Below are 69,094 nucleotides of genomic sequence, written 5' to 3' on the forward strand. Positions count from 1 at the left end.
TATCTGGAAATCTTTGTTTAACTTTCATGCAACAATCCTTTACCAATACCAGAGGCGTAGCGACCGAATCCGGCGCCCGGGGCGGACTATCAATTTTGCGCCCCCCCCCTCTTTCTGTATATATAGTTGTTCCTTTCTATGGAAAAATCACCCCCCCCCCCCCGTTTGGAAAGGTTTGTGGCGCTTCTTACCAGTTACTATCCTGTAACAATTTCTGTTTCGGTGTCACAAAGTTGTTAAATCAGTGTGTGAAGCCTTGTAGTCGTTTATTTTTCGTATCTTTGACAGTGTATAATTCAATACTTCAGCTTAAAATGAGCTTTCAAATTAATTTCTCTACCCCTTTTGGCGCCCCTTAAGGTTGGCGCCCGGGGCTGCCGCCCCACCCACCCTCCCCTAGCTACGCCTCTGACCAATACCAAACTAGGCCTACAGGCCTAGTATAGAATCTGCTGAGTAGATTGGTCACAGGTCAAGGTCATGTAAATTTCCACTAAGCTACGCGTTTTTTATCACTGTCGGTACAGATAGGACTACAACAAGACCATAATAAATGAAGACATGGTTTCGAAAGATCCAGAACGCAAGAGAACTACAGTTGACCTACATATTTACTTTCATACCTGTGAGATAAGAAAGATGGTCAGTTTGTAGCCTAAAGTGAATAAAAATAGAGCTATTTCTAATTTAGTTAGCATCTAGAAATTACAGAGATGTTAAAATTTTCCATGTTCATCTAAAAATGTATTGAAGCATTAATTGAAGTCGCCAATGCGTCCCTCTAAATTATAAATTATAGACAAGATATTTTTCTTGTTAAAAAAAAAAATTTTGAAACGTGTAAGCTGCATTTCCCTGTCTAAAGAAGATGACACTAAAGATAACTGGCGACAACGCAGTAGTAGATCTAGATCAAACGTAGTTTAAAAAAAAAATCGAAAATGTTAAGCGAGCATATTTTTTTTTGCCAATTTTGTACCCCTGCTCCTATCGTCATAAAGCGCTGAAAGAGTGCGTATTCAGGGAAAATCAAACATGTCGCTTATACATTGTACTCCAAAATAAAGATAAGCTAAAAGCGATAACGTTCAACCCGTTCAGTTGATATTTAAATTTCTTAGTGTATGTCAATAATGTCATTGTCTAAACAATTCTAAACATAGCCCACGCGGCATGTGACAAGCCATGTGACTACAGAAGTAAACAACAAACGTTCGTCTTCTAAAAGGACGCCATTGTGGCGGGACAAAGCTAAATATAGCACGCTACACGTGATAAGTCTTGTGATTGATGATGGAAACAAACCCGTGTAGTACTGATGAGATGAAGGTCATCACCCTCAACTTTACAGCAAGCCAGTGAGACAAACCATATGACATTCCACACAATATTCATAACCTAATTTTTTTCTACTTACGTCACAATAATTACCAGCAACCTTTATGTCACCCCGCAACACAGTAATCAACATTCAAAAAGCACCCCCCCCCCGCCCCACAGTAAACATTTCACCAAAAAGCACCCCCGCCGCACAGCAAACAACATTCACAAAAAGCACCCCCTGCCCCACAGTAAACAACATTCACCGAAAAGCACCCTCCCCCTCCTCACAGTAAACAACATTTATTAAAGAGCAATCCCCGCCACACACACAGGACCAAACAGAACTCCCCCCCACCCCCACATCCCCAGCGACCAAGCAGCACCCCTTACACACCAGCCGAACAACTTCCCTCCACACCCCAGCCACAAAATAGCAACCCCTACACCTCATTAACCAGACATCCCCTTTCCACCTCAGCCAAACAACACCCCCTTCCACCTCAGCCAAACAGCACCCTACACACCCCCATTAAAACACACCCATATATCATACCTGGCATCTGAGCAGCCACGCCCTTGACATAGTTCGCCCACTTGGGCGCGCCCGGCTTGAGTTCGTCCACAGAGAACTCCGTGTACCTGGGTTCGTCGGTCGAGCCAGACAAGGTCTCCACACGGCAGGTTCCAGAGGCCGTTGGGTTCCCTACCATCACCGTCACCATAGGCAACGCCTGGAGAGTTAAAAATAGGTGAATTATTAGGCCAGAAGTGTCATCAAGATACAGTTCTTGTAGACTGTCAATACTAAGGAACGGCGTGGTCGAATGGTAGAGCTTACAACTGCTCATCCGAAAGTCACGAAATAGGATCCCGGGCTTGAGTCCACCCTGCTCTGATGGGTACCGGACTCACGTTAGGAAAACAAAGGGTGCTGGGCTGACCAGACTACTCTTCCCTTGTATGCCAAGGTCATTGTAACAGATGAACCCATCTGACCCATGTGTCTTAGGCACGAACGGGAAAAGACGACGATTGTCAATATTATAGCACCAGCTGAATATAAAAGCCTCATGCCATTTAATTGTTATTTTGGATGCTTCAGCTACTAACACATTTCGTTAAACGCTAGTGTGTATTCCAGTTTTACAAGTATGGAATAATGACAACAGGTAAGAACATGCACATGAGGTTATCAGTGTCGAATTAGTCTTAAAATATTTCAGATTAGTTCAAAGCAGATGTGCGCATTCGCCCTTCAAACCAACAAGGAGTTCAGTGGCGTAGCCAGGATCGTCTCAAGGGGGGGGGAGGGTTTCCAATTTTTACCCGGGGACAAACTTTCGATTTGCACCCCCCCCCTCAAACTTTCGATTTGACCCCTCTAACCCCCCCTGCCTACGCCACTGAAGGAGTGCATTCGCCCTTCAAACCCAAGAAGGGGTGCATTCGCCCTCCAAACCCAAGAAGGGGTGCATTCGCCCTTTGAACCCCCCATTAAGCTGTGCATTCGCCCTTTGAACCCCCCATTAAGCTGTGCATTCGCCCTTTGAACCCCCCATTAAGGTGTGCATTCGCCCTTTGAACCCCCCATTAAGGTGTGCATTCGCCCTTTGAACCCCCCATTAAGGTGTGCATTCGCCCTTTGAACCCCCCATTAAGCTGTGCATTCGCCCTTTGAACCCCCCCCCATTAAGGTGTGCATTCGCCCTTTGAACCCCCCATTAAGCTGTGCATTCGCCCTTTGAACCCCCATTAAGGTGTGCATTCGCCCTTTGAACCCCCCATTAAGCTGTGCATTCACCCTTTGAACCCCCCATTAAGGTGTGCATTCGCCCTTCGAACCCAATACGTTTTGCCTTCATCCCGCGAACGATGGGGGTGTGGGTAAATCCAAACCCTTTTAATATAAACATGACCCACATCCTGGAGGTGTGTCGGGTCCGAAATGACCCGGATATGAGTCATGATCAGTTTTCATACAGAGTTATCCTGTTTCATGTATTGATTTTTTTTTCTCTTTCAACAGGATGTAAACGTATATAGCCCTAGCGCTAAAATAACATTTCTATACCAGTGGTGACAGTGGTTTAACATTACAATATATACCAGAGCACAGTACCATCCTTAAAATGACAAGCAGTGTATTTAAGTTTGAAAATATGTTTTTTTTAAAGAAATATCAAATCGTATAACGTGAGTTATGTAGAATCTAGATCTAGCAATTCTGTCTTGTTTAGTCTATAAAACTTTTACGTTTCTTCCTATTTTATTTGGTTTGGGGAAATGGTTTTTAATTCAGCACTTTATAAAAAAGTAGAACAAAACAAAAAAACGGCATCTTAAGACTATCATGATATCTTTAAAAGAATACAATGTAATCTGACAACAGAACGAAGTCTAGATAACAAGAACTTTTTACTAGGACAAGAAACGCGCAAGTACATCTAGAAGAGAAAAAAACAAAGGCTCGCCAGACTTGAAGAAAAATGTCCTATTTTAATATCAGTGCACTTGTACGTGACCTAGTTCTGTGGTCTAGAGGTCCCAGACTAGATAAACAGTGCCGCCAGACTTACCGTACAACTCCCAAAAAGTTAAATTCTGTGTCGGAGATGTTTACAGACCGACGTTCGTTGGATTATCTTTCTAGGGACATAATTTATTAACAGATGGGTGACGTTACGAGATTAAAACAGGAGTCTGTAACCTGCTAAATGACGGTTGTTAATTCTAGACCAGATGACACTTTGGTGAAAACACTTTCTACAGTTTCTAAAAAAATGTAGATTCTTCTTCGTTCTTAATTTTTAGTGTTGGAAGGTATCGAGCCTTATCTGCCAGAGGGTTTGAATTTATCAACCATGAGCTTTTGCCGACTCGACCACGCCTCCATCACAATTAAGGATACGTGTCAACTGGTTATGTGCCATTGAGGTCATTGACTCCGATTTCAGCCTGCTTTTCTTTTTGGATTTGCTTCCATAGCCTTTGTCCAACCAAGAACAAACTACAAGGCAGCAGTAGTTTTATTTCGGAGTTGTCCCTCCCTAGAAGAGCGGCTGTCCCCAGCTAACGAGCCTCATCTGCCCGAGGGTTCGAACTCGAGACTTTTCGGTTTAGCAACCATGAGCTTTACCGACTCGACCACGCCGACCCCTAAAAATGTATATGAAAACCACCCATATGAAAACCACTGTTAGTTTTTTAAATTTTAACAATCAGAACATAAATATAACAGTGCGGATTTTCGTAAGCAGTTTTGCTGAAATATTAATATACAAAATAATCTGGTAATCAACAAGTTGATAAGAAGCTTCCTTGATTTGTCACGCTTTGCCTTATGATTAGTGTTACGATTGAAGTTAATGATATAATAAAGCGGGTATGGTTAAAAATAGCCTACAAAAAAAAAAACCCGCTGTCAGCCACGGAAGTTGACAATTATATTTCAGTAAGCAGACGACAGCGGATCTCAACACACTGGTCCCACTGCAACTGTGATTTGGGTACATTAACGCTTGAATCACAACGTCGTAGGACTATGACACAAACTTCATATAGAACAGAATCAGAACATTGTTAACACCTTTAAAGGGAAATAACTCACCTATAACACCAATCTACACTTGATACTGATTTAGTAATGATGGCTCAAGTGTTTATTGATATACACCATAAGTTCAAATACATGGACATAATTTACACAATACATGTGTACATACAGTGTAACCTATTTCAACGTAAATTTAAAACAATTCTGTAAGTTTGTCTTAAAACACTATAAGAAAGTTATATTTGTGTGAATGTTAAAAATTGTTGGAATTAAAATTTTCAATATTATCTTTAACTTGAGCTATCGCTGTTTCTGAAGCAAATTAGTTAAACTTTTAAGTATGTTATTAGGATATAGATATTTCAATAATTAAAGACGTCAAACAGTCCTATGTTACTAGCCAACAGTAAAAAGATTTTAATGAGGGGTGAAAGAATTGGCACCCGGCATTGCCCACATGCGGACAATAGGCACCCGGCATTGCCCACATGCGGACAATAGGCACCCGGCATTGCCCACATGCGGACAATAGGCACCCGGCATTGCCCACATGCGGACAATAGGCACCCGGCATTGCCCACATGCGGACAATAGGCACCCGGCATTGCCCACATGCGGACAATAGGCACCCGGCATTGCCCACATGCGGACAATAGGCACCCGGCATTGCCCACATGCGGACAATAGGCACCCGGCATTGCCCACATGCGGACAATAGGCACCCGGCATTGCCTACTTTTGGACAATAGGCACCCGGCATTGCCTACTTTTGGACAATAGGCACCCGGCATTGCCTACTTTTGGACAATAGGCACCCGGCATTGCCTACTTTTGGACAATAGGCACCCGGCATTGCCTACTTTTGGACAATAGGCACCCGGCATTGCCTACTTTTGGACAATAGGCACCCGGCATTGCCTACTTTTGGACAATAGGCACCCGGCATTGCCTACTTTTGGACAATAGGCACCCGGCATTGCCTACTTTTGGACAATAGGCACCCGGCATTGTCTACTTTTGGAAATAGGCACCCGGCATTGCCTACTTGTGGACAATAGCACCCGGCATTGCCTACACGTAGACAGTAGGCACATTGACCCTACATCGCCTACACGTTCAACTTAACGACCCCTGGAAAAGAACAAAGCTATTTATATAGCGAAACGCGAAACCTAGGGGGAAAGGGTTAGACAGAGGTCAGCTATACTGACCACGTATAGCCGGCGTCGTACGGCCTTCACACCACCTACTGTTTCACAGATTAACTGGATAGCATCAGCAGCTGTCCTAGATAGAATGACCCCTGTGTGTGTGTGTGTGTGTGAAGGGGGGTATTTTAATTTGTACAATTATTAAGGGACCAACATATAGGCTACGTTCCAACCTTACGGACACCTACATAGTACATTCTAAAACATTTTCCCTTATTAATTTGGGGGATGGAAAAAAAAATTAAAACTAACAATACTGTATTATAGAATTAGATTCTTAACCCCCCCCCCTCCCCCCCAACTATTTCGTCGTTAATTACATTAGTCAAGCATAATGATTCTAAAAGCTAACCCTAAACTATAGAACTTTAATTTCAGACAGTTTACGTCTATATATTGCGGCCAGGAGTTCGGATCCTTACTTCCTCTTCTTAAGGTACAGACCTATACTTAACACTGAAAACAGTCCCGTGTAAGCACGATCACAAACAAAACATTTTTGCTCAATCCATTGTAATGTTGAATGTATTGCGTGCAGCACACATTTGTCGATAACCTAATTCCCTGTCAGGTTATTGTTTCCATGTTCTGGTACGGATAATCCGTTTCCTAGTTCCACCTGGTTCTCTTTCAAACTATCTGTTTCTTCTCAGTGGCGACCCGGCAAAGATAATCTAAAACTGGCGGTGTTTGAATTAGAATCACCAGTTGCTGAAGTTTGCTTAGTATTGGCTTGTTAAACCCCACACATCCACATAGCTGCAAAACTGTTTTGTACCCCTCCCATCCCATGAACTTATCCTAAAAGGTATGTCTTATACTACCATCCATCAACGTATCCGAAACTGTGTCTTGTGCCCCACCCATCTTATCCTAAAAGATTGTTCTTTTACACCAATCATCTCAATGCTACACAATGTCTTAGCTCCCCCCCCCTCCCCATCTTATGAACCTATCCTAAACAATTTCTGGTATCATTGGATAGTACAAAAATTAGGTCCCATTATAGATATGATTAAAATCATTCAATTTTATAATTGAGTATTTGTATGGAACTATTTGTCACCCATTCTCAATTTGTTAATGTATTTCTACACGAAGTGAATTTTGACGTCTACACGCGCAATCTACATACAGTAACCGAGTAACCCTAACAATCTCATTCCCTCATTTGCCCTAGAATCCCAGAAATATGTTGATACACTACACGGCACTAACAATGTTTATATTCACGGTACAGTTCTGAAGACAACCATTATTTAAACCATCGCTGGACATGAAAAGAAAACCAGGACACGAACCCATGACCTCAAGGTAGCACCGATACGCATCGTCGCTCGGACACAAACAGGAGCGAAAATTAAAAATACTTTGATGGCTTTTTCGTCTTTGAAACAGTTGCTTTCATGGCTTTCTCAAATCTATCGTACAGTGGCCTCTGGAAACCCGACCATGATTTTGATGATTTAAATGATTAAACAGTGCATATTTTCACAACTGGACGCGGTTGTAGTCTACTAAAGTCTACTACCGTTAAATTTGAGGAAGTTGTGATTTTTGTCGTGTGGTGTGTGTAATGGGGGGGGGGGGGGGGCATTTTGAAAGGTTTATGAATTTGACTAACACATCTACAAAGCGTGTATTCAATCTTTAAGAAAACCCCAAGAGGTGCAGCAATAAAGTAAATCCATAAAATAGCCTATGGTTATTTTCTTAGCTGTAGCATGCCCCAAACAATGACAAGTAAATAAAGAATTGCTAATTTAAGTGAATATTTAAACTATAAGCAAATATGTGACTTCTATGGATCGTATAAAGAATTGGTCAAAAATGGAAGAGAAAGCCTCGCTTAAAAGCAGGGGGTGTTGGAAGCAGTGGCGTAGCCAGGATCGTCTAAAGGGGGGGGGGGTCCAATTTTTACCCGGGGACAAACTTTCGATTTGCACACCCCCCCCCCTCAAACTTTCGATTTGCACCCCCCCTCAAACTTTCGATTTGCACCCCCCCCCCTCATACTTTTTCTATATACCGAGGGGTCTATGGGGGGGGGTATGACCCCCCTAACCCCCCCTGCCTACGCCACTGGTTGGAAGGGGGTGGGTAGAGGCAGCATTATATAGAATTATGTCTCCAAAGCCCTATAGTCTGCTGGTATATGCTCATAGAAGTTTAACATCTAGTGTTGTCAAATGGAAAGTTGACGTCTGCTGGTGTAGTCAAAGATTCCCAGATTTTGGGATTTGCGCGGCAGTAGGTGTGTGACATTTTTATTGTGAGACCGGAACTGAGTCCATCAACAAAAACAAAGTTATCCTAACAAACCGAAAGTACAGAAGAAGTCTCCACCATTTGAAGAGTAAATTAGCCCACCATCAGGAAAGGCGTGACGCATCAGCCGAGTAGTGGTATAGCTCGTAGGTCATTGGCCTGACATACTAAAAAAAAACGTTCCACCAAATCTAGGTCACGAAACAAAAACGCTGGTTGCAGTGTAACAAAACCGTAGGTATCACTCGCTTCCATTCATTCAACGAGGGCACTGTGACGTCAGTAATGACGTATGTTTACGACCTATTTTCAGATAAAATTTATCTGTACAGATACGGGCAGATAGTTGAAGTAGAAGACTATTCCATTAGCAGCGCAAGTATGATAAACGTTAGGGTTATGACGACGTCATGTGTTGAGGATAAAGTTAGACATCTGTTGTATAGGCATAAACTAAATGCTGCTAAAGGGAAAGTATCGGGGAAGGGAGACAACCTCAATTAGTAAATTATCTTTCTTGTATATTGTATATAGTACTCAAAAAGGTGTGCATTGTGCATCAGAGGCGTAGCGACCCTTCCCGGCGCCCGGGGACAAACTTTTCGATTTGCACCCCCCCCCCCCTCAAGATTTCGATTTGCACCCCCCTCAACCTTTCAATTTATTTTTCCAACCCATTTTGGCGCCCCCTAAGGTCGGCGCCCGGGGACATATGTACCCCCCCCCCGCTACTGTTGTGCATTATAGGTATAATTGCTCGTCGTTAAGAAAGTTCCTTCTGGATTTAACCTGTGGCTTTTAGTTAACCATAAACGTCGTAAGCCCTAACTTTATAAAATTCTAATCGATAACACTGAAGCCAGCCAGACGAAGCCATTGGATGCCAGACGAAGCCATGGAAAAGGTCACTCGATATTCTCAGCCAAGTAAACAACGTGTTTAGTCCAACAGTCCATACCCACCTTACAGTACCAGGATACTGCGTCAGTAGTATATTAGGTCACTTTTGGACCGATTTTTTGGCGGAGGTGGGGATGGTGAGGAACAATGACATATAGGAAAATACTCGGGAGCAGGATGTGGGCCTGGTACAATGACATATAGTAAAATACTCCCAGCCTGGCGCCGCGGGATGGTGAGGGTGGGTGAGCAGGATGCGCTGCCTGGTACAACGACATATAGTAAAATACTGCGCCAACTGGGGTTGGCGGAGGTGGTGGGGAAGTAGGTCACCTTTTGGTGACCTTGTGACGTAATCATTGACCTTGTGACGTAATTAGTGACCTTGTGACATCATCATTGACCTAGTTACGTAATTTTAATGCGTTTTTTAATGAGTTTTAATGAGTTTTTTAAATTTTTAATCAATTTTTATTGACTAGTTACGTAATTTGATTATTTGTTTACTTTTTAATTAATTTTTATTGACCTAGTTACGTAATTGGATTTTAATTTTTTTAATTTTTAAATTTTAAATTTTATTTTATAATTATTTCAATTATTATTAACGAGTTACGTAATTTGATTATTTGTTTGATTTTAAATTGTTTACTTTGTTTGTTTACTTGTTGTTTATTTGTTTATATTGTGTAATTTTTATTCAATAGTTACGTAATGTGATTTTAATTATTTTTATTTTATAATTAGTAATTATTTTAATTTGATTATTAGTTTGAAATTCATTTTATTTCTTTGATTTTAATTACTTTGTTTATTTGTTTATTTAATATATTTCTTTTCTTTGATGTCTGGTATTTGAAATAAAAGACACTGTTTATTTGAATGTATGTATGTTTTAAATAAAAGACTAACACTAACGTGTACAAATAACAGGTTAAATTCTCCGACACAATGAACGTTACAAAAATAGAACATCCATTTAACCACATCTGTTACTTATTGATCCGCGATCCTTTGTTGACACGCGCTGAGCGTTTTTAATGGGTATTGTATCGATCGCAGCCGCTGGGCCATCAAATGATGGCCTACCTAATTAAATTTGGTCACGCCTCGTGGGTTTATGCGTTGTTCGCCGACCCGATCACAGCAGGGGTTCCGCGTTTAATCGAAAGAGCTAAGTGGTTAACCACAAAGCCCGCGTTAAGTGTGGGAACACCTGTTACCATGACACGCGCCTCGTAGTGATTAATGGGTTTTATATTGATCCCACCCACGGGCCATCACAGCATGATGTCCCACCTAATTAAATTTTGTTATGCTTCACCGAGTTTCCCCGATCGATTTGACGGGTCATGATAATTAACGCAAAACCAGCGTTAAGTGTGGCGACAGATGTTACCAAGCGGGTGGTGGTGGTGGTGGTGGTGGTGGTGGTGGTGGTGGTAAATTTGCTTAAGATTATAAACTTCAAGTTTTAAAAATCAACAACGTTATAGTACGTCGTGTCAAATGACACACAGTTTAAAATGTCTACATTTAAATTTCACCAAAATAATGACGTAAAAACTAAATATGATATGACGTTAGCATACATATCATTCAATCTAATCATTCTAAAGTACAAATCAATAATTTTTTATTGATTAAGTGGTCGTGTTCATACTAGGGTCGGTGAAGTTTTCACCGATGAGTGTATCGGGTGGTACATAGGTTTTTTGTTTTCACCTAGGCAATGTTTTGTTGTTGGTTGGTGTAGAGTTTATACGAGGGTCGGTGAAGTTTTCACCGAGGTTGGTTTTGAACTCGAACCATGCATGTTTAGGAATTGCTAGGTGTAGAGTTTATACTAGGGTGGTATGGTTTTGGTTTCACCATGGATTGGTTCAAAGTTGTTACATGTATGCTTTGGAGTTGGTAGGTTTCAAACTAGCCTCGGTGAAGTTTTCACCGAGGCAGGTTACAAAGTTGATACAGGCATGTTTTGGAAGTGTTAGGGGCCGAATCCATACTAGAGTGGGAAGGATTTTGTTTTCACCGAGTGATGTTGGTACACGGATGTTTTGGAAGGGGTTGGTGTAGAGTCTATACTACGGTCGGTGAAGTTTTCACCGAGGCGTGTTTCAAAGTTGCTACATGTATGTTTAGGAATTGTTAGGGGCAGAGTTCATACTAGGGTCGGGGGAGTTTTGATAACACCGAGACATGTTGGTACATACATGTTCTTGGAATTGTTGGCAGCCGAGTTTATATTAGGGTCGGTGAGGTTTTCATCTAGGTAGGTTTCAAAGTTGTTACATGTATGTTTTGGAAGGGGTTGGTGGATGGTTTTTATACTAGAGTCGGTGAAGTTTTCAACGATGCAATATTATTTGTCTTTACAAGTTCGCTTTGTGCTTGTGTGTGTGTGTGTGTGTGTGTGTGTTTGAGTGTGAGTGTGTGTGAGTTCATACTCAGCTCGATGAAATTTTCAACAAGACAGGTTTCAAATTCGGTCCATCCATGACTTAGAGTCGGTTGGTGGCTGGTTTATACTAGGGTCGGTGAAGTTTTCACCGAGGCAGATTTCAAAGTTGGATGTGGATGTTTTTATTTGTATATGGAAAGATTTAAAAGTTTGGATGGGAACATTGTCACTTTTGAGGGTAAATGTCAATGTGTTTAGGAAGGGGATATTCATTGGGGAGTGATGTCTACAAGTTATGTATCACAGTCTGTTGGAGTGGTTTCTAGGGGGTTGTGACATTAATTGAATAAACACTTGTCTGTAAGATTGTCCTACATCCTTTGTCTGTCCAAGGAATAGTGTGGGTAGTGGTACGATCTGTTTATCTATCGGTTGGTATTGAGCTTAGGGATGGGAGAATGGGGAAGGGGTTGCTGACAAAGGGAAGGGGAAGGGCGAATTGTGATAATGGTTGGGGCACCGATCAGAGCGGTAAAGGGATATTTCCAACTCGGATCCAGTATTTTAAATGGTTCATTTTGATTCCAGTCATACATCTTATACAGGATACCGAGTTACCTAACTTTCAGGGACAAGTAACAAAACAATAATTTACATCAAAAATTAAAAAAAAAGACCGTTTATATCATAAGTTTTTATTGAATAAATACAACCCCATCAGCATACCGTCATGGTTCTGTCTTATTTACATATTTACAGTAAAGTCTCGTTAAAGTCACGGTTGGTAAACTAAAAGGCGTTATATGTCTAGGGGAGATGTTGTCACATTGTCTGCGTCTACTCGTCTTTTAATGTAAAAGTAAGAAAGTGAGTTTCTGTGTTGGGTGTAAGTATATATCCCCGTGTTGTATGCTCTGAACCCTGTGTTTGTCCCACCACTTGGTTCCTTTGTTGTGAGGACCTGCATGAAAGATTCTTTGCCTAGTGTGTTGTGATTTTTAGATAATCCCTTGGTTGATGTTTTATTATACTCGCCAAAACAGTGGTACGTCTTACTACATAAAGATACCATCCCATCCCCTTCATATTCTAATTTAAACAACCCCGGTGTTCTTTTTTCATAAATTTTCCTAGCCCTACACCCCAGACAATGACTATCTACCGTGCCTTTGCCGCTTATAAATTGTGGTCTATGTGAGTCGCATACTTCTGAGGGGAACCATTTGTCGTAAATCTCAAAAAACTCGTGTTCTAGTCCCGGTCTTACGGCTTTTAACAAGTCATCGGTACTTAAGGCTAAGTATAAACTGTCAGTGTCCATCTCACATAGCTGAAAGTCGGTTCTATCTATATATTTGTCTATAAAGTCATAATAAAATTCTAACATCCTAAGTTTCGCGTACTGATAAACAAAAAAGCCTATCTGAAGAGGGAGATCCCAAACTATCTTCTTTTTTAACGTTTCTACTTCGTAAACAGCGTCAGTAAGTTTTGTCATTTTTTTAAATCGTGGATTATTAATACAATTCCCTATATCCCTATCACTACAGTAGGTCATGTCCGCATGTCGTGTTTTATCCGTCAAAGTTTTACCGTATGCCGCGTTTCCTAACAATTTCATTGTTTCACTAGTTATCGCGTATTTGTCGTCTATGTCCCCCTTTCTTCGCGCGTCTGAAACTGTATCCCCAAATGTCTTAAAACATGCAACCGGATTATATTCAACGACTTGATAAATTTTACTGACTACCAACCCATGATTTAAATACCACTTTAAAAGGGGGGTCGCTAATAAAATTTTCTCCCCTGTAAAGCTACCGATTAAAGTCCGTCTACCGCTAGTTAATAAGTTGTTATCGATCGCGTATTGTCTCATAAACGGTCCGATGTCATCGCGCGTAACGTCCGTATTTTTAAAAATAGGTGTCATCTCACTAAAATGTTCTCTTAAACTATCCGGTACTTTAATGTCGCATTCTATCAGACCAAAACACGAGTCGTCTAAAACAGAATCGATGATCTGTTTTTCAGTCAGGGGCCATTTCTTACCATAGGTCGGTGTCGGTGTCTTTTGTGATTTGTCAATAGATTTTAAATAGTCTTTAATAGTTGGGTTCATTTTTTTCTGGTTCCCCCACTCACATTCCCACATTTCTACGACTTTAACGTCAACAGTATCTGTAAGGTACTTCGTAATTTCGTTTGTCTTTTTAAATAACTCAGTCAAGGGTCTGTTACTAATGGGGTTTACTGTTCTGTCTTTAGTTAAAGGGCAGTCAGGGTGTCCATGAAAGAGGCAGCCATGGAACTGATAAACGGTTCGAGTGTTCGCGTCCCACCCGTCTACTCTTATATGGCGAGATCCTAAGCTAACTTCGCCCCCATTAAACGCGGTTTTTAAAGTTACCCCCTTTGTTTTTGAAACCCACGATAACCACTGAAAGGCCTGTTCCCCATAATGATTCGTTTTACGCGGTCTAAACCCCTCCTCACTATTTCTAATAATCGGAAATCCCGTCGGCATTTTTTGCATTAAAGACCATAAATAAAGCGCGTTTGCGTCGTACCCCTTAATTGCCTGTACCACCTTATTACTATTCCCCCTAATGAACGTTTCACCCTTTTCGTGATGTCTATGAAAAATAATGGAGGGGCCCCCTACGATATTATTTCGGATTGTTTTATGTAACTCTGATTCGCGCTCGGAACACAAAGAAAAAGAAACGTTTTTGGGAAGTGTTTTGAATAAGTATTTTAAGGTTACCCCCGGGACAGAAATCGCATCTTTAAAAATATCAACCCCTAAATTTTTGTAAAAATTAGTTTGCTGCTCGAGCGCTTCGATAAACGGTTTTACATCGATATTGTTATACCAAATAAGATAATCTTTAAACGTTTGCATCCCCTTCTCTACCCAAATTTGCCTACACGTCGCGTACTCCTCGTCTGAAATGTTACAATTTTTTAATGATGAAAAAAAGGCCGAACGCGGAGGTAAAGACGTTTCATCTAAGACGGCTAAATTTTTGACATATTCGTACGGAAAAAATCCCTTGGTCTCTTTAACATTATATGCGGCGAGGTATTTACTATAGCTAAACCCCGGTGCTAGATAATTAACTATATCTAAGAATTTTAATTTATTTGTTGATATACACATAAAATTATTATTTCTTTTAACTACATATTTAAACGGTGTTTGTTTATCTTCTACGTCGTCTTCATCATCGTTACAACTAGATCTAGGTCCCTCCTCTAACCCCTCTTCTGTGTTTGAATAAGCTAAAAAGTACTGAATAAAATACGGCTTAACGAGATTTATATCATATTTTCCTGAATTAAACCCTATAACCGGCATTTGTCGCAAATACTCGTCTAATCTACCGCTAAGAAACCTATCAAACCCTATGTCGTTCGACTTATTATCACTACCCCTAGCTTTAGGTGGAAATAACTTCCTGATTTGCTTAAAAAGAGGCTCGAACTGTTTTTTCAAAATGCCATAAGCTGCCTCGGCGATTATGTGGAGTCTGTCAATAACTCTAGTCACTAATTCTTGAGGGTCACCAGTCGAAATAAAACAGATGGGTTCGAGGAACCCATCTACGTTTGAGGCTACAGAGCAAGACAAAGGCACGTGTTTGGCTACGCTTTTTGTAACTCTACCTAACGGGGGTAACTCGGTATGGTCGAAATAGCATTCGAAATCGTAAGTTGCTCGGAAGGGATAAACAAAGTTATTATCTACATCTAACCCATAGGACGCTAAAAACTCCCAGATTGTTTGGTGTGTGTGATAAAGCCCTCCCTTATACCTATCTACGGGTTTCCCCCCATTACACCCTTTCACGTGTCTGTTCATTTGTTGAACGGTGGGCCATAATTTGTTACACACAGAACACGCGAAAGAGTGACCCGCCCCACCTATATTATTAATGTACATAAACTGATTTTGAAAAAATAAAAGGTATACAGTCTCCCTAAACCTATCACTACTTCTAAGTTTCGGAGAAAGGATCTGGTTTTCGTCAAATTCAAAAAGCTCAATATTTACACTAAAACAGGACTCTAAGAGGGGAATTTCGACCAACCTAACCCCGCTAAAATTATCCAAGGTCCCGAGACCTTGGTGCGCTTGCTACTGTTTCGCGAGTTTTAATGTTGGCTTTCTAAGATCTTGTAAGGGTGCTCCTAAATGTGTGGCTAAACATCTAAAAAACGAGAAATTGTCTGTGTAGGGTTTTGCTTGTGAATCCTTTTGTAACATGTTAATGGCGTGATTATGTTTAATAAAGTCAGGAATGTCTGTAAGAAGGTACGTGGGTGAAGGTTTGTCTGTGGTCGTGTGTAAGTCTACCGCATCTCCCCGTAGGTCGTCTACAGGAAAAATAGGGGTGTGTGAATTAAGGTTACTGTCATTGTTAGTCTTTACGCGTTTGTTGTTTGCTATATCGTCATACGTCGTATGTCGTTTTAAAGGGCTAGTGTTGGTCGCGGTACGAACTGTTTGGGTCGCTGATGGGAGTTGGACAGTATGTGTGTCGATCACCAATGTGGGTTGGTGTGTTTGTCTATCGGTCACGTATAGTGGTTGCGGAGTTTGTCTAGCGGTTGCTGATGGGGTGTCGGTCGGTAATGTTTGGTTGCTGTGTGCTTTCTTAAAGTGTCTTGTTAAATTACTTAGTAGTGTAAATACTTTCCCGCATGTTGTGCAGGAATGTCTTTGTCGGCCGTGAACAGAGTCTTGATGTCGTGTCAAGTGTTGTTTAAGGGTGAATACCCGCTCGCATATGTCACATGTGAAGCGCCTCATGGTTGGTTGGGTGGTAGGTTGGGCTGCTTCCATTATTGATAAAGTATCTAGTAGTTGGTTGACTGGGTAGGTCGTTGGCTGTAGAATAAAAATTAAAATTAAAAATTAAAATAAAATACATGAAATAAAAAACATACTTAAAATAAAATTGAAAATGAAACGTACCTATGGGTTTGCACGTCTAAGCTGAACGTGAAGTTAACTGTATGTGGAGATCCGAAGTGGTGTAGTTGGATGTAGTTGGATCTTTGGTTCAGTGGATGCCTCAGGGCTGGGTAGGTAGCTCAATAGGTCAATCGATGGAACAGTTGTGTCGGTTGTACACTAAAAAGAAAATTCAATTGACTACTTATTTAGATACATATTTATTTAAAGGTTATTTTAATTGGTTAGTTTCCTTAAAACAATACGTACTATTAACCTTACCTCGGTGTACGATACAAAAAGTAAAGTAAATACATGTGACTACTTATTTAATAAAATTTGATTTTAATGGGGTTAGCCACCTTAAATCAATACGTACTATTAACCTTACCTCGGTGTATGATACAAAATTAAATTAATTAATTAAAAGGTATTTTAATAGGGTTAGCGCCCTTAAAACAAAAAAGTACTATTAACCTTACCTTTAATAGAATAAACACGCACAGAGTGCGCTCCGTGGTTGTTTAGGTGGATGTGATGGTTGGTAAAGCTGGCGTGGGTTTAGTCTCAGGAGTCAACAGAGTTCTCAGGTAGGATAAGTCGCGGTGAAGCTTGGTGTGAAGTCCGAAGTTGAAGTGATTAGAACACAATTTTCGCGGTCATTTATACGATTGCTCAGCGTAATTACACCACCCGCTGTCGCACAACAGCTGTTGCATAATGACCTAAGTGCTTCGCTGAAAGCCACTTAATGTACATCGTTAATTACCATAACCTGTCAAACCGAGCAGGGAAAAAAGCCATTAATCATCATGACCCGTCAAATCGATCGGGGAAACTCGGTGAAGCATAACAAAATTTAATTAGGTGGGACATCATGCTGTGATGGCCCGTGGGTGGGATCAATATAAAACCCATTAATCACTACGAGGCGCGTGTCATGGTAACAGGTGTTCCCACACTTAACGCGGGCTTTGTGGTTAACCACTTAGCTCTTTCGATTAAACGCGGAACCCCTGCTGTGATCGGGTCGGCGAACAACGCATAAACCCACGAGGCGTGACCAAATTTAATTAGGTAGGCCATCATTTGATGGCCCAGCGGCTGCGATCGATACAATACCCATTAAAAACGCTCAGCGCGTGTCAACAAAGGATCGCGGATCAATAAGTAACAGATGTGGTTAAATGGATGTTCTATTTTTGTAACGTTCATTGTGTCGGAGAATTTAACCTGTTATTTGTACACGTTAGTGTTAGTCTTTTATTTAAAACATACATACATTCAAATAAACAGTGTCTTTTATTTCAAATACCAGACATCAAAGAAAAGAAATATATTAAATAAACAAATAAACAAAGTAATTAAAATCAAAGAAATAAAATGAATTTCAAACTAATAATCAAATTAAAATAATTACTAATTATAAAATAAAAATAATTAAAATCACATTACGTAACTATTGAATAAAAATTACACAATATAAACAAATAAACAACAAGTAAACAAACAAAGTAAACAATTTAAAATCAAACAAATAATCAAATTACGTAACTCGTTAATAATAATTGAAATAATTATAAAATAAAATTTAAAAATTAAAAAAATTAAAATCCAATTACGTAACTAGGTCAATAAAAATTAATTAAAAAGTAAACAAATAATCAAATTACGTAACTAGTCAATAAAAATTGATTAAAAATTTAAAAAACTCATTAAAACTCATTAAAAAACGCATTAAAATTACGTAACTAGGTCAATGATGATGTCACAAGGTCACTAATTACGTCACAAGGTCAATGATTACGTCACAAGGTCACCAAAAGGTGACCTACTTCCCCACCACCTCCGCCAACCCCAGTTGGCGCAGTATTTTACTATATGTCGTTGTACCAGGCAGCGCATCCTGCTCACCCACCCTCACCATCCCGCGGCGCCAGGCTGGGAGTATTTTACTATATGTCATTGTACCAGGCCCACATCCTGCTCCCGAGTATTTTCCTATATGTCATTGTTCCTCACCATCCCCACCTCCGCCAAAAAATCGGTCCAAAAGTGACCTAATATACTACTTGCGTCAAACCTTACCTTAAACCACCAGGATACTGCACCAAACCTTATCTAAAACTGGCCTAAACATTTAATTGTCAAAAACGTGGAGTTTACAATTTTAGGCCTATATTTTTATTACTTGTCCTAAAGCCTAGTTTCATAACAGTTCTACTTAGTGCAAGTACTGTACTGTACTACCAGTGGCGTAGGCGGGGGGGGGGATAGGGGGGTCATAACCCCCCCCCCCCCATAGACCTCTCGGTATATAGAAAAAGTATGAGGGGGGGGGGTGCAAATCGAAAGTTTAAGGGGGGTGCAAATCGAAAGTTTGAGGGGGCTGCAAATCGAAAGTTTGAGGGGGGTGCAAATCGAAAGTTTGAGGGGGGGGGGGGCGCAAATCGAAAGTTTGAGGGGGGGGGGGGGGGGGGAGGGCGCAAATCGAAAGTTTGTCCCCGGGTAAAAATTGGAACCTCCCCTTGAGACGATCCTGGCTACGCCTCTGCGTACTACTGTGACCCATTTACAATTTTATGACTAAACAAGCCTCCAGTTAGAAGAGTCATTAGCAGGTGTTAGCTTTGTTTATGTTGAATTTTGAGACTGGCATAACTTATTAACTAAAAGTTATGCCCCTCCCCCTAGGCTTAAACTAAATGCAAGAAGAACTTAATTAATGGCAAAGATTAAGATTGTTCCTAAACCATGTTTAAAATTATGCCACTATATTTTCATAGTGGTCAACATAACATGATAAAATATTAGCATTTAGGTCTAGGCCTACTTCAAATTGGTTTTTAATTTACTAATTCAGCGTAGGTAGGCCTATACAAGCATAATGATGAATATTCCGGCATGTAGTCTACTATTTGCTTATTTAAATTATTAGGTTTAGGCTTATTAATATATTTAGGCCTTACACTCTGCTGAAAGGTGATAAAATAGTAGGCCTATAGGCCTAGCCTAAATATTAAATATGCTAGGCCTAATATAAATAAATTGTGTTGCCTAGGCCTATTTAAATAAATATTTATTAGGGCCTAATTTAAATAAAATAGCCTAGGTCTACCCCCTATGTCAATTTACTGTAAAAAAAGTTCCACTTGACATAAAATAATATTTAAAAAAGAAATCACAAACATGATGGTGTGGTCAGCACCATCCTCCGCCGCCTTTAATCACCACGAATGAGGTACCCATCCGAGCTGGGTGTACTCAGGGACGTCATACAAACCAAAATCCGAACTAAGGGCTCTGGTTAGCAGTCGAGTGCTCTACTTCCCAGCCCCGCTGTCCTAGTACTACGTTATTTAAGGGATTGTTTTTATTGAATTTGTGTAACAAAAAAAAATTGTAAAGAAATGCTTACCATAGGAAAAACGAATCCACCATTGTAATCTGTGTGCTCACCGATTAGATTCACACGACCAGGAGCTCGGGAAGCGACGTTAGGCTTTGAACCAAATCTCTTCTCAAAAGCTGCACAGGCCTCGGTTACCAACTCGTCAACATTTCTTATTTCTGAAGCCATTTTTTTTTCTAACCTTTGCTACGACAAATTAAATCTGTGACAACTTACTAATCTTTGTGAATTTAAAAATGGAGTAATAAATTTCTATTCTCCTTGAGTTTTAACTTTAGATCTAAATCTAATTATAACAAATTCAACACGTAGACAATTTAGTTTCGTCAACAAAGCTGCTTTTTTTTTGTTCTGTCGGGTATCGACTAGATCTAGACTAGCTCAGCCACGAAGTTAGTTTTGAAAATGGCTGGTGTGTTGCGAACGAGGCCTAACTACACGTATAATATGTCTGCTAAAGCAATAACTAAGTTCACGTTTCACAGCACTGTGTATCCCTCGTCCGTCACTTGAACGTCTGTTCACACGTCCTCGCTCAGGTTGGTAAACCCTACTAAACTGTACACACACGAAGGTTACGATGATGCAATGTTTACCATGGCCGGATGTAAACGCGATGCCGATTGGCTGAGCCCGTTTGAAAACTTCTTGACTGTGAGTCTGGGCTGACCGTGACAAACGCGAATATAGGCCAAGGGTGTGTTCTTTTCTAGGTCACATTCGCGCAGCCTACGTTTCCTGTACCGAAAGGATAATGGAGTGTTCTTATTGCGGCGTCCTAGCAGAGTGTATAAATGCAAAGCCATGGCCGAATATCGTACAAGTCCCAAATAGTAATCTCACTATGTTTTTATTGTTCTAAGCAATCACAATAACTGAAAAAAAAATCATGCATTGATAAACGTAAAAAAACATTTTTTACAATTTTAATTAGCCTAAATGAGATGATTTTAATATTGTAAAAAAAAACAATTTTTACAATTTTAATTAGCCAAAATGAGAGGATTTTAATGTTGTAAGATATTGTTATTGTTTAGATTTTAGTTATAGAATTCAAAATATTAGTTTTCTTTAATGATATTTTTTTTACAATAGCTGTAGTCGTAGAACGTCCCCGAGGCCACATAAACAGGTGAACTCTACTTCACCTGCCCCATGGACATTCAGGTTCGAAAAGGGAACTTAATTATAATTAGCGAATGGAAAGAGACAAGTCACAGCGATGGTTTTGCTAAACGCCCGTACTGGGTACGAGTGTGAGTGACGAGCGGCTATGTTCTAAAAATAGATCATGTTTTCACTGCAACAAGCAGACGACGAGAGGACGACGAAAATCGATTCGCCAGCAACTGCATTGCATTAGAACAGGGGTCTCCAAACTACGGCCCGCGGGCCGTATGCGGCCCTCGAGGTCATCTCATCCGGCCCGCGGAGATCTTTCTGTCCTCGGAAAATTTTTTTTTGTTGTAGTGGCTGTGGAACTTTGCCCAAAAAAATGAAAACAATTTGAAAATGTAGCTTTGGGCGCAACTACCATTGCCCACTGTGTTGCAGACATTGGTGAAAACATTGTGGCTCAAACAGCAAGTTTTGCCATTTTTTAATTGCAATGGATGAGTCGCTGGACAGCTGTTTCACCTCTCAACTGTTGTGTTCATTAGAGGTGTGGATGAAGACGTGAACATAACACAAGGACTGGCGTTCCTACATAGCATGTATGGCACTGTTACCGGAGAGGGTATATTTAATGAGTTAAAAAAATCATTTGCTGATTATAACTTGGTCTGGACTAACCTGAGTTACCTGACTGTTGATGGAGGAAAGTACATGAATGGCATAAAGAAAGGCTTGGTTGGACAAGTGAATGAGAAAAACATTCTACAACCGATGTTCCTGCACTGCATTATCTATCTGTAAGCTTTATGTGCTAAATATGTGGATATTAGCAGTGTACTGAATCCTGTAGTGAAGATGGTGAATTTAATAAGGTCAAATGGGCTCAACCAAAGATAGTTCAGAGACATGTCGAAAGATGCAAACGCAGAATCGCAAGATTTACCATAGTACGCAACAGTAAGATGGCTAAGTTGTGGGAAAGTTCTGAGCAGAGTATTTAAAGTTAAGAAAGAAAATAGGTGACATCCTGGAAAGTAAAGGCAAGCCCCAGCCATTAATGTCTGATGATGATTGGGTATGGAAATTGACCGTTGCTGCAGACATAACTAGTCATTTAAATTTTCTGAACCTAAAACTACAAGAGAGGGAAATCTAGTTTCTGATCACCTATCAAAAGGCCTTCAGATCCAAACTTGCCATATTTTTGGAACAAGTACATGCCAACAACTTGATGCACTTTCTGCAGTGCACGGTCTATCATGGCTGACGCTACAGCTGAGTTTACCACGGCATTTGCATGCGAGATCACAAAAGACCTCCAGCTGCAGTTTCAGTACCGTTTTTCTGATTTGGATTCAAAGGCAGAACAAGTGAGACTGTTTTAAAACCCATTTGAAGCAAATGTGGCCAGTTGCCCAGATGAAATGAATTGCAAGCAAATTACCTCCTTAGAGACAAGTTCAATGAAGCCTTTCCAAAAATTAAAACGTTTGCATTAAAGTACCTTACACATTTTGAAACAACATGCTTGAGTGAACAAACACTTCCAAAGAATGAAATACATGAAGGATAGTTTGAGAACAAACTTGGACCTCGAGTATGTTGTCGGCCCCCGATAGTGTTTCTTTCAGACTTTTTTCTCCAGGGACGACGACACTAGAAATGTGTATATATTTCTATATACATTATATTTCGTTGTGTGTGTGTTGGTGGGGGGGAGGGGGGGGGGCCATCTTCGGAGGGGTGGGGGGTGACCCGAAGAGATGCCTGAAAGAAACTCTGGCCCCCGAACTGATATTTGATAGTTAATGCGGCCCTCAGGCTGAAAAGTTTGGAGACCCCTGCATTAGAATAAAAAAAATACACTGAGAAAAGTTAGGGGAATGAAGCAGTAGGGGTTGGGGGGGGGGGAGGGGGGGACACAGGAAACAGCAACAGATTTTGTAATGGTGTCAATGCTATAGGTCAACGACTTACATCAAACGGACTGAAGTGTAGATAAGACTGATAAAACGCTAATATGAACTACTTTTTATAAGGTCAAGGTGATTGAGATATTCTGAAGAGAAAAAAAAAAACAACAACACAATATGATGAAACAAAAAACATCTGAAAGTCAAACTTCCAAACAGGGTTTCTTCCAAACTTTTTCTCTGGGGTGGGGGAGCGGACTGGTAAAAGTATACATTTTCTATATACATTCTATTTCGTTCAGTGGTGATGGGGGGGGGGGGGGGGGGAGAGAAACACTGGAAGAAACACTGCATCCAAAGTCTAAACAGAAAAAAAAATCCACCCTTTATTGAAGTGTTTAGGAATGGGCTATCTACATGCTTTTTTTTATCTTCTAGTTTTTTCACAAAAATACAGGTGGAGATAAATGATATCTTTAATACCACACCACGGTAAATAATACAAAGTTCATATTATAATTTTTGTTGCATAGGCCCGTGCAGGTTGCGTGGTAGTTTCGTGTCCACCCACTTCTAGTCTAAGTTTCTCCACATGAGACATCAAGGACACCATACTGACAGAGATGGGGGTGGGGAGAATCGAACTCGAGAATTTTGGTTTATATTGCAGTCTACTATATGACCACACGGCTACATTGAAGAGAAGGTGTTTGTTAACTATAATTCCAGACTAAAATGGCTGAAACATCAACAACAACATCAACAACGAAATGAAACTTAAACAGAGTTTATCTTGTGGTCGGTGTGGAGGTTGAATCTAAACCAGTCCAAAGGATTACTGTAAAACTCCGTATTTCCTGCAACTCATGCAATTAATTGAGACCACCCCCCTTTCACCACCTTCCTATGTTAAAATTAATTTGCATTATTTATACATTGTTAAAATTAAGCTGAATTATTTGTAATTTGTAGATGTTCATGAAATTATATTTACAAGTACATTTTTCATCAGTAAAAACTTTTGATTTCCTGTATTTAAAAAAAAAAAGATTTCTAATTGCAATTAATTTTTGTGTGCTTTAAAAATTACGTGATTTTACGGTCGCAAGCTCATTATTCAATTAATTGTCGTCATCTACGGCCACCAACAACAGCCCTCCAGAGTTCTCTGTCCTGCTGGAGTATGGGCCGCCAACTACAGCTCTCTATAGTTCTCTGTCCTGCTGGAGTATGGGCCACAAACTACAGCCCTCCAGAGTTCTCTGTCCTGCTGGAGTATGGGCCGCCAACTACAGCTCTCTATAGTTCTCTGTCCTGCTGGAGTATGGGCCACAAACTACAGCTCTCTAGAGTTCTCTGTCTTGCTTAAGTTTTTTTCCTATTGTTGTTGCTCGTTCAACTATATATATATATATATATATATATATATATATATATATATATATATATATATATATATATATATATATATATATGTGTGTACTGAAAAAAGTATGTTTACAGTAGACTACCAACAATGTAGATGGTAATATGAACCAACAAGTTACCCGACCGTAGAAAATACGAAAGCGTTGAATATGCAGAAACCATCTTTTAAGCCTAACCTTGTACCTATTTACTGACCTTGAAAGTCCTACCTCGACCGTGGGTAGGAAAGTACTAAGTTATTCCCCCTTATAGTGGACATCATCCATTTTTTAACACGTTTTTATTAACTCAGCTTCGCGTGTGTTTGTTGTTAAAATTGACATCGAAAATTAGCCCACTTCTGATTGCTCTATAGACCTGAAATTTGGCATGCATGCTACTTTCGCCTAACAATTTCAGATGCAATCATAAAAACTAGCAATTAGAGACCGTAATTAGCTTAATTTAATTACGCCCCAAGGACCATAAAATTGAGGACATGATTTCTAAAGATACCGACAAGACTGGAGGCTTATCGACACAGTTACTTCGGCCCCAATCGATGTGAGCGCGCTGGCCGTGATCGTATAGTGGTTAGTACTTCTCGTTGTGGCCGCGACAACCCAGGTTCGAATCCTGGTCGCTCAAGATTTTTTTAGTCCGTGTATTTATAAACACTTAGTCAATTCATACTTAATCAAGTCATTAGATAAAGTAGAAAATAAACTATATAAAAAACTTTTTTAAAAACCACGTTTTTCATGTGTAGCAACGGACTAAAAAGGAGAAAATAAAATACTTAAAAAAAACTTTTTAAAAAACCACGTTTTTCTTGTGGACTAAAAAGTAGAAAATAAAATACTTAAAAAAACTTTTTAAAAAACCACGTTTTTCTTGTGGACTAAAAAGTAGAAAATAACTATTTACATACATTTGATGACAAAAAACGTGGGTACGTTCACCATCAAATTTCCCGACCCATCTGCCCGACCCACGTTTTTTGTCATCAAATGTATGTAAATAGTTATTTTCTACTTTTTAGTCCACAAGAAAAACGTGGTTTTTTAAAAAGTTTTTTTAAGTATTTTATTTTTGCTGAGGTAGACACAAATTGGAATATTTTTTTTTCATTTCATTGTTGTGTAGTCATATCATTTTGGTCAGAGGCGTAGCGAGGGCGGGGCGGGGGGTGCGGGCCACACCGGGCGACACCATTTAGGGGGTGACACCGAGGCTAAAATTGCAAAATTTACAGAAGAAAAATGATTTTTTTCCCAGTTCAATTCATAATTAATTAAAGTTAAATAGTCTTTTAAATACAAATCGACAATTTTAACAAGGGGGTGGTGGTAGCACCATGTAGGCCAATATATATATATATATATATATATATATATATATATATATATATATATATATATATATATATATATATATATATATATATATATATATATATATATATATATATATATATATATATATATATATATATATATATATATATACGCACGCGACGTACTCACACACGCTCACACACACACACACACACATATATATATATATATATTGTTTTGTGGGGGATGGGGTGACACTACGAAGTGCAGCACCGGGTGACACCCGATCTAGCAACGCCACTGATTTTGATATCTATATATATGTAAGCCATGCTAGGGGTGGGGGTGGGGGTGGGGGTGGGGGAATAACTACACTATTGTCCCTAGGCTTATCTAAATAAACTGTCCGGTCAGTGCGACCGTGGTAAAACCCACGATGGTTAAATCTTAACCTGAGACTAGATAAGAAACACAAAAAAACTTTAACAATTTAATAAAATTTATTTTACAAAAATGAAACTAATCTTTTAAGAAATGGTATAAAAAAATTAGAAACAAAACAAGGCGAAACAAAACGTACAAAAACAAAACACCCGATTTCGGACTACACTCCAGGCTTTGAGGAGATAATACGACAAGGTGTAACAAACAACAACATCAACAAACAGTCCCTAATTCACTGATAACCAACAACACGCCACAAACCACGAAACATAAGACAGAATTATACAAAAAGACACTTAATATAAATATTGACAACAATATAAACAAAATATACACAGACTAGCCGTGTAAACAGCGACATAAACAGTTATACAGGACTTCATAACTAAAAAGCATGAACAGTTTACGACATGAAACGAAACGATGCATTCGGCTTTATTACTACAAATAGATAATAATTATAATAAAAGACTCCAGCCACTCACATATACATTACACCATTTAGGAATCTGAAACGATTTGTTCCCAATTTAATTCGGTATTTGTTTTTAAAAAAAAAACCAATTTAGGCGTGTTTTTTTTTTTAAACGACCATTAGGAATCTGAAACAATTTTTTCCCAATTTAATTAGGTATTTGTTTTTTTTAAACAATTTAGGCGTGTTTTGTTTTTAAACGACAATTAGGAATCTGAAACAATTTTTTCCCCATTTAATTAGGTATTTGTTTTTTTTAAAAACGATTCAGGCGTTTTTTTAAACGACCATTAGGAATCTGAAACCAACTTGAATACGTTCTAAAACAACGTCACACAGTGATGGTTAGGTCAGTATTGCAAACATGCACCAAATGCTAATGTTATACATTTTCTAATCAATAGCCAATACTCTTTTTTTTTCAAATATGTAGGCCTACAGAATATATATATATATATATATATATATATAGAGGCGTAGCGAGGGCGGTGGGGGTGCGGGGGTGCGGACCGTTTGAAAGTTTGTCCCCGGGAAGGGTCGCTACGCCTCGGGGGGGGGGGGGGGGGGTGACAACATTAAGTGCCGCACCGGGTGACACCCGACCTTGCTACGCCACTGTATATATATATATATATATATATATATATATATATATATATATATATATATATATATATATATATATATATATATATATATAGTCTAGATGCCACCATTAATTCAAAACATTTGTTTTCAATAGCCTGCATCCTTTTGTTTTAAAAGGTTGAAGCTTGAACTAATTATTTTAGAAAAAACTTAGCCATACCTCAGAGGCGTAGCGACCCTTCCCGGCGCCCGGGGACATACTTTCAATTTGGCGCCCCCCTGGGAGCAAATTTTCGATTTGCACCCCCCCCCCTCGAACTTTTCATTTGCACCCCCCCCCCCTCAAACTTTCGATTTGCACCCCCCCTCGAACTTTTCATTTGCACCCCCCCTCAAACTTTCAATTTGGCGCCCCCCCCTAAGGTCGGCGCCCGGGGACATATGTCCCCCCCCCCGCCCCCCCCCTCGCTACGCTACTGCCATACCTACATATTTGTATTTGTTATTATAAACGTTCCTTTAACGTGTCCATGATAAGGTTAGGTTTAACGCTAGAGTTGATTTACCATTAGTTATAATTTGTGTTGAAGCTGTCTATAACACTATATGAATATGGGTATGGTTGCCAACGGCGTCTACATGTTTTGTTTTGGCTAAGAAGTGATTGTCTGTGGGACAGATGTAGGGCAACCTCTGGCTGCTGTGTCTGGTTGTATAGAGTTTGGTGATACTTGCCAGATAATCTTAGAGTTTCGTGATACTTGCCAGATAATCTTAGAGTTTTGTGATACTTGCCAGATAATTTTAGAGTTTGGTGATACTTGCCAGATAATCTTAGAGTTTGGTTATACTTGCCAGATAATCTTAGTTTGGTGATACTTGCCAGATAATCTTAGTTTGGTGATACTTGCCAGATAATCTTAGAGTTTGGGGATACTTGATAGATATTCTTGCTAATGAGCAGACAGAAATATCATCTGCTCATGATATTATGTCACAGCACAACTATAACGTGGCAGAAATATCCCCAGCTCACCAAACATGACTAATTTAAACTGAAGTTTTGTCGGGACTTGTCTCATTACCAGCATTTTTATGTCTATACATGTCATTTAAGAAAGGCAAGGGATATAACCCATAAAACAATAACAAAAACATACACAGTTACTTCCCCTGATGCATTGCTCCTATACCTTCCCGTTGTCACGAAAAATATTTTTTTCAGATTTTGGCTCGCTCGAGATCCGTTCTGGCCTGACGTCGCCACTGGTCGTTACCTGGTCAAGCAAAACGATCGCAAACCTTTTTTCTATGTAACAATTTCTTGTTTCTATGATTCAGTTTTCCGGACGATCTGCGGCCATGGGAAACGAACTAGCGACTTTTTTGTTTATAAGCGCATGTTTTACCGTTCGACCACACAGACCTCCTGTAAATAGTTGACAAAATTGAATTTATATTAGTATCATACATTGTGAGTGTCTTTGTTTTTGACAATAAGACAAAACTAGCGAGCCAACTAATGTATATTTAAAAATAGATCTACACACAAGCGAAGAGTGGGATGAACATATTTATGTCACATTGTAAAATCATTTGTTTTCTTTGAAAAGATATCCACTTGCCATTGATTTGAATAGTATGTTTTGCTTGTTTTTTAAGCAGACTAACATATGGTGTCGCTTTTACAACTGTCTCTGTAATTGGCTTTAAACCTACCTTGTATGGATGTTACCGTTAATAGAGGTTTTTTTCCCACCACAACATGACGACGTTTCTTGGTATTTCGCTAAACGCAACCTTACTCGCCAAAGAGCTAATAATATTTTTCCAATGTGTAAGGACCCACACTGAACAAGTTGAACAGGCAAACAGACTAATACTGTTATCCACCTGATTTATTTTGCAACTAAAAGTATATACAAGAAATGTGGATGCGATATAATGGAAACTAGCATTAGGGTAATTTGTTTTTTTTTCTAATTTAAATTCCTACTCACACCCATCGTCTAATTGCCGTTTAAATTAAATTCAGGAAATTTCGCCTGAATTTTTGTCTTTATCTTTATTTCAGAATTTAATTAGAGTTTTATTTTCCTAGCAAGAAAAAACATCTAAACTAGAATAACTGATCAAAGTAATAGGAATCGTAGTATTGGATTGGTTGATGTTTGGAAATTGGTTATTAAAAATTAAGTTTTGTACAAAAATATTATATTTTTGGCTAGTGAAACTAACTGATTTTTGTAAACGCTACTGATTTTTCAAGTGCTAATGATTTTTTTCCAGATGCTACTGATTGTTTAAGTTTTTTCGTAAATAGGCTTCCAACAAACTTAATATGAATATTTGGATTTTTTATATATACGAGCAGCCCGCGGCATAACATACGCCGCTATTTAGTTGTTGTTTTTTCTACTTTTCAGTAATTCATAATTTGTGAATTCGACAGTACCAACGCTGCCACTGAAAATATTTCTTTAAAACACTATAAGTAGCTCGTTAAGGACCATAACCCCCCCCCATTCCTTCCCCCCTCCCCCCTACGTTTAAAATCGTTGGCTCTGCTTGTAAACATTTAGAGTGAACACAGCTCACTAAGACCATGTAGGGGTGGGGAGGTAGGGAGCGTTTTACAGCTTGTTTTCTAGCGGCTCCCAGAAGAGAATTATATATATACGAGCCGACCCGCTGCGTATCATACGCCGCTATTTAGTTGTTTTTTTTCTTTCTACTTTTCAGTAATTTATAATTTGTGAATTCGACAGTACCAATGCTGCCATTGAAAATATTTGCTTAAAAACACTACCCCCCCCCCCCCCACGTGAAAGCAGCCTCCTCTTAGTTACCTCCTCTAAGTTTAAAATCGTTTTAAACTAAATTATCTGCCCCTAATAGCCGTCTCTGTGATTGTAAAATGTAAACAGAGTGAACACCGCTCACCAGATCATGTGGGGGTGGGGTGGGGGTGGTAGTGATAGTGATAGAGAGGAAGAGAGGGGACTGCAAAGGCGCGCTTGCAGCTTGTTTTCTAACTGATCCCAGAGGAGAATTATATATATAGATAGATTTTTTTTGCAATGTAAGTGTAGAAGAGGTTGAGAGTTCGAATCCAGGCCAAAGTCTGTACATTCGTCTATGCACATGTAACCAAGCTACACTCTTACCAGCCATAACATAGCTCCGTGTTAGTTTTAGGGTGCAGTAGAGTTTTGGAAAAAAGGTCCCTTGTGCCAAGGAAACAGATGAATTCTACTTCATTTGGATTTAATAACTTGTCGATTATTCTTTATGGCGTAATTATGTTTATATTTATAACATCATCGCAGTATTTAAAAGCATTACAGATAAATGAAAAAAAAACCCACATCATTTGAATATACAGCTGTATTTACAAAACGTACACATATGAAAATAATATTTTGTTCATGCTATCAATGGTTGCAGTTGGTTTCCCGTCTTTGTCTAAGCATGGAAAAAATATGTCCTAGTGTCTCCTGTAAACAAATTTAAAAAATCAGTTTAGTACGTGAGCAACACTAATTAACACTATCATAACAGTTAAGGTTAGTAATTTTTTTACTTATAATGAAATAATAATTTTACATTAAACCCGTTGTTTTAATCTTTATAGACGGGTAAAAATACTAGTTTAGCCTACCCAAGGAACTCTCTTCTTGTAGTCACACGAGCTCTTGTACTCGCCTATACAGGATGCGTACATCATCACGTGACCGATGTAGTTCTGCTCGTGGGTGGTGTGGAATAGGTGGGACATGGGCCCTGGGGGGAGAAGGAAAAAAATCATTAAGAATGGGATATGGGACCAGATGTAACAGGACTAAAATTAAAACCGTTGTAGCCCAGTTACTCATACATCACGCGATACTTTTCAATTATCTGAATGTAATTAAATGGAAACCGATTCAATTTGTGTGTCTAAAACATTAAAATTATAAAACTAAACATAAATTTAGTCATAACACTATTTCTACCTCCACCTTATATTCTTATATGCATATACACATTTATCCACGAATTCCCGTATCCCTATCCGTTACAACAATGCTATTTATAAATAGTTTTAATCTTTAAAGTTTATTTATAACTAGCCCCTCAACTACACATACCCCCCCCCCCCCTGGACAATTACCCCACCCGCCTCCACGACATATACACCCATTAACATTTGTATACAAAAATATAAACCTCAGTTGATGGGTTTATGGTCCAGGGGTAATGGATTAATATGGGGAAGGGGGGGGGAGGTTTAATGTACGGGTGAGTAGATGTCTGACAGAGTTCTATAACTTACCTTGTGCGTAGATGGCGACATCTTCCCCACCGTGAGCGGACACTTTAATGGGCACGCAACCCGGCTGTTGGAAGTTGTTGTCTGAGGGGAGATAACCACATTATTTAAAAAAAATCTCTAACTTATATTATTTAGTTAGTATTTTAAATCAATTGATAAAGCTTAAATAAAATAATGCAAAAAGGAAACAACCAAGAAACAAACAACAAACAGAGAAATTAAAGAAATTAAAATTGATTAAAATTAATTATAATTGTCTGTGGTGGAACGTTAATGAATGTTTACCTCGAGTGTTCACGCTAGTGAGATCTGTTCTGCCGAAAGCTGGGCCGTTCAGATAATTCATGGTCAGGTAAGGGAGGTCATCTTTTGGCTCCTCCCCTTTAAGAACATCAGCAAAACCTGAAATAAAATACATTTAGGATATAACTGAGTGAAACTAGCTAGCTGGTACATTGGAGTTAATCTCAGGCTATGAGTAGTCACGACCTTTTGATAATTTTATAAAGTTACTTTATTTTTGGACATACAGCTATGCAAAGGAAACAATACACGTTTAATTTTTCGTCATTCAGCTAAGCAAGGGAGACAATACACAAATAAAGTTATCGAGTTTGACCAGAAAGCGCAACTGACCTAAAATATTTTTGCCTCTAGATGGGTACCCTACCATGCCAAATGCATGTGAGTGGTCAGCTGTGACGATGGTCAGCGTGTCCTGGATCGAGACCATCTGGCCCACCCTTTTCACTGTAAAAACAATCAGCACGTCAGATAAAAGTTCACATCGTAAAAGTCACATCCTTTATATTTAAATAAAATTAATTATTTCTTTTCAAGATATTCAAATAACATCAAAACGAACATCATTTTTTGTTTAAAATATTTGACTTTTACTGTTATGGCAAAAAAATAAAATAAAAAATAAAGGGTAAAAAAATAATATTATGTTAGACAAGGAACAAAGTAGTAATTCATAGTCAAGTAATAATCGAATCTCGCATCCCTTCAGCTGGAGTATGGGCCGCATTTCTTGCCTGTATTGAGGTGTCGGAGTGCTGGGGCGGGTAAGCACAGGGTTGCCAACCCGGAAGTCCTGAGTTCGAAATCTCGGGCTGATTAGGCTGGGGACAGCAACCCATCTAGGACACAAAACTTCGAAATCAAAGAGGAGTGGAGCCCTTAGGAGATAGGATACCAACTCAGGTTTCTTTTCGGCAGCTCCTGCGACACGGCTGATCCCAAGCTGTACAGGTAACGTCCTGTCGGGGATATCAGCTGTGTGGAGAGAGGGGGCCTGATACATGGGCAACATTTGGCTCTTTTCAACTTAGGGCCCAATGCGAAATCATCCAATGGAATTGTTTTTTTTATTTGTGCCTGCACGAATATGTGACTCGGTCAACGCGGGCTTTCTCAAAATCAAAATCTTCTTTCCGTCTTCCAGTCTGGAGTAGTTGGATGGTCTTTAAAATATACGTATTGTGTTTATCGAGAGAACATTTCTCAGGCAGCATCTTGTAGAGGTCTGGACTCCCTGTAAGGTTGTCACTGTCAAGATCCATGTCTGGGCATTATACAATACGAAACTTCGGAGTTTTGTGTTCAATGACAGCACTACAAAGATCCTAAGTGTATGAGCTGGCTCCGACTTATCCTGTTCTTGTAACATTTTTCCATCCTTGTTGGTCAATGAGACAACCCAGACACGCAAAGTAAACCCATAAACCCATATCATCAATTCATCTAGACCCACCTGCATTGTCAAACTCGTAGGTTTCTTCCAGGGCTTTTTTACCGTAGTTGTCGTGGTGGGCGTGGTCTATGCGACCCCCTGACAAAGAAAGAGAGAAACGCTAAAACAATCGAAATTAGCTTTTCGTATTACTAGAATACAAACAACAGTATTTTGTGTGTGTGTGTGTGTATAGCTAGTACTAGCGATTGGTAAAGATGGTCAGGAATAGCAAAGTTCTAACCGTGACTCTAACCTTAAGCTGATAATTTGTTTTGGATGTCACGCGAATTAGCCAATCTGATTTAAACGAATTTTTCGCTTTAAGAATTGTGCAAAACATGAATTAGTTTGCACTTGACATTACAACCTTACAGTCATAGGGTGGATGTACCGGCAACATCAACACATTACCTAACAAACAGTGTTGGGGGAAAATAAATGTTCGGCTACAGATTTTGGGAGGATGTAGTTGACCAGTTGGAACGTCCCTGAGTCCACCCAGGTCTGATGGGTACAGTGGCGTAGCCAGGATCGTCTCAAGGGGGGGGGGGTTCCAATTTTTACCCGGGGACAAACTTTCGATTTGCACCCCCCCCCTCAAACTTTCGATTTGCACCCCCCCTCAAACTTTCGATTTGCACCCCCCCCTCAAACTTTCGATTTGCACCCCCCCCCTCATACTTTTTATATATACCGAGGGGTCTATGGGGGGGGGGTTATGACCCCCCCCCCCTAACCCCCCCCTGCCTACGCCACTGGATGGGTACCTAACTTACGTTAGGGAAATAAAGGCTGCTGGACATAGTGCTGACCGAGGTCAATAAATGAGATCAACTCTACTTCACCTGGATTAAGAAGAAGAAGATGTAGTTGACCAGGGGTAACTACAGCCCCAATTGATATGAACCGTCTTACGTCTGGTACTGCAAATATATTACTCCCCCCCCTCCTCCTCCCACCCAGTCTGTTTAAAAATAATGTAACAAGCGAGATCCAACCTTCAATGAGCAGGAAATAACCTTTCGGATTTTTCCTAAGAATTCTGATGGCCTTGTCCACCATTTCACTGAGTGACGGCTCTTCTGTCAGGTTACGTTCTAGCTCGTAGGTCATGTGACCGGATGTAAACAAACCTGCGATAGCGTTAGTTAAGTAAAAACTTCTTCATTCCTCTCTCACCTCAACACTAGCGTAATGTTCAGCTAAATCTTTAAAAAAATATTCTATGAAAAAAATTATTGATCTATCGGCAAAACAAGATTTGCGGACGGAAAAAGAGAGTTGCACTTACCGAACAAGTAATTTGTTTTAGACGCATCCACCGCGTCAAACTGGGCTTTGTTTTCAACATACGCATGCGCGACACCACGTGACCTCTTCTCACGCTTCCACTCCTGCAATGATATCATCAGACAATAACAAAAATTAGACAATTTAATTTGTAATTTACCCTGTTACAGTTAGAAAAACAAATAAATATTACTTCTTGAGCAGGAAAACTAGTACCAGATGTATTTAAAAAAAATTAGAATTTCTGTTTCACATAACTTCTTCTTCTTCTTCTTCGCTCTTAATTGTAATGTTGGACAGGATTTCATCCTACAGACCAACACAATTAAGTTTTTACGTGTCAACGTATTATGCGTCACATAGCCCGTTTTGATGACTCCGATTTCAGCCTGCTTTTCTTTTTGGATTTGCTTCCATAGCCTTTGTCCAACCAAGAACAAACTACAAGGCAGCAGTTGTTTGATTTTGGAGTTGTCTCTCCTAGAAGAGTGTCTGTCCTTAGCTATCTGCCCGAGTGTTACACATACTACTCTGATAAGTTGTCTTGTGAAACTACGACGGCACGCTTTGTTTAAGACACAAAAATAGTTAAAGTACACATTTTTTATTTAAATTAAAAATGGATGTGTGGGTGGAGGATGAGTGGAAGTGCACTTGGGGTTGATTAGCCAGAAAGAAACGCTGTACAACACTGTAAACAAATGTCTTACCTCCCTCAAATCCAGGCCATCTGTACGTTGGTTGGAGCTGATTTTGTTTGTCCCTGGGTCAGGGGTCGTGTTGTTGATGAAGCTACGTCTGCCGCCACCTAAAATAACCTGAAAATTTCTGTCTAAATTAAACACATGGTATGTCGTACACAATATACATATAATGATGTAGTAGATAATAATATTTCGTATATAAATAATCGCGACTAGATAATACTTAGTGTATAAAGGATGATCAGAAAAATGTGCAACGGAAATGTGCTCAAGGGAAAAGTGTTCAACGGATAATTGCGCACAAAAAAAGTGGCACATGATTTTTTAAAAGACGTTAGCAAAACATAACCAAAAGTAAAATATAGCATAATAAAAACGTCTTTCAACAAAATCTGATAAACGGTATTGGAATAAGGCGTGTAAAGGGTTTGTATTTGCGTAATTATTTTGTTGGCGCAATGTTAAATTGTTCTTTTTTTGTTTGTGTTTGTTTTACTGTATATATGTAGAAAAGATGTATATATACATTTCTACATTATTATATCCAACTAATTTTTTAGAATCGTGTGATCAACAATAAAACATTACACTAAGGAGCGAAAGTGTGTGTGTGTGTGTATTTTTGTGTATTGAAAATACATGTTCTGTGCGCAGTTCTCTATAAAAAACAAACTTTTATACTGTTATCTGTATTTAACAAAATGACCGCGGCATGAACAGAACTACTGCGCGACCGGACGCCATAGAAGAAACATTTTAAATGATACGAGAATCTATATGTATTTCATTTTTTTTGCCTCTCAAATATCGTATACAACACAACTGCCACACTTTCTTCTAAGGAGGCAGACATGCCAAACATTCTAGCTTAATCTCTTAGCAGGGATCATCATAGACATACGACTCAAGACAAGACAACCAAAAATAAAGCAGACAACTCACTTGGATGTTAGGGTTGTCCATGACCAGCTGGTAGGCGATGTCCTTCAGGTGACCACAGCCTGGTGTGTTCTTCATGTCCGTGTCGCTCTCCCAGTCTCTGAGCACGATGATATATATATATATATATATATATATATATATATATATATATATATATATATATATATATATATGTATATATATATGTATATATAAATATATATATAAATATATATATATATATATATATATATATATATATATATATATATATATATATATATATATATATATATATATATATATATATTTATATATATATATATATAAGAATAAGTCTATTTAAACTGATATGTGCTATTTTAATACAGCAATTTTCCTTGTTGTTAATGGCAAGAACTGTTGTTGTAATATAAACGTTGAAGCTCGACACATAAACTGAATAATAATTATACGTTTTTATTATCATCACTCCCTGACCCCCCGCCCTAGAATTTAACACTTTGGACCCAACCCCATCCGGAATATAATTCCCCGACACAACTCTACTCGCAATATAAACTCCCCGACATAACCCTACCCCTAATATAAACTCCTACAAACAACCCTACCCGCGATATAAACTCCTACAAACAACCCTACCCACGATATAAACTCCCCAACATAACCCTATACGCAATATAAACTCCTACACACAACCCCACCCGCGATATGAACTCCCCAACATAACCCTACCCGCGATATAAGCTCCTACACACAACACCAACATTGACTCAACCCCTATCTAAACATAAACTCCCCGAACCTAACGCCCCGTAAACAAAATCTCCTATTATACCTGAATACCTGATACACCAATCTTACCTGTGAGGTGTGTGAGCGTATGCAGCCCCAGGTGTGGCGTGGGTGATACGGGTTGTGGTCACTATACCAACAGATTTACCTGGCAATGAATACAAAACAGTAGGGTATGTATACAAAACAGTAGGGTATACACGGGGGATACTCTTATCTGAGGTCATAATGTCATCTCAAACCACACATTGAGACCCAAGGAGACGACGGAGTTTAGCACTTTCAAACTGAAAAATTAATTATATTCTTATTTTTTAACCTTATGGTTAAAGTCCAGGTGAGGTGACGATCCACAGAGAAGAGAAGCTAGAGTGAACCTGTTTTATTTGCATAGGTAGGGATTGTGTGTTCAGCACTATGCCCAGCCGCCTCTACTTTCCCCGTCTCCTGTCGGGTACCCATCGGAGCTCAGTACGACCTAAGATCAACTTAAGCACGACCGATACTTTCAGGTTGGTACTAGTGAACTCTATCCCTCCACCACACGGCACACACATATCTAAAGAAGGAATACAAGTTAAATAGTTTTCAAACGTGCGTTGAAACAGAATTTAATAATCGACTAAACCTGATTCCAGAGCGTAGTCCAAGACAGTCTTCAGATGCCTGTCTTTCCTGTACTCCGTGCAGTTCTCCCCAAAGGGCACCGAACCGTCGACCCCGAGGGTTCCTAAGTTGACCTTGACCCCTGTCATGATGGCGGAAGCGGTTCCAGCGCTGTCTGGCACTTGACGGTCAAGGTTGTATGTCTTGTGGACAGAAACAGATGTAAATATTTTAATACAAAACAATGTATTCAACTTTATTCAATACCAGTGGGCACGGAGGCCTTTTTTCACATTGGTCGTTAAACAAACAACACATAATAACATTTTAATAAAATATCACTTGAATAGTACAGGTATAAGAGTAACATAGCATTTGATAGCATTCAAAATTTTGAATAAAGAAATAATATTACATAGCTATAATACACAGTTTATACACAATGCGATAATATGAGAAATTAATAGATGAATGAGAAATATAGCTATGAGTCAGTTCAAGAGGTCATTTTTTAAGTTTAGTTTTGAATATATTTTCAGATATATATTTTTTAATTTTTTTATTTATTCCACAAATTAGAACTAGAGTCAGCGAAGCTATATTTTTTGGAAAAGAGTTGTATAATGAGATATATAATTAAGACCAGTGGCGTAGCGAGGTCGGGTGTCACCCGGTGCGGCACTTAATGGTGTCACCCCCCCAGAGGCGTAGCGACCCTGCCCGGGGACAAACTTTTTAATTTCGATTTGCACCCCCACCCCTCAAACTTTCCATTTGCACCTCTTAAAAGACTATTTAACACTCGAATTAATCACTTATTAAGTGGAATTATTATTTTTCTCTATATATTTTGCTATTTTTTTACCTTGGTGTCACCCCCACCCCTAAATGGTGTCACCCGGTACGGTCCACACCCCCCCTCGCTACGCCACTGACTAAGACTCAGCACATTTGTATAATAAAGTTAATCAAAACGTATGATCCTCTGAAATCTCATTTCTGCAAATATTTAATTTATCCAAAATTACGATTGATTTACAGATTACTCTGTGACCTACTATAAAAATGTGAGACGCCTTTTGTTTTATTTTTCTCAGTCGATATTAATCAACAAAATTAAGTAGCACTAATAATGACTACATATTATTATTTTTGGTGACTAAGGTGATAAACAAAATATCGATAATCGAAGTAAAACATTTTTTTTCATGTTTTGTTGCAGAATTACCCCGAGGAGTAATGACGGTGCAGTTTAAAAATGAACCTTGAAATTGTGTTTACGATAATAAATTAAAGCCCGGTTTGGCTTCCATTGAAAAGTTGGCTGTCGACTTTGACGATCGTGAGTCCACCCAGCACAAAAGGGGTACCCGGCAAAGGTTAGCGGAACAAAGGCTGGGTATAGAAACAGGTGTGCTCTGCTTTACCAGCGCCATTGAAATTTTGTAAAAGAAACTCTATACAAGCCAAGGACATAGAAAAATAAATCACCGGCCAAATATTTGCTGACGACACCCACGGAGCCTCCCTACCACCTTTATAAACTTATAGAAAAAAAATGAAACATGAATAAAATTCAGGTGGTTAAGTTACGATTAATACCGGATATTGCATACGAAACGTGTAGGTCACATGATTCCCTTTCAGTACTGGAGTTCTGTCAGTAATGCGACATGTCCTGTTTACACTAGGGACATTTCCTCTGTTGATATTTAGATGGTGCTAGAGGACACAAGGACATGTTCTCTACCGATATTTGTACTACCCTCCCCCAACGTGGAGAGATACCTGAAATGAACAATGAAAGAAACACTGCGTACAGAGTCGATACTTCTAGAAATGTTCTTGATCTAGAATCTAGATCCAGGGCTTGGCAAATACCACCTGCTACTCACCGAATTACTTAAAAAATGGCGCCAAAAATTTGTGATTTGAAAGTGAGGCTACGCCAGAAGACTTTTGCAAGCCCTTCTCCAGTTTTGGAGTTTTAACAAGATCTAATACCTGCTTGTTGTATTGAGTTTATTCATGTTTCAGTTGTAGTATTTTAATAATAATGTTTCTGCTGGGTTTTTATAAATGTGTTTATATTAATTTTTTTTATCAATAAATACGAAAATACTTAAAAAATGTTTGAAAGCAATCCTCCAAAACAGATATACTACAAGAATTGTAACCAAAGGAAAAGTTCACAAGCAAAATTTGAAGTGCAGAACGTAAAAAATTCTGGTTTATCTTTTCACAAGGACACAAGTGTAAAATAAACACTTTTTTTTTCATCACGGTAAATAGACAAACCTTTTCAGGCTTGAACGCCGCACGTAGATACCGTGTTGCGGTCTATAGACATTACAGTCAGGGATAAAGTACGCTGGTTGTTCGCTGTAAGGTTAATCTTCCACGCCATACCCCAATACTCTAGACCTAACACCCTAGCCATGCAAACCCTAACCCCTTCTGCCCACAACCAAACCCACCACCCATCTCATAAACCCTAACCCTAACAAACACACAAATTCTTCTATCATTGACAAATTCACTTCCCCCACTTTTTATTGACGAAGACTTTCGCTAAAATATCACAAAACATGTTACATATTTTGACCAAAGTTAACTCTTTAAATACCATGAGTGTGTACTTATCTGAGTATGCCTGTCAATAAATTGATATCTGATGCGAATGGCTGTATTTAATGCGTTTTGTTCAACATTTTCCGTATACCTTGAACAAAATGATGCTGTAAAACTACACGTCGCTTACTATAGACAAAATTTTCACAGCGTTTACTTTGTACCAAAAATAATTTTATGAAACTGTCTAAATCTACTTTGGACAAAGCGATGCTGACAAATAGTCAAAACATACCTTGTATAAATCAATATTTGGAAAGTTTAAACCTACCTTTGACAAAGCGACATTGGGAAACTGCTCAAAAGTAAACTTGTATTCCTCGCCCGTCTGACCCTTCTTTTGACCCGTGTAGATGCGACCCGCCGTGACGGTGGGTAGACCCATACCATCTCCAATCATGAGGACAACATTCTTGGCCAAACTAGTTATTTGCTTCACATTTTTGGCCCGCTCGAGATCCGCTCTGGCCTGACGTCGCCACTGGTCGTTATCTGGTCAAGCAAAACGAACATGAAATCTTGTATCATGGTACAACTTTTTGTTTCTATAAGGTAATTCATTCTCTGAACGGTCTGCAGCCAGGGATTCGAACTCGTGACTGTTTGGTTTACAATCGCGTATTTTACCGCTGGACCACGTAGACCTCTGCTAATTGTAATAGATCTTAATTTTGTACCCTATTCATCAGCGGATTTAGCCTCTCACTAAGGCGTGTGTGTGTGTGTGTGTGTATGTGTGTGGTAGATATGTATATGTATTAATATTATGTTGGAGGGGGCGGGCTTATCCTCCCCTTCTCATACAGAAATTCTCCCACAGTTTTAGAAAATACATACTAAAGCACGACGAAAGAAACATATAAGATAACACACATACAAATATGCACAATCTTTACTTTTGATAGGCCTACTCTTCCCTCTACATACGCCTTTGATCTTACTTTCATGTGCAACGATTGAGTGCACACATTTTGCATTAAAAAAAAACGTAAACGACTGAACCCATTTATGATTTCAAAATCTAGACGCGTTTGGTTTCAATAATTAAACGCAATAAATAAAGCATAAGACTGGAAATATATATTTCTGAACGCATGAAAAAAATATATTTAAAGTATTCTAATTCTATGATAATATCTTCAAAGTAAAATATTTTAAATGCCGTAAAAAATTCATACAAGCTGTTTTCAAGAAACTGAACATAGCCTTCTAAAAGCAAATCAAATCGTGTTAAAACAAATATAAATAAAATTGAAAATAAAAATGACTTACTCTCAAATTCAGAATATCCAAGCCTAAATAGACCGATTGTGACAATGACAGAAATCCACATGTTCTTCAATATTTAACCGGTAAATAAATATCTATACGCGTACATATAATTATAAATCAGGGTTTATTTGGTTGTAGGCTGTCTTCCAAAATTCTGTTTAATATGATTGTGCTGTTATAAGTTCTATATGCCACTCAAGCTGTTTAGATATTTTCGAATTCTCCAGCAATGTAAGATGTGATATTTTCAAGTAAAATTTTTTTTTTACAAACTTGTACCCAGATAGTTTAGTGACCCGTTTAGCGAGACGGGTTTGTTGCTAGTGATCTCTCGACGGTTTGCTAGTAGTTATATTTGGGTCACGGTCCTGGTGTGGGGTGAGGGGGGGGGGGGGGTTGATGTGTGGGGCACGGTTGCCGTAGAGAGGTGAATGACAGCATGCACGTGTCGCTTTGTGTATACCCTCAGTTTCAAAATGAATTAAATATTGTAAAACCACACATTTACGTTATCAAAACCGTCATGACACACACACACACACACACACACACGCACGCACGCACGCACGCACGCACGTACGCACGCACGCACGCACGCACGCACGCACGCACGCACGCACACACACACATATATATAGGCTTACTGTTTAAAAATGAATACTATTAATTTCCAATACCGTATTAAAGATCATCATTAACCTGATGCGGTAGTATTTCGAATGTTTCTGTGTTGACCAGTTATTTTAGCAATTACACGTATGCACCCATAAATGACACGAAACACCATCAGGCATACACCACACAAAGTAACATCAGACTAAAAAGACACACCACTCAAAACACCACCAAGTTTATCAACACCACACGCACAACAGCAACAGAAAAAAAAACACCAGATGATCTTGAAAAAAAAATTAGTTTATTTGCTACAACACGTGAAACAGCTATAGGAATGTGTGGAAAACTTGTTAAAGGGCAGTAACTGTTGGTCACTGTTCTTTTTTAGTCCAACCGGTGGGATCTCGTTCTTTCATCAACGACTGGAAAAGTATGTATACACATTTAGTCCAGAAATATTAATACATAATACTATTACATAATGATTATAAGGTATAGTTTAAAACACATTTATTTAAAATATAAAGGGGCTTGGATTTTAATCACACAACCTAGTAGATCATGCAGATCAAAAATATTTAAAAATCAAGTTAAACATCATAATACGATTCCACCCTATACAATCTAATCTTAAGATATACGATCCAATGCGGTTTGATATGATATTCCTAACCACTGGATAAAGCTAACCACACGCTTTAAAATACAATTGATCAATAAAAGACGGAAAAACTACAACTAAACGAAAATTGCGTCCTTCAATATTCATTAAATACTTCACTATTTTATTTCCGTGTAACAAATTAATGTTGACAAGTATATTCATGTAAATATTTTTTTAAAGGAAATGTTTTATGTTTCTCTATACTAGCACTGTTCACTCACCGTTTCCGACTCTTCAAATCACACGAGCTCTTGTACTCTCCTATACAGGATGCGTACATCATCACGTGACCGATGTAGTTCTGCTCATGGGTGGTGTGGAACAGGTGGGACATGGGCCCTAGGGGGAATAGGAAAAAAAAAACCATTCAAGATGGGGCGTGATTCCTAAGGGCAGCAGTAAAAAAAAATTTCAGGGAGGGACATGAGCCCTGGGGGTGGCAGGAATTTTTGTCTGTACCACAGCAACAAGTCATCATCAGACGGATTAACGTGTAAGCTAAACTATAGATTAGGACCCCTCGCAGTTTTAAAGGCTTTCAAATGAATAAGCACCGTCGTCACCATGAAGGCCGTTTGCCAGAAGACCGTTTTCCGAATGGACACTCGCCCGAATGCCACTAATGCCTGAATATACACTTCCCGAATGCGACAGATGCCCGAATGTGTACTTACCCGAATGCGACAAATGCCCGAATGTATACTTACCCGAATGCGACAAATGCCCAAAAGCCACTTTTTCCAGTTCCGCTACTGTTAGGTACTCACCTTGCGCGTATATCGCGACGTCCTCCCCACCGTGGGCGGCGTACGGCATCCCCACACACCCGGGCTGTTGGAAATTGTTGTCTATAAATAGAATTTAAAACAGAGTCAGCGTCATTTCGAGGCCTTAATTGAATCATAATTATACGTATATAATCTATATATCAACCATGTCACTTTAATCCAAAATCACATCCTGAACGTGTTTACAGAGCACTAATTACTCAAAAGTACCTTCTTTTAGGTTAACTTTGCGAGTTGCAACCATTCCGTAATGGAACACTCCAAAGTTATTTTTTCTGCGTGTACACTACACTACACTACACCACACCACACCACACCACCTCACACCACACCACCTCACACCACACCACACCAACCCACACTACACTACACTACACTACACTACACTACACTACACTACACTACACTACACTACACTACACTACACTACACTACACTACACTACACTACACTACACCATACCACACCACACCACACCACACTACCATGTCCTACACTACCCTGTCCTACTCTCCCACTAGGCTATAAATAACCTGCTCACCTTTAGTATCGACATTGGTCAGGTCTGTCCTGCCGTACGCTGGTCCGTTAAAATAGTTCAAGGTCAAGTACGGCAGGTTATCATACGGGTCCTCTCCTTTCAAGATGTCGTCAACAACACCTGACAACAGTTCAAAACAAAGTGGAATCATTTCTCGTCTTTATGCCAGATGTCCTAGTATTTTCTAACCGGGTTCTCTTCTTCTTCTTCTTCGTTCTTAATTTTAGTGTTGGAAGGGATCCTCTCCAGCACAATTAAGGATACGTGTCAACTGGTTATGCGCCATTGAGGCCATTGACTCCGATTTCAGCCTGCTTTTCTTTTTGGATTTGGTTCCATAGCCTTTGTCCAACCAATAACAAAAGACAAGGCAGCAGTTGTTTAATTTTAATTTTAGAGTTGTCTCTCAAAGAAGAGTGGCTGTCCACAGCTAACGAGCCTAACCTGCCCGAGTAACCGGATTCAAGTCACCCACAGTTAAGCTGATAGGACGGCGTGGTCGGATGGTAGAGCTTACAACTGCTAACCCGAACGTCTCGAATTCGGATCCAGGGCAAGAGCCTGTTAGTGAAAGTAAAGCGGCTGGACATAATGCTGACCACAATACCTTATTGTATGCCGAGGTAATTGAAGTAGATGAACTCTACTTCATCTGTCCCGTTTGTCTTGGAGCACGAACGGGAAAAAGATGATAAAATAGCTCAGGACAACGTTATTCTGGCTTATTGGACTTTATACGATCATCTTATCGCAACAATCCCACTGGTAAAGAAATCAGTATCACACTATTTAAGGGCCGCAGGGAGCAGCCTAAACCTTATAATTAGCATTAACTATTTAGACTAATGAGCACTTACTCAGGATGTTGTTGCCTCTAGTTGGGTACCCAGCGATGCCGAATGCGTGGGAGTGGTCAGCTGTGACGATGGTCAGCGTGTCTTGGATGGAAACCATCTGGCCCACTTTTTTAACTGGATGGAAAAAAAAATCATGTATTTACGGCAATTAATTAGCATTGAGTCGATTATACATTGTGGATGTGTGAATGATGTACAGCAATTAATTAGCGTTGAGCTGATTACATATCGTGGATGAGTCAGTGGCGTGATAGCTAACTGTACTGCAGGTATTACCCAAACCCGAAAAATTATGAAGTTACACACACCGGAGTTATTTTTATTGAAGGATACTTTATATAACTAGGCTCTTAGAGAGAGCTTAACTCAATCAAATTGTTTATTCATTGCATTGTATTGATATTAAAGCCACAATCAAGCAGAATAAAACTTGTAAATGATTTAACACTAAAATAATGTGACGTTTATTATACTAATAGAGTTGTAGGATTCTGTATGCTTTGATACAAGGAAATCATCAGCTGAATAGGAAGTGAAAATTCCAGGGTTTAAGTCTAATACTATCAAAGTGGGGTGGTTAAAATCGAGTGGCACGATAGTCTCTTTTCTCTTGTTGTCCTAAAGGATTAGAGATTAAACTCCAGCTTATTTTTAAGTTGGAAAGGGAAGGGGGGGGGGGGGGGGTTGTGCGCGGGAGTGTATGCCGGGGGGAGAGGCTGCAATGTGAAGTTAAAGCATCCAAGTCGAAAGACTTATGCCCTGAAACTCATGGAAACAAAATTAAACTCTAATAAAAACAAACTAGTCAACGAAATTTAACTTTGTTGATAAAATTCAAAACTTTATATTTTTGTCTACCTGCATTATCCAACTCGTAGGTTTCTTCCAAGGCTCGTTTACCGTAGTTGTCGTGGTGGGCGTGGTCTATCCGACCCCCTGCGAATATCACATGCCTATTAATCCAGGTAGGGTTCTGTATATTCATGTTATTTAGCGTTAAATTAATAAGAACGTGATACCCAATCCAGTAGCGTAGCGAGGGGGGACGGGGGACGGGGGGGGGGGGACATATGTCCCCGGGCGCCGACCTTAGGGGGCGCCAAAATGGGTTGGAAAAATAAATTGAAAGGTTCAGGGGGGTGCAAATCGAAAGTTTGAGGGGGGGGGGGTGCAAATCGAAATCTCGAGGGGGGGGGGTGCAAATCGAAAGTTTGAGGGGGGGGGGGGGTGCAAATCGAAAAGTTTGTCCCCGGGCGCCGGGAAGGGTCGCTACGCATCTGACCCAATCTGACTCGTTTTAAATTTCAAATACAGATCAAAATTGAAATTTTGTGTGTATCTAGAAAATGATGAATAGCAGAGCGTTCGACTGCTAACCCGAATATCTGGAGTTCAGATCCCGGGCTCAATTACGTAGGAAGCCCCTGAGTCCACCCAGCTCTGATGGTTACCGAGCTCACGTTAGGGAAAGTAGAGGCGACTGGGTATAGTGCTGACCACACTATCTCTTCATATACCGAGGTCATAGTAACAGGTGCACTCTACTAACTGTCCCTAAGTTCGAATGTGTACTTTATTTTTTACTTTATAACATAATTTTGTTCCATTTAGATACCTACTGGTATCTATCAACGTTTTATACTTTGTCAACGATACCAAGATCGATACACTAGCGGCTTCCTTATTAGTCGATACCAGCCATTAATTGACACTACTTTTTGACCCTCTACCAATAGCCTAACAATCTTAAATCAAACAATAATGAGAGAGATCAAACCTTCAATGAGCAGGAAATAACCTTTCGGATTTTTCCTGAGAATTCTGATGGCCTTGTCCACCATTTCAGTGAGTGACGGCTCTTCTGTCGGGTTACGTTCTAGCTCATAAGTCATGTGACTTGAGGTGAACAATCCTGAACGTCATTTAGGTTTAGAATATTTAAAAAAACAATAAATGAAAGTTAAAATGATAATGAACTGTTACAGCTGATTTGTGTAAATGATAAGATTTAACATGTTAAATCATACTGGTCAGTTGGCTTCTATAACTTGTAACAGGGGTCGGCAACCTGCGGCTCTTTTGATGTCAAGATGCGGCTCTCCAGTTCCATAATAGTTATATTATTTTCAAAACTCAAAAATATTATAAATATAATATTTATATTATATTTATAATAATAAATAGATGCCTGGAAGAAACACTGGCCGACAGCCGCTAGGCATTAGGCCCAGGCCCACAAACTGTGCTGTGGCCAGCCCCGTGGCAATGGTTCCATGCTTTCCACTACCGAAGTGCACATAAAATGTTAGTGGCTCTTTAAAAATTGTTAAATTTTTGTAGATTGTAACTTTTGGGTCTTCCGTCTGAAAAGGTTGCCGACCCCTGACTTGTAAGGATTACTTCAATGTTTATTATGGGTTTTTCTAGAGTTACTTCCCTTACCAAACAGATAATCGGTCTTGAGTGGGTCCACCGCATCAAACTGGGCCTTGTTCTCTACATACGCATGCGCCACACCACGTGATCTCTTCTCTGCTTTCCATGCCTTTACAATAGAAATTTATTTCCACTTTTGATAAACTCCAATGTATTCTTGATAAACTTCAATTTATTTTAACGAAATCCTTAATTATATTGCAGTTTGTGTGTGCCATCAAATTCGCCTACCACTACAGCAAACGGCCCAAGACAAGATGTTAAGAGATATTTATCCCATGGGCGCAAAATAAGCGAAAGCTATGGTAACGACAGTGTAAAATAATAAGTAGTTTTATAAATCAGTGTTGAGGCAACTTCGATAGTTATTTATGTTATGATTTTTCAAGCGTTTAACAAAAAAAAAAAAAAATTATCATGTTTATTTTTTCAAAGTCGATCATTCTTAAAAAAGTGTACTAAAATAGACAACCATAATCACTCAGATATAAATCTATTCAAACCAGATCTATAGCTTTTTAAAATAATAATAACGTAAAGCGTTTAGGCAAACTCGAAATTTCCTAGTCATCATTTTAAAATGTCTACTGAGAGGCATCTCTAATCTTTAACAAAGGGAAACCCCCTTTCAACAAATATCTTACCTCCCTTAAATCCAGACCGTCGGTACGTTGGTTGGAGCTGATTTTCTTAGTCCCCGGGTCAGGGGTCGTGTTGTTGATGAAGCTACGTCTGCCACCACCTAACAGAACCTGGTCAGGGGTAGAAAACATAAAGATACATTTTCATTCTATTTGATCAGAATGGTGCATCATACAATGTATATATATATATATATATATATATATATATATATATATATATATATATATATATATATATATATATATATATATATATATATATATATATATAGCTTACGTTGATGTTAGGGTTGTCCATGACCAGCTGGTAGGCGATGTCCTTCAGGTGTTCACAGCCTTGGATCCCCTTCATGTCCGTGTCGCTCTCCCAGTCTCTAAACAAAAGTGTTAGGCTTTATTTTTTTACGGAGGGTTCTGTTTTTGTTTAGTCATATTTGATATAAACATGCTTTAATTAAAACTAGTTCCCACTAGGCAAGACGCCAGCTCATTTCCCATCTGACTGCCCACCGGTTTATTTCTCACCTGAATAACCACCTGTTTATTTTTTACCTGACTACCCACCTGTTTATTTCACACGTGACTACCCACCTGTTTATTTCACACCTGTTTATTTCACACGTGACTACCCACCTGTTTATTTCACACCTGACTACCCACCTGTTTATTTCACACCTGCCTACGCACCTGTTTATTTCCCACCTGTTTATTTCACACCTGACTACACACCTGTTTAATTCTCACCTGACTACCCACCTGTTTATTTCACACCTGACTACCCACCTGTTTATTTCACCCTGTCTACCCACCTGTTTATTTCCCACCTGACTACCCACCTGTTCATTTAACACCTGACCACCTACCTGCTTATTTTCAACCTGACTACCAACCTGTTTCTTTCACACCTGACTACCCACCTGTTTATTTCACACCTGACTACACACCTGTTTATTTCACAACTGACTACCCACCAGTTTATTTCACACCTGACTACCTACCTGTTTATTTCACACCTGACTACCCACCTGTTTATTTCACAGCTGACTACCCACCTGTTTATTTCACACCTGACTACACATCTGTTCATTTCTCACCTGACTACACATCTGTTCATTTCTCACCTGACTACACACCTGTCAATTTCTCACCTAACTACCCAACTGTTAGTTCACACCTGGCTACCCCTCTGTTCCCCTATCACCTGACTACTCACCTGTTTATCTCTCACCTAGTCACCCAGTTAAACTACTCACCTCCACGGCGTGTGAGCGTACGTGGACCCAGGTGTTGCGTGTGTGATACGGGTCGTTGTCACCACTCCGACTGATTTACCTGATGACGTCACAGACAGCAGTTAACATATGGTTCACAAATATCAGTTCATGTATTCTACTGCTCACACAAGTTCACACTTTTCGTATTGTTTCCATAATCAAAAATATTAACTGCGTGCCCGTCGCATCGTTGCTGCGATCTCGGAAGAAATGTAATATAAGGGAACTCGTTACGATAATTGTTACCTGTTGTGTATTTTTAGACACATCACCATGTTTAATAGTTTTTCTGCATTTTATGGATCTTAGCTGTTGGGGCGCGAGTTTTGTCATTCTTCCGCCTAGACGCCATAGGGTGTTCTGTATTAAAACCTCGAGTGTATATTCATCAGTATCCGATCAGGCAAAAAAAAAAGTCCATAACACTAGTCCATCTTTTTGCTTAGATTGCTCGACAAACTAATGTGACAAGTGATCTAACAGCTTTCAGATATCAATGAACAAATGGAGACATGTGTATTTGTAATAGCAAACCTGCTTCCAAGGCGTAGTCCAGTATAGTCTTCAGATGCCTGTCTTTCCTGTACTCCGTGCAGTTCTCTCCGTAAGGCACCGAGCCGTCGACCCCGAGGGTCCCGAGGTTGACCTTGACCCCTGTCATGATGGCGGAAGCGGTTCCAGCACTGTCTGGCACTTGACGGTCAAGGTTATATGTCTTGTGGACAGGAAACAGATACAATCATTCTTTTATCTACATATAAACACGCATACACACAAACATATATAAATTATATAAATAAATACATTATATCAATAAATAATTTAAATAAATAAATGAATGAATAAACAAACAAACAATCAAACAAACGAACGAACAAAAAAACACACGAACCAACGGACCAACGAACACATGAACAAATAAATTAATGAATTAATTTAAAAATATTATATTATATATATATATATATATATATATATATATATATATATATATATATATATATATATATATATATATATATATACTAGCCGTCCCGGCCAGGCCCTGCTCTGGCTTCTGTGAAAAACCTTTCTGTTAAAGACCATTACCTGTGTGTTTAGTAATCATCATAAACCCGGCATTGCCCACCCAAACCACAACCAACCAAAACAACAAAACGCAAACATAACGCTAACACAATTACAAATACAAACGAAAACAAAAACCTAACAACAAACCCAACCACAACCACAAACACCAATACAAACACAAAGAAAAAACAAACAAAAAAGCAAACGAAAACAAAAACCTAACAACAAACCCAACCACAAACACCAATACCAACAAAAAAAAAAAAACAACGAAAAAGCAAACGAAAACAAACCAAATCCAAACGCAAAACCAACCAAAAACACAAATACAAACCCAAACAAAAAAACACAAACAAAAACGAAAAAAGAAAGAACAAAAACGAACCAAATCAAAACGCAACCACTAACGCAAACCCACCTAAACACAAAGAAAACACTAACGCGAACATAAACGCCCGGGGCGGAATCACCTGTTTTAGCTTAATGAACGACTATAGTACCCCAACTTATTCATAGTCTTTTGCACTCACTTAAACGAACGCGCCTGTTTCAATTTAATGAACAATTTTAATACTCCAAGCCTATCCGTAAAATACCTACAACATTTGCACTTGATCAATCCCCGCTAATTATGTAATTATTTTTTTTTCCCAACACCAAAACAAAGTAATTAATAAAATACTTAAAAAAAACTTTTTAAAAAACCACGTTTTTCTTGTGGACTAAAAAGTAGAAAATAACTATTTACATACATTTGATGACAAAAAACGTGGGTACGTTCACCATCAAATTTCTCGACCCATCTGCCCGACCCACGTTTTTTGTCATCAAATGTATGTAAATAGTTATTTTCTACTTTTTAGTCCACAAGAAAAACGTGGTTTTTTAAAAAGTTTTTTTTAAGTATTTTATTTTCTCCTTTTTAGTCCGTTGCTACACATGAAAAACGTGTTTTTTAAAAAAGTTTTTTATATAGTTTATTTTCTACTTTATCTAATGACTTGATTAAGTATGAATTGACTAAGTGTTTATAAATACACGGACTAAAAAAATCTTGAGCGACCAGGATTCGAACCTGGGTTGTCGCGGCCACAACGCGAAGTACTAACCACTATACGATCACGGCCAGCGCGCTCACATCGATTGGGGCCGAAGTAACTGTGTCAACAAGCCTCCAGTCTTGTCGGTATCTTTAGAAATCATGTCCTCAATTTTATGGTCCTTTGGGCGTAATTAAATTAAGCTAATTACGGTCTCTAATTGCTAGTTTTTATGATTGCATCTGAAATTGTTAGGCGAAAGTAACCTGCATGCCAAATTTCAGATCTATAGAGCAATCAGAAGTGGGCTAATTTTCGATGTCAATTTTAACAACAAACACATCCACGCGAAGCTGAGTTAATAATAAAAATACTTAAAAAAAAACTTTTTAAAAAACCACGTTTTTCTTGTGGACTAAAAAGTAGAAAATAACTATTTACATACATTTGATGACAAAAAACGTGGGTACGTTCACCATCAAATTTCCCGACCCATCTGCCCGACCCACGTTTTTTGTCATCAAATGTATGTAAATAGTTATTTTCTACTTTTTAGTCCACAAGAAAAACGTGGTTTTTTAAAAAGTTTTTTTTTAAGTATTTTATTTTCTCCTTTTTAGTCCGTTGCTACACATGAAAAACGTGGTTTTTAAAAAGTTTTTTATATAGTTTATTTTCTACTTTATCTAATCACTTGATTAAGTATGACTTGACTAAGTGTTTTTAAATACACGGACTAAAAAAATCTTGAGCGACCGATACGCTTTAAACAGAGAAAGGGTGTAATTTACGTTGCTGGCGTGGAGATCTACTCACGAATCACGTGATCAAATCTCCCATAAACAAACAAATAAACGCGAAGCTGAGTTAAGGAAAAACGTGTTTATGTGTATTTTAGCATGCCCAGCGTACCAACCGTGTCACCGTTAACAATGTGTTACCGTGTCCGTTCTCCTTTTTAGTCCGTTGCTACACATAAAAAACGTGGTTTTTTAAAAAGTTTTTTTTAAGTATTTTATTTTCTCATTTTTAGTCCGTTGCTACATATGAAAAACGTGGTTTTTAAAAAAGTGTTTATAAATACACGGACTAAAAATCTTGAGCGACCAGGATTCGAACCTGGGTTGTCGCGGCCACAACGCGAAGTACTAACCACTATACGATCACGGCCAGCGCGCTCACATCGATTGGGGCCGAAGTAACTGTGTCAATAGGCCTCAAGTCTTGTCGGTATCTTTAGAAATCATGTCCTCAATTTTATGGTCCTTGGGGCGTAATTAAATTAAGCTAATTACGGTCACTAATTGCTAGTTTTTATGATTGCATCTGAAATTGTTAGGCGAAAGTAGCATGCATGCCAAATTTCAGGTCTCTAGAGCAATCAGAAGTGGGCTAATTTTCGATGTCAATTTTAACAACAAACAAACAAACAAACGCGAAGCTGAGTTAAGAAAAACGTGTTAAAAACGTGTTATAAAAAGTAAATTATTTTCACGGAATGCAATGGTTTTATAAAGGGAAGTAATTGTGTTTTTCCTAATTTATCAAAGGGAAGTAAGTGCTATAGGACTAAATAAAGACATAATTAGAATTTTTGTAAAAGATGATATTTTTTTTAAAACTTGTGTTTATTGAACATGCCGACAATTATTACTATAATTTGAAAAATGAAAATTATTTCCCAACACTTTCAATAGTAATTTTTTAGCTCATAAATTTAGACAAATGCGCACGATAATTTTCTAACACTTAAATTCGTACAATTCCAACGACATACAAATGCATTACATACAGAACTGAGCTTTATATATTAGATATATATATATATATATATATATATATATATATATATATATATATATATATATATATATATATATATATATATATATATATATACATAAAAGCAACCATATATATATTTATATATATATGGTTGAAAGTTAAGAATAGGTATAGTATACCTTCGATACACCATTACATTGGATATCTAACCCAACACCAAGACCTAACCATAACATAACATCGTAACAATGTCGAAACATGTATATATATAATTCTCTACGTTGGGACCATGCGAGACACCACCAAGACGTAAGCTCAACAGACCATATCGCTACCACCCCTACCCCCCCCCCCCCCACCAGTCTAGTGAGCTGTTTACAATCGTAGTGACGGTTATTAGGGGCAGATAATTTAGTTTTTAAACTATTTGAAACTAAGTGGAGATAATAACATGTTCTGCTTGCTCTTTCTATTGTCGTCTGTAAACTGTCGTCACAGACGGCTGCTTTCACGGAGGCGGGGGCCGGGGGGGGGGGGGAGGGGGGGGGGGGGAGGAGTGGAAATTGAGGGTGAGGATAATCGCCCTTAACTAGCTACTGATAGTGTTTTAAAGCAAAATATTTTCAGTCACAGCATTGGTAGTGTGGAACTCACAAATTATGACTTACTGAAAAATAGGAATTGAACTAAATAGCGGCGTATGCTCGTTGAAATTATTTACATTCTAGAAGTAGATATAATATAACACAAGTCAGCAGAAACGAAACAAAGAAGAGAATCAACCGAAGTGATACAAAATAATTTTAAGAGTTTTTTCCCTTTATGGTTACATCTCAATTGACAGCACAGAGCTGATAAAGGCAACAGATGGTGTGCCGATGGGATATCCCAACTGTTGGTTTGGAAATCGATGCTAATTTTGTATGAATAATTAGCATTAATTAACACATAACTGCAAACGTATGCTGAAAAACGACACGTAGTGAACTGAAAACAAAAATGGCCCAGACCACTGTTAACCTTTGGGAAACATCTCAAATTAGGGTTTCTGAGTCAGAGGACAATGAGTTCTCCAGTTCAGATCCCATGGTCCATACAACAGATGAAGTAGAGTTTAACTGTTTCTTTAACTTCAGCACTTGAACCCAGCACAATGCTCAGCTGCCTTTACTTTCCCAAGAATAGATTCGTTACAAAAGATAGCTGAGGAATAACACTCGAGATTTTGTGTTGGTAATCATTTTCTCTACCAGTTGGCTATTACGTTAAAAGGAGTAAGGGACAGTGATAAAAAACTATTTAAATGGATGCCTATATTGGATCTCGCAAGTTATCAAATAGTATAGTTTTCAAGAAATTAGGCAAGTTATCTAGTTGTTAGGCAATGTGCCAAGAAGTTAGACAAGTTGTCTTATTCTTATGGGAGTTGTTATGAAGCTAGGAATGTGTCAAATAATTTGGTAAGTTGTCTAGTAGTAAGGTAATGTGCCATGTAAGCAGACTGTCAAGTAGTTAGTAGTTAAATGGTAGAGTAGTTTCAATGTTTAAGTTGGTAGACTATTTAACCTACCTTGGACAAAGCAGTGTTGGGAAACTGTCAAAACCTACTTAGTATAAAACGATGTTTAGAAGCTTTAAACCTACCTTGTATAAAACGATGTTTGTAAGCTTTAAACCTACCTTGTATAAACCGATGTTTGGAAGCTTTAAACCAACCTTTTATAAAACGACGTTTGAAAAATTTTAAACCTACCTTGGACAAAGCGACATTGGGAAACTGCTCGAAAGTAAACTTGTATTCCTCGCCCGTCTGACCCTTCTTTTGACCCGTGTAGATGCGACCCGCCGTGACGGTGGGTAGACCCATACCATCTCCAATCATGAGGACAACATTCTTGGCCAAACTAGTTATTTGCTTGACATTTTTGGCCCGCTCGAGATCCGCTCTGGCCTGGCGTCGCCACTGGTCGTTACCTGGCCAAGCAAAACGAACATGAAATTGTGTATCATGGAACTAAATCTCGTTTATCTAAGGTAATTCATTCTCTGAACGGTCTGCAGTCTAGGTTTCGAACTCGTGACTGTTAGATTTACAATAGCGTATTCTACCGCTGGACCACACAGACCTCTGTTAAACATGATGTAAAATTCGAAGTGTATAGGATATAAATATATGTATATACTTTATTAGCTCTATATAATGCGTTTTTAATATTTTTTTATTTTGGGAAATAAGTTTTTAGTAGTGAGACTCAACATACAGAGACTCAAAGTCATTAAAAATGTAATTTGCACCAAACGTCGTTAGACCTGTACATTAACACCAAGTCATTCGAACTGACAACATTTACATACGTAAACATCAATAAAAACTACAACGCATCAAGAGTCACAGGAACTAACATTTTTACTATTGTTTCATAATATATGTTTATATTTTTATCGTCGTCATCTTTGCGTATCCCAAGGCACATGGGGCGGATGAAGTAGAGTTCATCTGTTTCATGGACCTCGGCATGAGAAGGGATAGTGCGGTCAGCACAATGCCCAGTCGCCTTTGTTTTCCCTAACTTGAATTAGGTACCCATCAGAGTTGGGACGTTCTACTGACTAGAACCCGGTTTCGAGCTTGAGACTTTCGGATTAGCAGTCTAGCTCTCTATCGATAGGCCACGCCGTCCCCCTCATAAAAATTAAATATAAAACACATTATCATAGCAAATAGAATATCAATCAGAGCTGTTGTAAGTTTCCCCTAAGTATACAAAATTAATTTTCTAACACAGTCCGCTCAACACACGATAAGAAAATGAAAACATAAAAAAATAAATGATCTTAGCCAGGTTTTTAAAAAACTTACTTTCAAATGCAGAGTGAGCCAAACCTAACAAACAAACTGCGACCACGACTTTTGTCCACATGTTGACGTCGCTGATCGACTCTTCAAAACGTCGAGCAACTGCTAAATTTGGCAAACACGTTTCCGCTATATAGCCATCTGCAGACGGATGAAAAGGTCGAAATGGCTAATTACCCCGTTCAATAAGAAATAAATTAGCACATTGGTTATAGATAGACGATTTGTTAATTTTGAAAGAGTTTATCATTATGGTAATCAGGAAGAGCGCATGTTAAACAGGTAAATGAAAGGCTTTGAAGAATACATTTATTCTGGGGAAATTCGTTAAATATTGTAAACAGCTTTATGCAGGAGCGAGTCAACCTTGAGCTGGACCCCAGTCTTAACAGTCCCCGGGGTCATTTTGTACGAAATACGCTCTTAGTGCTAAGTTTTTCGGGCTTTGGTCAAGAGAGCCGACCAATGTGCGCATTGGCCGGCCAATGTGGGCTTTGGCCGCACTTCGGGCTTTGACCATAACATATATATATATATATATATATATATATATATATATATATATATATATATATATATATGGGAACAGGGCATTTCCCCCCTGTCAATTACCCCCCGGATATTTCCCCCCGACATTACCCCCCAGAGTAATTACCCCCCCTGTCAATTACCCCCCTGTCAATTACCCCCCGCCCAGTAGGACATTACCCGCCCCCCCCCGGGACAGGGTTAGGGCTAGGGCTAGGGTTAGGGTAAGGGTTAGGGTTAGGGTTGGGTTAGGGTTAGCGCTAGGGTTAGGGCTAGGGTTAGGGTTAGGGCTAGGGCTAGGGTTAGGGTTAGGGTTAGGGTTAGGGTTAGGGTTAGGGTTAGGGTTAGGGTTAAGGTTAGGGTTAGGGTTAGCGCTAAGGTTAGGGCTAGGGTTAGGGTTAGGGTTAGGGCTAGGATTAGGATTAGGGTTAGGGTTAGGGTTAGGGTTAGGGCTAGGGCTAGGGTTAGGGTTAGGGTTAGGATTAGGGCTAGGGCTAGGGCTAGGACTAGGGCTAGGGCTAGGGTTAGGGTTAGGGTTAGGGTTAGGGCTAGGGTTAGGGTTAGAGCTAGTTTTAGGGTTAGGGTTGTGTCTAGCTTTGGTTTTGGTTTTGTGTGAAGTTTTAGGCTGAGGTGGATGCTTAGGTTTTGGTCTTTTTCTTAAGGTTTGGATTAAATTAGTATATAGGTATAAAGTTCTAGTTAGAGTTAGGATTGTAACTTGAGAGGGGGGGGGGGGTAATTCCCCGGGGGGTAATTGACAGGGGGGTAATTGACAGGGGGGTAATTGCTCCGGGGGGTAAATACGGGGGGGAAATGTCCGGGGGGGGAAATATCCAGGGGGGTAATGTCCTGTAGCCATATATATATGGCTAACTCACAAAATTACCCGTTTTTACTTTCTAAATTATTATTGAAAAGCTATCTAAATTTACTTTTAATTTAATTCATCAAGCCATTGTTTTCCAAACATGTTCGGCATACAACCCCCCAGTCCTCCTCCTGCCGTCCGTCCCAACCCCCCTCCGTGGTTGAGGTTGACACCGATGGGTAGTGTTTCGGGTGGGGGGGGGGCACTTGAAATTTTCTGGGGAGCGGACTAAAATTTCCGGGGGTTGACGGACATTGTTAAAAGTATATATTCCCCATATAAATCCATTTCATCCGGGGGGGGGGGGGAGGGTGTAGATTTTCTTTGGGGGTAATGAGCACACACACCCCTTCCCTCTCCCCCCCCCCCGTCGACTTTAGCACTTCCCATCCTGACTAAAGCGCACCAAAACACAACACTCCCACAGGTAGTTTCTAACGTGTTTATTCCTCCCTCTTTACACCCTCGCGACCCCGCCTTCCACTCATTCGTCCTAACATCGGTCCACAAACTCCACCAATTAGCTAACCACACACAGCCCCTCTCACAACCGTTCACACACCTTTTATACCCGCAATCGACCTTGGGATCACAATACATTAACACCAGTGTTTCTTCCAGACTTTTTTCTCCGGGGGGGGGGGGGGGGGCACTTGAAATTTTCGGGGGGGGGGGGGGGGGGGGGAAACGGTAGACTTTCTTCGGGGGGGGGGGGGGGGGAGGGGCGGACACTGTTAAAAGTATATATTTTCTATATAAATTATATAAATTTAATTTCGTTCGGGGGGGGGGGGGGGGGAAGGGGAAGAAACTCTGATTAACACACTCGCACTATCCCTGTTTTCTAGACTATTCTAACCTTACCTCTAAATTACCCGCAACACCCCGGTTCAACTAACCCCCACCCCCCCCTCCCAGCGTTATCTTTCTAAAATCAACTTAAATCTAGTCAGTAATGGACAGTCTATTGTGGTAGGATACAGAGGCGTAGCGATCCTTCCCGGCGCCCGGGGACAAACTTTCAATTTGGCGCCCCCCTCGGGATCAACCTTTCAATTTTCGATTTGCACCCCCTTCCCCTCAAACTTTCGATTTGCACCCCCCCCCCCCCTCGAACTTTCGATTTGCACCCCCCGCCATATATTTTTATATATATATAAAGCTAAAATGCAGCTAAAATGAGATTTTAATTTGTTTTTCCAACCCATTTTGGCGCCCCCTAAGGTCGGCGCCCGGGGACATATGCACCCCCTGCCCCCCCCCCCCCCAACTTCGCTACGCCTCTGGTAGGATAGGGAGATTCTACACTCATTGATTTAGATCACACTTTAATTAAAATTTGACTATAAATCTTAAGACAACTTAATGCATCTTACTCGAATTCAAGAATTACCGAACGCCAGGTTTATCCCATTAAAAAAACCCAACACTAACGTTCTCAAAATCTAGGGCAGCTGTACAATAGGGAAGAATATAGGATGTTGATTGCGATGGAAAAATTTGTCGACAAGGTATGTCTTAAAATGCTTAAATATTTAACTGTCCTTTGATTTTATTTCGTTTAATTGCATGTGATTTGTCTATACTTAATTTAATGTGATTTGTCTATCCTCAACTTTCATGTGATTTGTCTATACTTAATTTCATGTGATTTGTCTAAACTTAATTTTATGTGATTTGTCTATACTTAATTTCATGTGATTTGTCTATCCTTAATTTCTTGTGATTTGTCTATATTTAATTTCATGTGATTTGTCTAAACTTAATTTCATGTGATTTGTCTTTAGTTAATTTCATGTGATTTGTCTTTAGTTAATTTCATGTGATTTGTCTCAACTTAATTTCATGTGATTTTTCTATACTTAATTTCATGTGATTTGTCTATACTTAATTTCATGTGATTTGTCTATACTTAATTTCATGTGATTTGTCTATCCTTAATTTCATGTGATTTGTCTATACTTAATTTCATGTGATTTGTCTAAAACTTAATTTCATGTGATTTGTCTAAACTTAATTTCATGTGATTTGTCTATCCGTAATTTCATGTGATTTGTCTATACTTAATTTCATGCGATTTGTCTATACTTAATTTCATGTGATTTTATCTATACTTAATTTCATGTGATTCGTCTTTACTTTGACGTCCATGTCAATTCCAATTGATCTAAAGTGTGTTGCCGTGTGTAAATTAGATAATTGGGCCCCTAACATTAGGGAGCCACTAGCTGTTGCCAGCTCAGCTCACCCCTTTGTCCGCCACTGACCTTTTGTTTAGACCAGTTTGAAACAGTGCTGCTTAAACAATTTTCACGCAATAGGTATTGTTTTGCTGCATCTCTAGTGCAGTTTAAGTGTAGTTAAGGTGATGTATGTTGTATTTCACGTGCTGGCCACAATCTACCTTCACATCACGCCAGAGAAATAGATGAACTCTACTCTATCTGGTCTGAAAGAGTACCTAACGAGTCGACCACTGTACACACGTATGTTCAACCTATTTTTGGCAAGTTTTACAAGGAGATGTTTTAGATTTAAAAGAAAAATGACAGAGTAACGAAACTTTCAGATAGTTGAGGGGGAGGGGTAGGTGAGGACAATCAGTTAAGTAGAATTATTTTTATAAATATTTAACTATTGTTATATTTCGACAGCGCAAAGCAGGGGACTTAATCTAAGCCATGGCGATTAATCAAGATCTAACTTAATTAATTTAAACTCATAAACGTAACTCTAGTTGGCTGATGCTTAAGTATTGTGCATGTTTATTCTCATTTAAAATTTGCTTTACTATTCTTGAAATGGTGTTTACAATACAATTCAATAAACTCTTTATATTCCGTTAATTAGAATAATTTTTTTTACCTGAGCTGTATTGCCTTGGTCCGGGCATATCCGTGACGTCATCATATCGAACAGCCTACCCACATTTGCAAGCCCTCACTCAGTCATCGAATACTCGCAATGCATTTCAAATACATTCCGTTGTTCTCCTCAATAACTATTCGCAACACGGCTGTGCTTGTGTTAGGTAGCTTCCCCTTGCTCTTACGTCATCGAAGATGTGCAATCAACTTTTTAACCAGCACGCGCACCCGTAGCTCGTGCCAAACTTCAAGGGGCGTAACTGTCACGAAAAAAAAAAGTACTTTTCATTAATTTTTTTTTCCCAAATTTTTAAAAAAGCTGTGTTGTATGGGTATTTAAACAAAGCAGCCCCGTTTATGTGTAGATTTTTAATAACATGTCTGCCAAATAGAAATTAAACTTGTTTGATTTATTTTTTACAGAGGAAAACAAATAAAGCCGGATTGTTGTAAGCAGTGACGCCCCCTTGGTGTGTTTGTATTTACCTGTACTCAATATGTAGGCCAATTCCCTCAAAATCGGCCGTTTAGCTTTCATCTGAGTCACGTGATCTGGAATATGTTGTTTGTTTGTTTACAATAGGTTAGCGGATGCTTCTATTTCGACTGCTTTCGTTAGTAATCTTCTGGTAAAGTATACTATAAGAACCTTAAAAAAAGACAAGAGGCATGGCGACCCTACCAGGGACAACTATCAGAGTTTCTTCCAGGCATCTCTTCAGGCTCTGCCCCCCCCCCCCCCCCCCCCGAAGAAAGTCTACCGCCCCCCGAACGAGATGGAATTTTATATAGTAAACATATAACATTTACTAGTGTCCGCCCCCCCCCCCCCCCCGGAAAATGTTGACGCCCCCCCCCCCCCCCCCCCCCCCCCCCCCCCGAAAATATCAAGTGCCCCCACCGGAGAAAAAAGTCTGGAAGAAACACTGACAACTATCAATTCAGCGTCCATACCTCTCCCAAAAATTTAGATATAGTTATATACAGTTTTTTTTGGTATCACACTATTAATGTATACATTTTTTAAAAATCAAGCCAAAGTTGTTTAAGTTGACAGCAATGTGCCTGGTTGAATTGTAGAGCGTTGGACTGCTAGCTCGAAGGCCTGGAGTTCGGATCTCGGTTCGGACTTGTGACTGTAGGACGTCCCTGAGTCCACTCAGCTGTGATGGGTACTTTACTTACGTTGAGGAAAGTCTGGGCTGGGCATAGTGCTGATCACACCATTCTTTCACATGCCGAGGTCAAGAAACATGTGAACTCTACTTCATCTGCCCAATGGATCGCTAGGTCCAGGCCTCAGTCGGGTGTTACCCTGTGCGGCACTTCGTGGTGTCACCCCCCCCCCCCTACAGATCATGCATATATTGTATTTATATCGCACAATTAGAGACTTTGGAACCACCTCATGCCAGTGGCGTAGCTACAGTAAAGCTAGGGTAAGCAAGGCATGGGGGCCCAAGGCACATAGGGGCCTTTTTCCATCTTAAAAATAAAATAAATTTTTTACTTTGGAATTTTAATATTTGTTTGATATAAATAATTTTCAAAAGAAAATTGTTAAAAGTTATTCAAAAATATCCCATCGTAAGTAACAGTTGATTTCTACGTTAAACCTCCACTGTAGCCTAACAGCTGACGAAGGGGGCCATTGATACATTTTGCATAGGGGCCCCGCAAATTCTAGCTACGCCACTGCCTCATACAACACTATATATCGTTCCCATAGACCAGGGGTCTCCAAACTACGGCTCGCGGGCCGGATGCGGCCCGCGAAGTCCTCTCATCCGGCCGGAGGTGATCTTTTAGTCCAAGGAAAAATCGTTTGTTAGTGATGGTTGAGGAACTTTGCCCAGAAAAATCAAAGACATGCCTGGAAGAAATTGGCCCCCGAACTGAAATTTGATAGTTAATTCCGGCCCTCGGACTGAAAAGTTTGGAGACCCCTGCCATAGACCATCTACACTCATATTAAGGACCTTCACCTAACCCCCAGGAACGGCTATCGCAATTCAATATTACAAAACTTTTAGGAATTGTAAAATAATGTATACGGGTCGTATCGTTCTAGATCAGGGGTCTCCAAACTTTTTCAGTCCTAGGGCCGTATTACCTGTCAAATTTCAGTTCGGGGGCCAGTTTTCTTCCAGACATGTCTTTGATTTTTCTGGGCAAAGCTCCTCAGCCAACACCAACAAACGATTTTTTTCCTTGGACAAAAAGATCTCCGCGGGCCGGATGAGAGGACCTTGCGGGCCGCATACGGCCCGCGGGCGTAGTTTGGAGACCCCTGTTCTAGATCAAATTAAAATTGCTTGTTACATCTTGATTATAAAAAAATTACAATGCCTAATTAAGTAAATAAACTCCACTTCGACGGGCAGACACTATTTGATTATACATACAACATAACGAGTAATTAACTCATTAACACAAAATGTAGATGGAAATATCTTGATGGCTGATTAGACCACCAGAGAAAAAACACATTTTAATTAGAGCTGACTAATGACAGATGTTGTTGACAAGGTCACATAATTAGACGTGAGCTGCTAATTTTATTACTCACACACACTGATCGTGTTTACAGCTGGTACTAGCGCTACCCCTCAGCTGTAGGGAATCTACATAGGACTGTTTCAAGTGAGATATCGTATAATGAAGGGGATTAGTGTGAATATGACACACTTTAACTAGGGCTCAGCAGGTTGAAATACAGATATAAAGTAGCGTTTGGGGAAGATCTATGGAGAGGGGGTTAGGAGAAAATAGTGTGATATGGTCTTGGTGGATGAGAGTATCGGTGAATCAAAGAATCGAGGATAGAGAAAACTTTCACGCACTTTAAATTCCCATCATATCTATAAAAATTATATTTTTATTTCGTTCTGTGATCATGGGTTTTGAAAGAAGAACCCTCCAAAGTATCCTCAGGATAAAGTGGGACGACAAAGTCCCCGAGCAAGGACAGGTTTAAAACAACATTGTTTCAGAAGTTCGAATGAGGAGATGGAGGATGGCTGGGCCATGTCCTACGCATGAGCAAAAGAAGAGCTCCCCAACATGGGCGCTGAAGTGGAACCCACCCGGAAAGAGAAAGAGAGGAAGACCACTGGGAACATGGAGGAGAGAGATGGAAGAAGAAGTGCAGGCTACTGGCAAGACCTGGCATGAACTAAAGTGGCTCGCCCAAAGAAAGAGTGGAATGGCGGAGATTTGCTGCTGTCCTATACTCCACAGGGAGTGATAAGGATTAAGTAAGTGATCGTGGGGGGGGGGGGGGGGCGTTGAGACATGGACATACGGATAAAAGTGTTGGTCAGCACTTTGGCCCAGCCGCCTTTACTTTTCCTAACATGAGGAAGTTACCCATCAGAGCTGGGTTGGACGCATGGACGGTATACTGACGTACTGATGTGTGGAGTACAATGTGTGAAGCGCCACTGATGTGTGAGTACAATGTGTAAAGCGCCAGTGATGTGTGAGTACAATGTGTGAAGCGCCAGTGATGTGTGAGTACAATGTGTGAAGCGCCACTGATGCGTGAGTACAATGAGTGAAGCACCACTGATGTGTGAGTACAATGTGTGAAGCGCCACTGATGTGTGAGTACAATGTGTGAAGCACCACTGATGTGTGAGTACAATGTGTGAAGCGCCACTGATATGTGAGTACAATGTGTGAAGCGCCACTGATGTGTGCGTTTAATGTGTGAAGCGCCACTGATGTGTGAGTACAATGTGTGAAGCGCCACTGATGTGTGAGTACAATGTGTGAAGAGCCACTGATGTGTGACGGTCTTCACCAGGATAGATGAACAATAAAACATTTGTAACGATCACGTACTCATTAACTGTTGCCATCAACCAGCTGCTGTATATATCAGAATTTCGATCGACAGATATACTTTTATATATATATATATATATATATATATATATATATATATATATATATATATATATATATATGTATATATGTATATATATATATATATATATATATATATATATGTATATATATATATATATATATATATATATATATGTATATATATATATATATATATATATATAATATATATATATATATATATATATATATATATATATATATATATATATACAAGCCGACCCGCGGCGTATCATATGCCGCTATTTTAGTTGTTTTATTTTCTATTTTTCAGTAATGCATAATTTGTGAATTCGACAGTACCAATGCTGCCACTGAAAATATTTGTTTTAAAACACTATCAGTAGGTCGTTAAGGACGATATCCCCCCTCCTTTCCCCCAACCCCTACCCTACACCCCCTGCCCCCTCTCTTGAAAGCAAATTCCTCTTAGTTACCTCCCCTAAGTTTAAATCGTTTCAAAACTAAATTATCTGCCGCGAATAGCCGTCACTAAACCCGGATCTACGATTGTAAACATTTAGCGTGAACCACAGCTCACCAGAGCATGTGGGGGTTGGGATGGTAGGGGTATGCCTAGAGAGGAAGAGAGGGGGGCTGCTAGGCGCTTGGTGTTTTCTGTGGTCTCCATGAAGAGAATTATATATATATATATATATATATATAATATATATATATATATATATATATATATATATATATATATATAATATATATATATATATATATTTATATATATATATATATATGTATATATATCTTCATGTATATGTATTACTGTATATATGTACGGAAGGCAACCATTTGTGAGTAACATTATGTTAGTACAATGCAAATTGTATTCTGAATTAGGCCTATGCTAATGTCCCCACTTTAGTTTCATGTAGATGAAACAAGGATATGATCAAAATGAAATTAAAGATGAATGTTTTTTAAACAGCTGAATGGCAAGTTTTATTCTTCTTATTCTCCATATTTAATAGCTGGGGCTTGTTTATTTTATTTGGATCATAAGTCTTTTTTTTTTTTTTTGGGGGGGGGGGGGGGGGTCGAGATTGTTATAAATCTTGTAACTAAATTTTGATCCTCTTTCAATTTTCAGATAAAATTCGTGACCGAGAATGCCAGAATATCTATCTTTATAAGCTAATTAGTAATTAGGACGTTACGTTAGTCATTAAAATTTTAAAATACTAAGTTCAATAATTAAAAGGGGGAGATAACAGATTAAATACTAGCGATCGCTCTATCACCGCGCCGCCTGCCCCGAAAGAAATGGAATTTCTATAGAAAAATATATACTTTTAACAGTTGCCCCCCCCCCCCCCCCCCCCCCCCGCAAATTTCAAGTGCCCCCCCCCCCCCCCCCCCTTGGAGAAAAGTCTGGAAGAAACACTGATCAGTTGGCCTTTGACGGTGAACTGTTTTTTTCACGGCTGAGTGATTTTTGTGCAAGAACATCGACATGGACCAAGAAGAAACAGATAATTGTCTTTTTTAGAGAGATAGCAAGAGATCGGGTTTAACACAAATATTTTTTAGTTGTAGCCTATGTAGTGCCAACTACATTTGTAACAATATGACTAAATAGTGGAAAATAAAACAAATATAAAAATCCTTTTACATTTTTAGCAGTCAAAGCATTTAATAAAGAAGGCAATTTTTTTGTGTGCATTTAAAAGATTATAATTATTATTAATGATTTATTATTTGTTTTATTTAAGTTTTATAATTCTTTGATGAAAAAACCTCTTTAATTCTTTTTAATTTCAATAATTTTTTCTACAAATGAGTTGCAAAAGAAAGTAAAAGTACATTTAAATTTTTTTATTACATATACCCTCATACACAAACAAATCATTGTAATAAATATATGATCAATTATAAATATGTAATGACAAAATACAACTATTAGCATACCGTTAACCTAGTACACTTACACAAATCACATCTGCACATTTAAACCATGAATTCACTATTTGTTCCAATACTTTTTGTCATACTTTTTATGTAGTTCATCATTACTAGAAAAATATGTAAACAAAAAAAAAAAATATTATACAAAATCAGCAGTTGATAATTAAACTGAATTATTTCTTCATATATCATGTAAATAATTTTAAGAATATAGATACACACAAAACATGTATCAAATCATTATGTGAATACAAACTGTGAAAAACAATTGCAAAACAGATTCAATGATATTAAATATAAAAATCTTAAGCAGAGAATTAAAAAAAAAAGATTCATTTTTAGTTTACTTTCGTAAGAAGTAAGTTAAGGCTGGGTTTGTGTGCCATAATCAGTTACAGTTTAAAGAAATGTTATTACATTTACATTTTTGAGTTTAACATAAAAAATATTTAAGTTTAATAAAACTTAAATTATAAAACTTATAATTATAATAATATTTTTAAAACTTTAGGAACAAGGGAAGCGCTGTTTGGAGGTAACTCTGAGCAAAAAACATTTCTGCTGTTTGATTGGATGGTCTACAAGACATGTTGTAGCGTGGCCAAGGCAGCAAGTATCAAGATTAGAACGGACGAGAGGTGCTGGACGCCTGAGCAGGGGTTCCCGTTTTCATCCATTTGTGTCCTCTTGGGCAGGTCACAGTTGTTCTTGTAGACTCCCAGACAGGCAGAGTACATCATGACGTTTCCGATGTAGGACTGCTCGTGTGTGGCGTGGAACATGTGGGCCATTGGGCCTAGAGGGAAAGATAAAAATTATCATGTTAAAATATGTGGGGCCTAGAAGAAAAGATAAAATTAGCATGTTAAAAATGTGTGGGCATTAAGGAAAAGATAAAATTAGCATGTTAAAATATGTGGGCCTAGAAGAAAAGATAAAATTAGCATGTTAAAATATTGTGGGCCTAGAGGAAAAGATAAAATAAACATGTTAAAATTTGTGGGCCTAGAGGGAAAGATAAAATTAACATGTTAAAATATGTGGACCTAGAGGGAAAGATAAAATTAATATGTTAAAATGTGTAGGCCCAAGAGGAAAAGATAAAATTAACATGCTAAAATATGTGGGCCTAGAAGGAAAGATAAAATAAAAATGTTCAAATATGTGGCCGTAGAAGAAAAGATAAAATTAGCATGTTAAAATATGTGGGCCTAGAGGAAAAAGATAAAATTAACATGTTAAAATATGTGGGCCCTAGAGGAAAAGATAAAATTAACATGTTAAAATGTGTAGGCCTAGAGGGAAGGATAACAATTAACATGTTAAAATATGTGAGTCATTAGGCCTAAAGGGAATATTAAATTAACTAATTAAAATAGTTAGTCCTTAAGGGAAAGGTACAATCAAACTCATGTAAATATGTGGGAGAGTAGAGTTAGAAAGACTATGTGTGAAATTGGCCATACAGGATAAGATGAACTTAACTTATAAAAGCTGTAAGTCTTACAGTGAAATGTAGGATGGGCTACTTAAAATGAAACAAAAAATCTTTCAATTTAAGCAGAAAAAAAACCTTTACAATTTAAGATGGGACTAATAAAATTAAAGCATAAAAAAAATCTTTCAATTTAAGATTGACTAATAAAATTAAAGCATAAAAAAATCTTTCAATTTAAGATTGACTAATAAAATTGAAACAAAATATTTACAATTTTAGATGGGCTAATAAAATTGAAACATAAAAAAATCTTTACAAAAGTAAGATTAACTAATAAAATTAAAGCATAAACATTTTTGTGCAATTTTAAGATGGGCTGATAATATTAAAACAAAAAATCTTCACAATTTTCGATGGACATAAAATTGAAGCATAAAAAATATGTACAGTTTGTATCTGCAAGTGCTGATTTGGGGGTGGTTGCTATGGGAGTGAAATAGCTTTTGAAAGTTTAAAGAGAACTTGAGTTGGACCTACCTTGAGCAAAATATAGCAACATCTTCGCTCACCATGCGTTTCGTAACCCATCTCTATACAGCCAGGAAACTGGTAATCATTGTCCTGTTTAAAAAAAATGTCATGTTTTTAAAAGTGAGATAGAACTTTGTCATTTACTGTACCAGAGATTTCATTAAAAAGGCTTAGTGGTCATCCCATAATTTTGTGACATTGTGTTATAGAGGGGGGGGGGGGGGGGGGGTGGGGGGGGGGGGGGGATTTCAGATGTTGTGACATGATACTTTTGGCATTTAAAAAAGTAATTGTTAGCACACTTAGTTTTAAGTTATTATTTTATGTTTAAAAAACAAATATTTTTTGTAAATTGTATATTGTCAGTCAATATTTAGAAAATATATATATATTAAAAAGTAATGAAAGCTGCAATTTTTTGAAGGGGGGGGGGGGGGGGGGGATGTAGACCAAATTTGGTCATTTTGGAAGGGGGTCCAAGCTTTTTTGTAAGAGAAGAGAGTGGAGTTTCAGTCAGGCTAAGTTTAGGTTAGGGTTTCAATTTCGATGACAAAAACATGGCTGATAAAAAAACTTGATTAATATAAAATATACGTTAACATGTTTGTTATAAACAGATCCACAATTCAGTAGTTTTAAATTTAAGCTGTAATAAGTATGAAATTACCTTTGATTTGTAAAGAGATAATGAATTTTTGTTGTAAACAAGTGTGAGCTAAATGATGAATGAACATCCTTACCCTGTCGTGTTTACCGTCTGTTAAAATTTTTTTCTGCCAATTGGCTGGGGCCATTCAGGTAACCCAGCGGTTGTGTAGGGTAATAAATCTTTCGGAGGCTCCAGCTTATATTTGTTAGGACCTGATGCAAAATTAAAA

The 69,094-nt window shown here is 38.8% G+C and overlaps 3 protein-coding genes across 4 annotated transcripts in view; all 3 read right to left on the reverse strand.

Annotated features, from left to right (window-relative positions):
* LOC131929815 (galactokinase-like) overlaps positions 1-20,275 on the reverse strand; it is a 26,855-nt gene extending 6,580 nt beyond the window's left edge. For both annotated transcript variants that reach the window (XM_059286206.1, XM_059286205.1), the window contains exons 1-2: positions 20,035-20,275; positions 1,877-2,054 (exon numbers count right to left, since the gene is read on the reverse strand). In XM_059286206.1, coding sequence (XP_059142189.1) covers positions 1,877-2,054; positions 20,035-20,196 — 340 coding nt within the window. In that variant the 5' untranslated portion in view covers positions 20,197-20,275. The remainder of the gene's footprint in view (positions 1-1,876; positions 2,055-20,034) is intronic.
* A 10,467-nt stretch (positions 20,276-30,742) lies between these two features.
* Positions 30,743-41,891, reverse strand: LOC131929816 (alkaline phosphatase). The gene is made up of 14 exons (XM_059286207.1): positions 41,581-41,891; positions 40,580-40,800; positions 37,700-37,880; positions 37,141-37,219; positions 36,298-36,394; positions 35,362-35,469; positions 34,653-34,755; positions 34,360-34,494; positions 33,380-33,457; positions 32,260-32,373; positions 31,909-32,025; positions 31,624-31,704; positions 30,970-31,091; positions 30,743-30,805 (listed from the first exon to the last, which is right to left on the reverse strand). The coding sequence occupies exons 1-14, from the start codon at positions 41,639-41,641 to the stop codon at positions 30,743-30,745; spliced, it is 1,560 nt and encodes a 519-aa protein (XP_059142190.1). The 5' UTR covers positions 41,642-41,891.
* A 589-nt stretch (positions 41,892-42,480) lies between these two features.
* On the reverse strand, positions 42,481-60,591 carry LOC131929817 (alkaline phosphatase). Its single transcript, XM_059286208.1, has 15 exons — positions 60,417-60,591; positions 56,159-56,296; positions 55,052-55,272; positions 49,937-50,117; positions 49,382-49,460; positions 48,406-48,502; positions 48,129-48,236; positions 47,491-47,593; positions 46,826-46,960; positions 45,907-45,984; positions 45,049-45,162; positions 44,192-44,311; positions 43,630-43,710; positions 43,084-43,201; positions 42,481-42,620 (listed from the first exon to the last, which is right to left on the reverse strand). Exons 1-15 carry the CDS (start codon positions 60,442-60,444, stop codon positions 42,614-42,616), a joined length of 1,608 nt encoding a protein of 535 aa, XP_059142191.1. The 5' UTR covers positions 60,445-60,591; the 3' UTR covers positions 42,481-42,613.
* Positions 60,592-69,094: the final 8,503 nt, after the last annotated feature.

Source organism: Physella acuta, unplaced genomic scaffold (assembly GCF_028476545.2).
Source record: "Physella acuta isolate Inbredline_101_S28 unplaced genomic scaffold, ASM2847654v3 ptg001680l, whole genome shotgun sequence".
Classification (NCBI taxonomy): Eukaryota; Metazoa; Mollusca; class Gastropoda; family Physidae; genus Physella; species Physella acuta.

Bases quoted from the DNA above. Each gene is read 5' to 3' on its own strand.
- LOC131929816 (XM_059286207.1), bottom strand. From the start codon at position 41,641: ATGTGGATTTCTGTCATTGTCACAATCGGTCTATTTAGGCTTGGATAT. The intron at 36,395-37,140 runs GTAAGATTGGTG...CATCGTGCTCAG, and splicing joins TACGCTCACACACCTCACAG to AGACTGGGAGAGCGACACGG. The intron at 32,374-33,379 runs GTGGGTCTAGAT...TTGTTTTTACAG, and splicing joins CTACGAGTTTGACAATGCAG to TGAAAAGGGTGGGCCAGATG.
- LOC131929817 (XM_059286208.1), bottom strand. From the start codon at position 60,444: ATGCCCGGACCAAGGCAATACAGCTCAG. The intron at 48,503-49,381 runs GTGAGTAGTTTA...ACTTTTGTTTAG, and splicing joins TACGCTCACACGCCGTGGAG to AGACTGGGAGAGCGACACGG. The intron at 45,163-45,906 runs GTAGACAAAAAT...TTTTCCATCCAG, and splicing joins CTACGAGTTGGATAATGCAG to TTAAAAAAGTGGGCCAGATG.